Source organism: Cucurbita pepo, chromosome 16 (assembly GCF_057944985.1).
Source record: "Cucurbita pepo subsp. pepo isolate OVF chromosome 16, ASM5794498v1, whole genome shotgun sequence".
Taxonomy (NCBI): domain Eukaryota; kingdom Viridiplantae; phylum Streptophyta; class Magnoliopsida; order Cucurbitales; family Cucurbitaceae; genus Cucurbita; species Cucurbita pepo.
This window is the reverse complement of record NC_141813.1, coordinates 4,020,364-4,092,452: the sequence shown is the minus strand read 5'-3', so window position 1 is coordinate 4,092,452 and position 72,089 is coordinate 4,020,364. Positions and strand designations below refer to the sequence as shown.

At 36.0% G+C, this 72,089-nt stretch overlaps 8 non-coding genes across 8 annotated transcripts; 3 read left to right on the top strand and 5 right to left on the bottom strand.

The window, feature by feature from the left end:
* Positions 1 to 3,234: 3,234 nt before the first annotated feature.
* Positions 3,235 to 3,307, bottom strand: TRNAA-AGC (transfer RNA alanine (anticodon AGC)). Its single transcript has one exon. It is a non-coding gene; the product is annotated as a tRNA-Ala (tRNA).
* Positions 3,308 to 11,762: 8,455 nt separating this feature from the next.
* On the bottom strand, positions 11,763 to 11,834 carry TRNAP-UGG (transfer RNA proline (anticodon UGG)). Its single transcript has one exon. It is a non-coding gene; the product is annotated as a tRNA-Pro (tRNA).
* Positions 11,835 to 11,934: 100 nt separating this feature from the next.
* Positions 11,935 to 12,006, bottom strand: TRNAP-AGG (transfer RNA proline (anticodon AGG)). The gene has a single exon. It is a non-coding gene; the product is annotated as a tRNA-Pro (tRNA).
* A 35,856-nt stretch (positions 12,007 to 47,862) lies between these two features.
* On the top strand, positions 47,863 to 47,936 carry TRNAF-GAA (transfer RNA phenylalanine (anticodon GAA)). Its single transcript has one exon. It is a non-coding gene; the product is annotated as a tRNA-Phe (tRNA).
* Positions 47,937 to 49,686: 1,750 nt separating this feature from the next.
* Positions 49,687 to 49,758, bottom strand: TRNAE-UUC (transfer RNA glutamic acid (anticodon UUC)). The gene has a single exon. It is a non-coding gene; the product is annotated as a tRNA-Glu (tRNA).
* A 3,199-nt stretch (positions 49,759 to 52,957) lies between these two features.
* TRNAC-GCA (transfer RNA cysteine (anticodon GCA)) lies at positions 52,958 to 53,029 on the top strand. Its single transcript has one exon. It is a non-coding gene; the product is annotated as a tRNA-Cys (tRNA).
* Positions 53,030 to 55,565: 2,536 nt separating this feature from the next.
* Positions 55,566 to 55,638, bottom strand: TRNAA-UGC (transfer RNA alanine (anticodon UGC)). The gene has a single exon. It is a non-coding gene; the product is annotated as a tRNA-Ala (tRNA).
* A 9,280-nt stretch (positions 55,639 to 64,918) lies between these two features.
* TRNAC-GCA (transfer RNA cysteine (anticodon GCA)) lies at positions 64,919 to 64,990 on the top strand. Its single transcript has one exon. It is a non-coding gene; the product is annotated as a tRNA-Cys (tRNA).
* Positions 64,991 to 72,089: the final 7,099 nt, after the last annotated feature.

The window sequence follows — 72,089 nt, the reverse complement described above, 5'->3', positions numbered from 1 at the left end:
AGATAAAACAAAGGATTTCTTATTGGGTAGCCGATTCTAGGGGTTTCAAGGCCCTATTTCTTCATTGAACCTCTTCCATATCCTATCTTCAGGCTAAAGGAATTGGTCTGGAGGAACGTCTTTGAGTGTAGGACCTTAATTTCCAGAAATCGTTCTCGGTATGCAACTCACTCGAAACGCCAGATTTTCGGTCACGTGGGTAGCTTATTCTACGACGTTTCAGCTCTCGATTCCTTCATCAAGTTTACTCAACTTCTTCCTCTAAAGCTAGAGGAATCCTTAATGGAAGGAAAAGAGATCGTAGATAGGAATTTTGACTCTTATCCCCAATTTAATTTCGAAACCTATTTCCTTCAATTTGGCACGCTCTCGAGCTTATTTTTCTTCGTGGTCTTCTATGGAAGCATTCCTTGGAGGTGCAGAAACTGATTGGAATCATTCTTGCTCGACGAATCATCATGTATCCTCAGATTAGATTTTCAAGTTTTTCTTGAATTGGGGGAATGGTTTCTAGGCACTTTCAGCACTCTATTCCTTCATAGAACTTGTGGGTAATCTTGTTGAGAAACGGTAGGAATAAGTTTGAAGAGAAATGGTGGAGGATTGCTCTCGAATTTGGAAGAAATCTGAGAGTAGGAGACCCATAATCTAAACGTTTATTGTCTTCGATTGGGGGATCGACCTTTCTCGATTCTTATTTCGTATTGTTGCTCCTACTTAAGACTTTATAGGAGGAGCTTAAACCGACATTGAGAGCTCCAGAATCTTTGTTATTTAGAGATCGAACTTTCTGGATAATTTTTTGGAGATATCAACTCCGATCATAGCCTTACCGACCTTGGCTTTGAACACTAGTCGTTGGATGTGATGATCCGTGCGTGATCGTTCTAGATCATATCAAATTTTTTAGGAGATCCGACGATTGAGATTTGAGTTTGAAAGATTTTGCTCGGATGGTCACGGTAGATGCTCTTATTCTAATTAGAGTGGCATTTCTGTAATTATCCATTCTTCCAGGAGTATTTTGGTAATTTGCCACTTTCCAAATATTTTATTATTATTTTTCTCGAAAAATCCATAATTTTTCTGCAAATTTCTCATCGTTTTTTTATCATTTTTCCCCTTTTTTTTGAATCTTGAGATTCCTTCTAGATAAGGAATTACAAATCCGGAAAGATTCTTGATGATTGATAAAATGACTTTTTTGCCCTTTTGATTTACTTTTTCCTTTCCTATCCTTTTCAAAAGGCCTTTTAACTCCTTGAAATCACTTGTTAGGGTACACGAGTGACTTGACTAAGTCCTTTGTTCTTGCTTAATCCTTTAATTTTTTTCCTTTCTATCATTTGGGTCTTTCATGAGTGGCTTATTCTTATGGGAGATAATTTCCTTCATTTTTGGGGTGTTACATATACATACTCGTTACAAACACAAAATAAGAAGCAGACTCAAAAGAAGAACAAAAAATACTAGATTAAAAACATAGCTTAGTTCATGGCCCACACTCCAAAGTCCGCTCTCATCCACGACCAACTCTTAGTTACTTGAAAAAAAATGATAAACATGGAGTGAGTAAAACTTAGTAAGTAGCCTACTAGTAGGTTCTTAATCACGACCTTAAGCTAGGATATTACTTCTTGTTATGTTTTCAGGATCTTATACTGATTTTGAAAACCTTCCCCTAAAATAACCTTCAATTTTCTCCCCATCTATCTTTTTTTAAACACTTTTGAAAGTTAAAGAGTAGTTTTTGACGTAGTGGTTAACATGTATCATCTAATATACAATCTTATCTATAAGGCTCCATCCACTGAGTGCCAATGTTGTACACGTCCGACTAAGATAACTGAAAGTTAAGTTTTTTTTTTTTTTTTTTTTTTTTTTTTTTTTTTGAAAATTCAACTGTATTTTTTTTAAAAATAATTATGATTATATTTTTTATAGAGAAGTTGCAAAGTTCAATGGTATTTTTTATTAATTTGGATTAAAATTTAAAAAAAAATACAAATTTTTGTTGATTAAGTTAATATTAATTTCGTATTCTTTTTAATTAATGTATCATTGTCATATCGGTGTCCTAGTTTTTTAAGAATGACATGTTACCATATCTATTTGGTATCATATTTATGTCTAGTATCTATATCTCTTTTTTTTTTTTTTTTGTGACTCTGAAATATTTTTCTTTTATAAATAGATATCTTCACGAAAATAAGTTTAATTTATGTTGACGTTGATACTTGGGACTTTGATTCCTCTTAGTGTGAAGCTTGCATCTTGCAATTACTTGGGTAGAGAATGTGTTTCACTTAAAATTCACTCAAGAGAAAATAATCAAATAACGAACCATATTTGAGAGAGGATAATTTTTTAATTTTTTTTTTAATCTTTGAGAAATAAGAAAGAATAAAAATTAAAACATGGCATGAATGACATCTTTTTGAATTTTTGTTTTGTTCTCTTAAATGTATATAAAAAGAAAAGAAAAATCTTATATATTTTTAGATTTAATTTAAGATTACCTATTTAATAAAACTCCATCCAAACTTCTACTCATAAATTTAATTATTATTTGTATACAATTGTTAATATGTAAGAAAATACACGTACAAAATGTTTATATATTGGTAATACATTAGTCTTGGTTGTTTGACTAGAACAATGCAACCATTGTCCAAACTAAAGAATTTGATTCGAAGCTATCTCTTAATAGAGGAGATAGCTATTGGTAATACATTAGATTTTGTTGTAAGATTCGACCATATCAATTTGAATAGCGTTCTCCAACTATAAATATTGAACTCCAAAGTATTCACGAGCAAAGTAAGTTTGTTGAAATTATCTATAAAAGTGTTCCAAAGTAAGTCGTGTAGAACATTTGCCTTAAAATCTAGTTCCAATTAAGGATGTCAATGATGAAGAAGTGCAAGCTGTTGGAAGGTTTGCCGTGGAGAATTTCAGAGGTGGTAGATATAATTTAATTTACAAGCGTCAAGCGTGTGGTGAATGGTCTTTTCAGTCCCATATAGGCATTTTATATTATTGTGATAGAAGCTATAAATGACAATAACATTCATTGGTGAGATATTGCAATTGTGAGATATAACTACTAGATTGCTTTTGCATAGTCAGAATGATATAATAATCCTTATATAAGTATCTTTTCTTTTTCTCTCGTACCCACCTTATACATAACATGTTAAATTAACTCATACTTCAAAATTAATTTCTCTCTTTTGGAGATGCAGGGTATCGATCCCCGTACCTCTCACATGCTAAGCGAGCGCTCTACCATCTGAGCTACATCCCCACAATCATTGCATCACAAAACCCTAAATTTCCCGTCATCAATAATAGTGAAAATGAAGAAATATTGCTACCCAACGTGTCATGAATAAGGAAAGAGAAATAATATATTTTTAATAATAAATAGTCTTATTTTTGGAGATGCGGGGTATCGATCCCCATACCTCTCGCATGCAAAGCAAGCGCTCTACCATCTGAGCTACATCCCCTTGATTTTTACATCATAAAACCTTAAATGTCCCATCATCAATAATAGTAAAAATAAAAAAATATCAAAATATTAACAAATAGTTTGGTTTGGTGATGCGGGGCATCGATAATTGTGAAAATGAAAAAATATAATAACAAATTAAATACTTTCTTTTGGAGATGCGGGTTATCAATCCCCGTACAACTCGCATGCAAAGCGAGCGCTCTACCATCTAAGCTACATCTCCACAATTTTTACGTCACAAAACCCTAAACTTCTCATCATGAATAATAGTGAAAATGAAAAAATATCGCTACTCATTATGTCATAAATAAGGAAATATTGAATAGAAATAAAATAGTAAAAACGAATAGTTTCTTTTGGAGATGCGAGGTATCGATCCCCGTATCTCTCACATGCTACATTCCCATGATTTTACATAAAAAAAACTCTAAACTTCCCGTCATCAATGATATTGAAAATGAAAAACTATCCCCGCTCATTATGTCGTAAGTAAGGAAAAATTTAAAAGAACTAATTTATTTAGTAATCGTTTCCTTTGTTGATGCATGGTATCGATACCAGTACTTCTCACATTTGATGCAAACACTCTACTATCTAAGCTATATCCTCAAGATTCTTTTGTCACAAAATCCTAAACATCTCGTCATCAGTAATAAGGAAAATAAATAAAAATAACGCTATTCATTATGTCATAAATAAGGAAAAATTGAATAGAAATAAAATAGTAATAACGAATAGTTTCTTTTGGAGATATGGGGTATCGATCCGATCCCCATACCTCTCGCATGCTAAGCAAGCAATCTACCATCTAAGCTACATTCCCACAATACTTATATTAGAAAATCCTAAATGTCCCGTCATCAATTCTAGTGAAAATGAAAAAATATCTCCGCTAATTATGTCAGAAATAAGGAAAGGTTGAATAGAAGTAAAATATTAATAACAAATAGTTTCTTTTGGAGATGGGGATATCCCTTTGCCTCTCGCATGCTAAATGAGGTCTACCATCTAAGCTACATCCCCACAATTCTTGCATCATAAAACCCTAAATTTCCCATCATAAGCTACATCCCCACAATTCTTGCATCGTAAAACCCTAAATTTCCCATCATTAATAATAGTGAAAATATAGAAAATCTAGAGATGCAGGGTATCAATCCCCATAACTCTCACATGCAAAGCGAGTGCTCTACCATCTAAACTATATCCCCACAATTCTTATGTCACAAAGTCCTAAACATCTCGTCATCTGAAAATGAAAAACTATCCCGGCTCATTATGTCCTAAATAAAAAAGAATTGAAAAGAAATAATATATTTAGTAATCGATTCAATTGGAGATGCAAGGTATTGATCCCCGTACTTTCCACGATAATTTCAAAGCAAATAGAGAGTTATGATAAGTTAAGGTTAGATCAACTTTGAGTTCAAAGCAACAAGAATCAAAGACTGGTGTGAAAATTCTATGGACTAGTCGAAGTTATCCACAAGATAAGGAAGACATCATATAGGATCCAATTGCTCCTATGGATACAGACTAACCCTGTTGTCCACGTAAGTAACTTGAAATGTTATTATTCCGACCAAGAAAACATCAAGTAAAAGCAGGTGGTATGACGTCATGCAAAGAAGAAATTGTTTCAAGCGAAGAAAGTAGGAAAGACACCAACAGAGAAGACTTGAAGAGTTAACAAACCGTGAAGTGATTTTCAATAGCTCCTAGTAGGTTGGAAAAGACTTCTCAATACTGAGATCAGCTAGAAGCGCGTCGCGAGATCTAAAGTCAGCCTCATCCTACAACGTTGAGTTTTTGAAGAGCCGGTTGATAGAGATATTGACAAATTGTGTAAGGGCAGATGTCGCGGTCATGATTGGCCAAGGCATGTTGCCTGTGGCTGCATGTTAGATGTCTCAGCTATTCCTGTAAACGATTTGTGGTTCATGGTGGCATGCTCATTCCAAACACGTTTTACTTGCTTTCATCTTAGATAGGCCTTTACTATTATTGTTGTGCCAATACGGGGTGTATGATTAGTCCTCAAAATCATATCTACACCCATCAGGACTAAAATGTCCCAACATGTACTATAGGAGAACATGACCAATTGTTGTTTCTTCACTTTTAGCTTATAACATTGCTTTATTTGAAATTGTTTTAAATGTATTTCCTCGCTCACGTTTTCTAAAATATTTCTTATAAACGTGATTCGAGCATACACTGCTACTGTTCGTTCAGTATAAATTTTGCATGGTTGACTTGTTCATTGGATTAGAACAAATGTCACATAATCATTGTCTCACTACTGCAAGAGTGCGATTGTGACACTTGTCTTCCGTTTAGTTGTGGGCCGCATCTTCTGACTAGTTACGTGAGTTTGGCCTGGAGCATACGTGTAGGTTGAAAAAGAAATTGTTGGATGCGGACTGCGAATAAGGGTTGGGCCACGGAAGGTTTTTTTTTTACCACATATGGACTTTGGGCTAGTGAGTCTTAAATTTGGGTTCGTTTGAAAAATTTTGGTTCATTTTTTAGTTCAAACGAACCCAAATTAAACCTACTAGTTCTTTCTTCCTTTCATGACTCACTCCTATTCTTTGTTCTGCCTCTTCTTGCTTTGTGAAACTACTTTAAAGGCTAATTTTCACCGATTATTTGGGAGCATCTTCCTTAAAAGGATTGTGACCATAGATGACCTATGTAGAAAATTTGTACCCCCTTTCCTAAAACCTTTAGCGGACAACATACCCAAAATAGATGCGCTGACTAGACTACGCTACACCGCGTCTCACCCCCCCCCCCCCCCGGAGCATATGGATCCACCCAATCGATGAACATTCAAACCAAACTCGCCCATCCTTTTTGGCACAGGGACGTGAGAACCAATTCGAGTAATCTACAGTGGGGAGACCCCTTAAAGCAACAAGCGATAATGGCTAGGTTGATAGTAGGGTTAAAGAAAAGGCGAGTATGAAAAGACGTATCGCGTAACCGTCCCTGTAAGCAGCTTCATTCTTTCTTGATCTCTGAACCGACTTTATGAAAAAATCAATCTTTCGGCTGAAAGTGTGACTTTTGGGTATGGATAAGTAGGACCTCTTGGTTCGGGAGAAACCGGAGATGTTGGCTAAGAAAGCTAAGCAGGCAAGTACAGGACGAACAAAATGCACATACAAATTGATTGACATGATCCCTCTCCCTCTCTCTTTGGCTAGTTGCACAATAAGCGGGAAAGCATACCAGGTAGGGAAAGAAAGGTGCTCGATCTCCTGTAAGGCCAACCCTCAACGGCGAGCTCACCAGGCAATGCTATAAGTCTGATAGAAGTCCAAGGTTTCGTCTACTATGGACCAGGAAACTCTTGGAGGAGCTAACGTGAAATGAGAAATACATTCGATTACGGCAACTAATAGATAGTGAACTTTTTGGTAGAAACTGAATGATCCCTTGGCTCGAGAAAGAAAAGGAAAAGGTAGTCGTACTCCTACCTTTTCCGTCGGACGATATGAAAGTTTGAGCTGAAAGATTGAATCACACCTGATAAGAAAGGCGGGCTTAGCAGGTTTCTCCAAATGTATAAACAAAAAGAGGAAGCAACCGGTCCTAAAGAGGATACCAATACGCATACATTCTCGCATTGATGAACATAGCTGAACCGGATCAAGGGTCCTAACCTAGTCCGACTGACCTTCTTTGGCTGGCCCCCGCCCCTTGTAACAAGGTCAATGCATACGTGCTTTTTCCTTTCATTTAGCGAGATAGCTTACCAGCTCTTTCGGCTCATAGCAGCAGTATGAAAAGTGGAATCCTGATCCTGCTTCGAGTCCGCATTGCCATACGAATCGACATCGGCCAAACCAAGAGCTCCTATTTTTTTTTTTAACGAAAGCGGATCTAACAGTTTCGATAAAACCAACATCTTTTAAAGATGGAGTCGCTCTACCTTGATCACAATGGACATATGCAGCTCCCGCTTTACCTTTGTCTACCGTGAAAAGGAAAGTTCCCTCACGATAGGCCCTCCCAGCTCCCGAACGTCCTTCTATCAATCGAGAGAGATATAGAATAGTACAACAAACCAACAAGACAAGAATGGATTCATAAGATGGCAGTCAGGGAAGCAATTTCATTTGTGTTATCCACCAAGGAAATGATCAAGGAATTCTCTATACACGGCTGAGAGATGACCGTATTGTTGCACATCCTGAATAAAGTACCGTAGGCAAGCGAAGCTTTTGAAAATGAAAGCGTGTAGAACTCAGATCCACTTTTTCTTCAATTCATAAACTTCAGATCTGATCTTCCTTTCGTCTCTGGGTGACTGAGAGAGAATTTAGGCCTGGCGTGCATCCGATTCGGTCAACAATAAGGTACAAAGCGGATTGATTAAATGGGCTTGAAGTTCCATTATTGTTAGGTCGAAGATCTCTACTAGGTTTAGTGCACTTTGGTAATTGTGAATGTTGTCGTAATCGAATGTCTTTTTCATTCGACATTCTCTCTTACCAAGCACTCATACTTGCCAGGGTTGAGGAGACAGTCCTTGAGCTAATTGGGTTTCGAGATTGCGTATACGCGAAAAGAGCTCGCTTTCGACTTTCTCCTCGGCATTTTGTGCCTGGTTCTAGTTCAGGAAAGGGTCTGATCTCTTTCATTGGAGCAAATTGATGCCGAAGGAGTCTTCGGAACCGGTGGAGAGGCTATGATGACTTCAGGCTATTCAAATAGCATGACCGATACCACAAAGAAAGGGTATGTAAGTCACACTAGTGGAATAGCTTTTTCATAATAATTATCTCGATATATGATAGCAAAAACCTGCCTGATGATTGATAAGGTAAGGGGTTTCAAAAGACAAAAGAATAACAATTCTACGTGTGATAGAAAAGGAGATCTTTTTTTATTTTCAGTGTGTGCGGTTCGCCTGCCTTCCTGACCACGGATAGGCTATGGGGCTTTACACTTCGGCCCCTGAGAATACCACATCAAGGTGACAGGATTCGAACCTATGGCTCTCTGAAACTTCTTCATCGGTTATTTGGGTGCATCTTTCTTAAAAGGATTGTGACGACAGATGACCTATGTGACGACAGTGGACAACATGCCTGCCTTCCTGACCACGGATAGACTACGGGGCTTTGCACTTCGGCCCCTTAGAATAACACATTAAGGTGACAGGATTCAAACCTATGGCTCTCTGAAACTTCTTCATTGATTATTTCGGCGCATCTTCCTTATAAGAATTGTGACAAAAGATGACCTATTTGATTGAAAAGTTCCTAGAAAGAATACAATAGAACAAAGGATTGTGATAACAGATGACCTATTTGACTGAAAAGTTCCTAGAAAGAATACAATAGAACAAAGGATTGTGACAACAGACGACCTATTTGACTGAAAAGTTCCTAGAAAGAATACAATAGAACAAAGGATTGTGACAACAGATGACCTATTTGACTGAAAAGTTCCTAGAAAGAAAGGATTGTGAAAACAGATGACCTATTTGACTGAAAAAGTTCCTAGAAAGAAAGGATTGTGACAACAGATGACCTATTTGACTGAAAAGTTCCTAGAAAGAAAGGATTGTGACAACAGATGACCTATTTGACTGAAAAGTTCCTAGAAAGAAAGGATTGTGACAACAGATGACCTATTTGACAACCTATTTGACTACCTATTTGACTACCTATTTGACTGAAAAGTTCTACAACAGATGACCTATTTGACTACCTATTTGACTGAAAAGTTCTACAACAGATGACCTATTTGACTGAAAAGTTCTACAACATTCTACAACAGATGACCTATTTGACTGAAAAGTTCTACAACAGATGACCTATTTACAACAGATGACCCTATTTGACTGAAAAGTTCTACAACAGATGACCTATTTGACTGAAAAGTTCTATGACCTATTTGACTGAAAAGTTCTACAACAGATGACCTATTTGGTTCTACAACAGATGACCTATTTGACTGAAAAGTTCTATGACCTATTTGACTGAAAAGTTCTACAACAGATGACCTATTTGACTGAAAAGTTCTACAACAGATGACCTATTTGACTGAAAAGTTCTATGACCTATTTGACTGAAAAGTTCTACAACAAATGACCTATTTGGTTCTACAACAGATGACCTATTTGACTGAAAAGTTCTATGACCTATTTGACTGAAAAGTTCTACAACAGATGACCTATTAAGTTCTACTACAGATGACCTATTTGACTGAAAAGTTCTATGACCTATTTGACTGAAAAGTTCTACAACAGATGACCTATTTGACTGAAAAGTTCTATGACCTATTTGACTGAAAAGTTCTACAACAAATGACCTATTTGGTTCTACAACAGATGACCTATTTGACTGAAAAGTTCTATGACCTATTTGACTGAAAAGTTCTACAACAGATGACCTATTAAGTTCTACTACAGATGACCTATTTGACTGAAAAGTTCTATGACCTATTTGACTGAAAAGTTCTACAACAGATGACCTATTTGACTGAAAAGTTCTACAACAGATGACCTATTTGACTGAAACCTATTTGACTCAAAAGTTCTACAACAGATGACCTATTTGACTGAAAAGTTCTACAACAGATGACCTATTTGACTGAAACCTATTTGACTGAAAAGTTCTACAACAGATGACCTATTTGACTGAAAAGTTCTACAACAGATGACCTATTAAGTTCTACTACAGATGACCTATTTGACTGAAAAGTCCTACAACAGATGACCTATTTGACTGAAAAGTTCTACAACGGATGACCTATTTGACTACCTATTTGACTGAAAAGTTCTACAACAGATGACCTATTTGACTGAAAAGTTCTACAACATTCTACAACAGATGACCTATTTGACTGAAAAGTTCTACAACAGATGACCTATTTACAACAGATGACCTATTTGACTGAAAAGTTCTACAACAGATGACTTATTTGACTGAAAAGTTCTACAACAGATGACCTATTTGACTGAAAAGTTCTACAACAGATGACCTATTTGACTGAAAAGTTCTACAACAGATGACCTATTTGACTGAAAAGTTCTATGACCTATTTGACTGAAAAGTTCTACAACAGATGACCTATTTGGTTCTACAACAGATGACCTATTTGACTGAAAAGTTCTATGACCTATTTGACTGAAAAGTTCTACAACAGATGACCTATTTGACTAAAAAGTTCTACAACAGATGACCTATTTGACTGAAAAGTTCTATGACCTATTTGACTGAAAAGTTCTACAACAAATGACCTATTTGGTTCTACAACAGATGACCTATTTGACTGAAAAGTTCTATGACCTATTTGACTGAAAAGTTCTACAACAGATGACCTATTTGACTGAAAAGTTCTACAACAGATGACCTATTAAGTTCTACTACAGATGACCTATTTGACTGAAAAGTTCTATGACCTATTTGACTGAAAAGTTCTACAACAGATGACCTATTTGACTGAAAAGTTCTACAACAGATGACCTATTTAACTGAAAAGTTCTACAATAGATGACCTATTTGACTGAAAAGTTCTACAACAGATGACCTATTAAGTTCTACTACAGATGACCTATTTGACTGAAAAGTTCTACAACAGATGACCTATTTGACTGAAAAGTTCTACAACAGATGACCTATTTGACTGAAAAGTTCTACAACAGATGACTTATTTGATGACCTATTTGACTGAAAAGTTATACAACAGATGACCTATTTGACTGAAAAGTTCTACAACAGATGACTTATTTGATGACCTATTTGACTGAAAAGTTATACAACAGATGACCTATTTGACTGAAAGATGACCTAATTGACTGAAAAGTTGTTCTACAACAGATGACTTATTTGACTGAAAAGTTGTTCTACAACAGATGACTTATTTTGAGAATCGAACTTAAAGTTCTACATTTTAAATCATAATTCATTTTGATATAATATGTTGGGGGTATTTTGAGAATCGAACTTGAGACCTCTCACACCCAAAAGGATAATCATACCACTTAGACCACATGCCTTTATAGCAGATCTATAATTCTTAGTTGCTAGTCTATATATTTTTCGTGCCTCAATATATAAAATTTATATAAGTTGTGCATTGCCACGCATTCCTTTGGGTTAGGCCCTATTGATGACTAAACTATTTTTATTTCATTCTAAACTATTTTTATTTCATTCTAAACTATTTTTATTTCATTTTGTTTTTTTTTTTTCTTACAAAATTTTCATTTTTATCTTTTGAAGGGGCATTCCGAGAATCGAACTCGAGACCTCTTGCACCCAAAGCAAGAATCATACCACTAGACCAAATGCCCTTACTATGGACAATAGACATATATCGTGGAGTACACAAGTAAATGATATTAATAAGAGCATTATCTTTCTCTAAGGCTCATCTTTTGAGAAATGAACATAGGGGCATTCCGAGAATTGAACTCGGGACCTCTCGCACCCTAAGCGAGAATCATACCACTAGACCAAATGCCCTTTCTAAAAAAAATGCAACATTTTTAACTCCTACTCAATATATTTTTTTCTCTCAAGTTTGAAATCTATTTTCTTGAGCGGTTGTTGGACTATAAAACAAAAAGTTGATGGTCTAGTATTTTACTTGTAAGTAAGACATGTAATGTTGAATTGTTCTAATATGAAAGTGTTATCGAATAAACTACAACCCAACAAATGAATCAAACTAATCAGTTTGGGTTGGGTTGGATTTATTCGGCTCAGTTCGTCAGTTTGTTTGATTTAATTCTTCTATTTTGCTTCTTATGACAAGAAAATGAAGTTGTATTGAATGTACCATTGTTTGATTTATGACAAACTCATATGAAATATAATTGCATTAATAGTACTAAGAGTTGGAGTCTATAAATATTTCATGAACTTAAGTGCAACTCATGCTTCATTAAAGACGAGATAAACTTTAGTTAAGTAACTAGAACTTTAAATTTAAATTACTTCATGTGGAGCTTCAATTACTCTATGTTAGCTACTATCTTTAGGGTTTACTAATTAGACACGAGTTCTTTGATTTAGGGGATTGTTTTATGTAATTTTCAACTACAAGTTATGTTTTCAAATTTTTAGGTCATAATTTAGGTAGTAGTTGTATATTATGGATGAACACTAGAGTTTCTATCCCGTTCACCACAACTACTCTAGTTTTTGTTTGAAGGCTATAATTGTCATCTATGTTGTATGGCAATAAAATTTGTTTAGATGAAATTTTAGTTAAAGTTGCATATTTTACTTCTTGCGAGTAAAAAATTTGTTTCTTAGCATAATATGAATTTAGTTGCAGAGTTATTAGGAATAAGATGGAGAAAGAAATTTTCTTTAAAATAATAAACAGACCAAAGTTCATCTTTGTTGTTGTCTAATTGTGATTTTGCAAAAAGCTTAACTAATATGAAATATCAAGGTAATTCAAGAATATATATTCACACGTCATTCAAGATGACAATAAAATGGAGTTAAATTGAACGCAGTTGTAGTTTCATGTCTAGCATAATTGTATTAATGATATTAAAGAGAACTTCGTGTTTTATTAGAAGAGACCAACTTCCTTTAAGGTACTAGGAGTTTAAACTACTTCCATTGTAATTTCAATCACTCCACAATGATTACAAATTTAGGGTTGGCTAATTGGACATCAATTATCAACTTTAGGTTATAATTTAGGTAGTAGCCATTATAATACTAATGAGCATAAGAGTTACAATTCTTTCATGGACCATATGTGTTATAGTTAAATGAATATATATATATATATATTATGTATGTCGAGGTTTGGGTAAAGCACAGAGTAGTAAGTGTTGGTGTTAATATAACACATGCGGAAGCAATTTGGATCTTAGGCACTTTTAGAACATCAATTATTGTTATCAACTAGCATGTTCATAAGTATTAAAACTTAATGAGTTTAAATACTAACCTTTTGTAGTTCAAACTCCTTTTGCCTCACGAACCGGTTTCGAACCACCACTAGTGTCTTCTCCACTATCCTCCGGCCTTAGAACGGGATTGTGGAATCCGGTGAGTGACTAAACTTGGGAGGGATTTTGTATATGTGAAAGAGAGTGTTTGTGAGAGGTTTTTCTCAAGGTTTTTCATCAAGATGAAGAATCCCTTCCAAGTATCATGATCACTCTATTTAAAGAGTCAAGTTTGCATGTTCATGCAAACTTGAGATCACCAAATTTTGACACTTCAAATTCCACTCAAATGTTTGTGATTATGTGGCAAGCATGCATGTTTGAGTTAACCAAATTTTGACACTCAAAATTCCACTCAAACTTGTGGGGTTTATTTGGCAAACATGCAAGTTTGGTTAAACCAAATTTTGACACCTCAAAATTCACTAACATGGATTTTTCCATTTGATGAAAGTCAACATTTTGACTTTCTTCATTTTAATTCAACAATTAATTTGAATAATGAATTTCAAATTAAAGTAACATTAAATGATTAATTAAACTATTTAATTAATATTTAATATTAATTCAAATGCCAATCCCAATCAATTCCGACACATAATTGATTAAGATATTTAAATCTTATTTAAATATCTCAGATTCTCTCTTTTCGTTTAATTCGTAAATAAAACAAAATTGCGGTTAAATATATCGTATATATGTAACGCATATTCCCAAATTTGAATTCGAACACTTCGAACTCACTCGTCACACTGTTCTATGGTTTAGTCCGATATGAGCTAGCAGAGGGACCTAATGGACCTATAGATCATGGGCTCCAACGATCCAAGATTAACCGATTAAACTCATTAACCTGGTTAACCAACATTCGTTAACTACTAGGACACTCCACTATAGCCTAGTAGTTGCACTCCCCTCACTATAGATATATTTCTGTCCATCTGATATAACCATGATTAGTAAGTCGATCCTTCACAGGTTGTTCGTAACTAGAGCTGGGTCAATTTACCGTTTTACCCCTGAAGTTACTTCTTGTTCCTTATGTCTCACTGATCCTCTAATGAACAATTGGTTTGTGGTCCAACCAGTAAACCGAATCCCTCTCAGGCCAATGAGAGGGTGGGGCCCCTTGTTCAAGACCTGGAGTCATTGCTTAAGGGAACTACCTTTCTTCTATCCCTAAAAGTGGGTAGGAGTGAATTCCGTCTTGCACCCCACGTCCCCAGCCATTCACCCAGTCTTACCCCTAAAATGGGAGGCCTGTTGAGTCGGCGAACTAGAGCAACTCTCACCCATGCAAATCTAAGGATAATTCCGAATAAATAGGAGTTCATGGTTAGCTCAGGATTAAAACCGAGTTACCTAGGTTATCGAATGAAAAGAAAATCAGTCTCAACAGTAAACGACTTTATAAAGTGAGAGTGGTTTTCTTCATGGTCCGATCTTATGCAATACTCATTGCATAGGACGCCCCCACTCACATGTCTCCACATGCACAATTTAGTGATCACATTGTTTATATCATATACAAAAGTGGGCCGCATCCATAGTGTCCCCATAATAAGGTACTCAGCCTTATCCTTATACTATAGATCATTTTGACTATATACTTGAACTTGATCCACTCTTATGTCTCTACATATAGTTCAAGTAATCATACTATAGCCAGAGTGTTCTTAGTTTATTGGATTTAGATTAATGATCGTAAAGTTCACTTTATTCAATAACAATTTTTACTGAATAAACATCAATAATAACTTTATTGAAAATAGAATATATCTTTGTTTACAAACTATGAGTTTTAGGACATAAAACCCAACAGTAAGGAACACCATTGTCAACTCTGGAGCCACCCACAACTCATGATGGAGACTGATGAAAAATATTTTAACATCCTTTGGCATCAAGATACAGGAAAGATGAACGCCGTCAAATTGGAAGCTTTACCTGTCTTAGGAGTCACAATGAGAACTCTAATCAAGCTGGAGCCTTGGACTAGGCAAATTGTTTAGTGATAGTTGAAATGGATGACTTCGACGTCGTGTCAGGAATGAACGTCCTGCTGAAACACAAAGTCATTTACATGCCCCTAGCAAAATGTCTAGTAGTAATGGAGTCTAACCCGATGATCATTAGAAAAACATCCATCAACCAAGAGGGTTGAAAATGATGTCGATACTACAGTTGAGAAAGAATCATAGCCATGATGAATCTACGCTTGCTGCTACTGTTGTAATTAAAAAGGGGAGCTCGAGTGAGCCAACCTCAATAGAAACCTTGTTGCCACTACATGAACACCACGACGCAAAACAAGGTCAGATAATGGATTTATCCCCACCAGAAGAGACAAAAACAAGGTTAGATACTGAAGAAGGGAGACAGAAACAAACCACTGAAGCAACACCTGTTCACACAGAAATATCATCTAGACGGATGAAGAGAAGGGTCAGTCGGAAGCGTCAACCACAATAATTTCAAGAAAAATAAAGAGTTCATATAAGTTAAGTTCAGATAAACTTCAAGTTCAAAGCAACAAGAACCAAAAACTGGTGTGAAAATACTATGGACTAGTTAAAGTTATCCATAAGATTATGAAGACATCATATAGAATCCAATTGCTCTTATGGATGCGGACTAACCTTGTTGTCCACGTTAGTAACTTGAAACGTTATTATTTCGACCCAAAAGACATCAAGCAGAAGCAGGTGGTATGACGTCATACAAATAAGAAAAAAGTTTCAAGCGAAGAAAGTAGGAAAGACACGAACAGAGAAGACATGAAGACTCAACAAACCGAGAAGTGATTTCAACAGCACCTAGTAGGTTGGAAGAGACTCCTCATTATGAGATCAGCTGGAAGCGCATCGAGAGACCTAAAGTCAGCCTCATCCAATAAATTGTGTGGGGTCAGATGTCATAGTCATGATTGCCCAAGGCGTGTTGCCTGTGGTTGCATGTGCATGTCTCAGCCATTCTAGTAAACGATTTGTTGTCCAAGGCGGTTATTTGTGCAATGTTATTGTTTACCGATTATTTGGGCGACACGCCTTGAGCAATCATGACCGTCACAATTGGCTAAGACATTTGTTGTCCATATGTTATTGTTGTCCAAGAGACTCCTCATTATGAGGTCATGGTTGGCTAAGACATTTAAAGAAGTTTTACCTAGGGCAACTTTTATCACAATCCTCTTCTCGCTCTCTGAAACTTCTTTAAATGTTATTGTTCACTGGTTATTTGGGCGCATCTTCCTTAAAAGGGTTGTGACGATAGATGACCTAGGTAAAACTTCTATTGGGAGATCAGTGCAATAGAGAATCTGTGTCCCTTTCCTGAAACCTTCAGCGGACAACATAACAAAGAGTTCCTAGAAAAAATATTATAGAACAATTTGTGTAATGCCTTTGAAGTTAGGCTCGAGGCTCTATCTTGTCTCCCAAGAATATGGTTCATTCTCTATTCACATCGAAATTCTGCAATAGAAAGTGGTACCCTCATCTTCTTTTACAAAACTTTCTCAAGTCCTCATGGAATGATTTGAAAGTGGTAGCCTCATCTTCTTTTATAAGACTACCTCGGCCTTCATGGAATGATTATGCTATGTTGATTCTTAGAGAAGGGAGTAGTGTCAAACTAAAGATTTGAAGGTCACGTGTTTAATCTCCACGTTCACTGCACTTGTTTCCATTTGCATAAGCTGACTATTCAATAAAGAATTAGTTATTATTTATTTTTAAAATATAATGAATTAGCAGAAATACCTTTACTTATGATTGTTTTTTTTTCAAATATTAGCGAAGATAACACAGTTTTGAGAGCTTCAGATTGAAAATCTGAAGGTCACGTGTTCGAATCCACGTTCACCACACCTGATTCACGTCACATAACTTGACTCCTGACTATTCAATCTAAAATTAGTGACTATTTCTTTTTAAAATCACAATAAATAGTGAAATCTAAATTTAGTGATTATTTCTAATTTTCATTTTAATGTTAGAGTGAATAGCTGAATTGGGAGTGGGAGTGGGTCTGTAGTTTAAAATTTCAATGAATTAGCGTAAATAATTTTACTCATGAATTTTTATTTTAATGTTAGCCTGGATAGGTGAAGTGGGAGTGGGTCTGTAGATCTAAAGATAGCGTGGATTCCTAATTCTTTATTTCACTATAAATTCTCTATAAGAATTCTTTATTTGACTATAAATGCTCTGCAAGATATTTAGTAAAATTTCTCATCTTATTGCATGGAACAATAAAATTGATGTTCCCGTAGGTGATGATTTTTCTTATTCGAGGACGAATCCTGAAGAGAGGGATGATGATAAGAATCACGGTGTACATTCTACTTTCAATGTTGCTTAGTTGAGTCCTTTTGATGTAGGTGATGATTTTTCTGATTCGAGGACGAATCCTTTTGAAGAAGGGGATGATGATAAGAATCACGGTGTTCCAACTGGACCTATTACACAACCCAAGGCCAAGAAGATTCAACAAGCATTCATACTTCATTTACAAAATTGGATAGGCTAGGTTCAACCATCATTTCATGTGTTACAAGCTGATTCGTTTGAGTCAAGACCATTTGGAGATTCAAAAGTAAATATTTGCACGGTTGAAGTAGTGGATGAAGTTGCAAGCATCATTTCATGAGTGGTTAGAAAACTTTATTTATTATTTTAATTTCATAAAGTTTGTAATGCTCAAATTGACTTCGTTTTCTGTGGAGATTTAAAGGGATCGAGATTAAATCACGAACACTAACTTCTTTGTTGGGAGACTATAAATACCCAAAAATTATTATGTAAAAGCATATTTGTGATCAATGAAATTAATCTCTCAAGTTGAGACGATCCCCCTCATAGAAATCTGAGCATATGTTTGTCATTTCTAAGTTTCATGCAATTCTTGTGGTAGATTGCATCTTAGTCATTCAATCAAGCCTTGATCAAGTTCGATTGTGAAATGACTCAATTTAGAATAAGGTTCCAAATCTTGTTTCTCAATCTTCTATCTCATTATCTAATTTTAGCTTTGACTCAATTTAGAACAAGGATTCTTGCTTCTACAAAAGCTTGGCTCGTTGGGCTGAAGATTTCGATTGGTCTATCATCCTTCAACGGGATCTTCTATCCCCATGACTTGCTCTGATGCGGTCGTTCTTCTAACGCCGATGACACATCAAGTTGTCGAGATTGGTAATGTGAGTTTGTAACCCATCCATTGAGGTTCTTGGAATGATTCTATAGCTTATCATTTCCATGTTGGGAGTTGGATCATGGGTCTTGGGCGAAGGAATCCTTGATTTACCGCCCTTCTAGTTGAAGGAAGTGTCATAAGGCTAGTTTTTTTTCAATTTTTTTCAATTTTATCGATTTTTTTTAGTGATTTTATTTCAATTTTGTCAAACTCATTCAGGTGCTCATCTCAATCATTTCAACCCTGTTGGCGTTAAATAAGAGAGACCTTAGAAATAACCTGTAACTATTCAACTAGATTATCACATTAACAATTTGAATCAAATAAAGTGACATTAACCATTTGAATCACCTCAACCCCACTTGTTGAACTTGACCAAATGTCTATAACATAACACTAACAAAGGTACAAAGTAACACAAACAAAGGTACAAAGTAACACTAACAAAGGTACAAAGTTCATAAAAGTCTTTTTAATCTAAAATACCATTGAACTTGACCATTATAGTGCCTCTCAAATGTAGGTAAAGTTTAAATTCGAGTCGACTTGTCAAACTCACTCGGGTGCTCATCTCAACCATGATGGCGTTCAACAAGAGAGACCTCGAAAATAGCCGGATTATCGCATTAACCATTTGAATCACCTCAACCCCACTTGTTGAAATTGAAACAAATATCTATAACATAACACTAACATAGGTACGATGTTCATAAAAGTTTTTAATCTACGATACTATTGAACTTGACCATTAAAGTGCCTCTCAAAATGAGGTAAAGTTTAAATATAATTGGTGACAAAAGATGAAACTATAAAATAAAAAGAAATAAGAAAATAATATTCAATTTCAAAGAATGAAACCAGAATCTCCTAGGTGAAAGCCAAATATCCAAACTGTTGGACAACAATGAATTTTTTGTGTAGTTGTCCTAAATCTTTTGTCTAATCGCTCAAGAGTTTTACTATGATGTTTTGGGTAATGTCTAACTCTTCGACACGTCCTTTCATGTGTGTGATAGAGTTCTCAGAATTACCGCGACGTTTTGAGTTGTTCGATCGTGTGGCTCTTTCTTCAAAAGGGTCAACATCAAACTTCGATCGTGTGGCTCTTTCTTCAAAAGGGTCAACATCAAACATCAGGTCTTTGATTGGCAACCCATCCTGAGGAGCGTCGATTGCATCGATTCCATTCACCTTCAAGCGCCATGAGTTTATGGTGGATGACCTATTTTTTATACCATTCACCTTCGAGCGCCACCATAGTTTTGCATCGTCCATGAGATGCATTGCGACCAACGTAAGTCTTAGGTCCTTTGAGCAAGTTCCTGTAACCTTCAAGCATTGTTCTACATCAAAAATAAAGCTTTTTAATTCCTTAGCATCCCGAATTCCATTTAAGATAAAGCTTTTTAATTCCTTAGCATCCCGAATTCCATTTAAGCGGTTGTGTTCTTGGATTTTAAGTTTGTTAAGCCCACATGAACTTGGCTTGAGGTGTGGTTCTCTACAGCCCAACTTGTCAAACTCACTCGAGTGCTCATCTCAACCATGACGTCGTTCAACAAGAGAGACCTCGAAAACGACTAGATTATCGCATTAACCATTTGAATTGAACAAAATATCTATAATATAACTCTATTCCATTGCCCAGAATCGAACTTGAGTCTCCTGGGTGAAAGCCAGATATCCTGACAGCTAGACGACAATGGATTTTTGGTGTAGATGTCCTGAAGTCTTTTGTCAGATCGCTGAAGAGTTCTAGCACGATCTTTTGCTTATTGAGTAACTCTTCGACACGTCCTTCCCTGTGTGTGTTAGAGTTCTCAGGGCTACCGCGACGTTTCGAGCTGTTCGATTGTGTGGCTCTTTCTTCAAAAGAGTCAATATCAAATGTTAGGTCTTTGATTGGCAACCCATCCAGGGGAGCGTTGATTGCATCAATTCCATCAACGATCTTCCCATGAGTTTATGGTGCATGACCCATCTTTTATACCATTCACCTTCGAGCACTACCATAGTTTTGCATCGTCCATGAGATGCATTGCGGCTAACGTAACTCTCAGGTCGTATGAGAAAGTTCCTGTAGCACTCAACTCTTAGGTCGTATGATAGAGTTCTTAGAGCTGCCACGACATTTCGAGGTGTTCGATCGTGTGGCTTTTTCTTCAAAAGAGTCAACATCAAACGTCAAGTCTTTAATTGGCAACCCATCAAGGTGAGAGTCGATTGCATCGATTCCATCAACGGTCTTCCCATGAGTTTATGGTGCATGACCCATTTTTTATATCATCCACCTTCGATCGCCACCGTCCATGAGATGCATTGTGGCCAACGTAACTCTTAGGTCCTATGAGCAAGTTCCTGTAACCTTCAAGTATTGTTCAACGTCAAAAATAAAGTTTTTTTAATTCCTTACCATCCTAGTTCCCATTTAAGGGTTTGTGTTTTTGGATTTTCAATTTGTTAAGCCCAACATGAGCTTGGCTTGGGGTGTGGTTCTCTACGACTCTCCTTGTCAAACTCACTCTGGTGCTCATCTCAGTCATCTCAGCCATGATGGCGTTCAACAAAAGAGACCTTGAAAATGACCTTGTCACATTAACCATTTGAATGACTTCAACCTCACTTGTTGAAATCGAACCAAATATCTATGGCATAATACTATTAAAGGTTCAAAGTTCATAAAAGTCGTTTTAATCTAAGATACTATTGAATTTGACCATTATACTGCCTCTCAAACCAACTTCATAAAAGTCTTTTGAATTTAAGATATTATTGAACTCATCCATTATAGTGCTTCTCTAGGTAAAGTTTAAATATAATTGGTGACAAAAGATGAAACTATAAAATAAAAGAAATAAGAAAATAAAATTTCATTGTCGAGAATCAAACTCGGGTCTCCTCGATGAAAGCCAGATCTTCTGTGTAATGTCTAACTCTTGGACACGTTTTTTTTTTATGTGTGTGATAGAGTTCTCAGAGATACCGCCACGTTTCTTGTTGTTCGATAAGTGGCTCTTTCTTCAAAAGAGTCAACATCAAACATTAGGTCTTTGATTGGAAACCCATATAGGGGAGCGTCGAGTGCTTCAATTCCATCAATGGTCTTCCCATAATCTTTTGGTGCATGACCAGTTTTTTATACAATTCACCTTCAAGCGCCACCATAGTTTTGCATCGTCCATGAGATGCATCGTCCATGAAACTAGTTTTACATAGTAACGTTGCTTTTTGCTCCTATTGGTGGAAGAATAATAGGTCGATTATACCTATAGGGCAGTTTTAAGCGTGACAACGAGACTAATTTTGTTTTTTAGTTAAAAATTTGAATTATAACAATCTGCCTAAAACCCTCGGACTAATTTTGCTTCATTTCTAAATGCAGGCAGACAAAGTAGAAAAATGAAAACATGTAAATTATAAACTACATCCTCAAGATTCTTATGTCACAAAATCCTAAACATCTCGTCATCAATAATAGTGAAAGAAAAAAATAAAGCTATTCATTATGTCATAAATAAGGAAAAATTGAATAGAAATAAAATAGTAATAACGAATAGTTTCTTTTGGAGATATGGGGTATCGATCCGATCCCCGTACCTCTCGCATGCTATGTAAGCAATCTACCATCTAAGCTACATTCCCACAATACTTATATGAGAAACCCCAAATGTCCCGTCATCAATTCTAGTGAAAATGAAAACATATCTCCGCTCATTATGTCATAAATAAGGAAAGGTTGAATAAAAGTAAAATATTAATAACAAATAATTTCTTTTGGAGATGGGGATATCCCTTTGCCTCTCATGCTAAATGAGCTCTACCATCTAAGCTACATCCCCACAATTGTTGCATCATAAAACCCTCAAATTCCCATCATCAATAATAGTGAAAATGAAGAAAATCTAGAGATGCATGGTATCGATCCCCATACCTCTCACATGCAAAGCGAGTGCTCTACCATCTAAGCTATATCCCCACAATTCTTATGTCACAAAGTCCTAAACATCTCGTCATTAGTAATAGTGAAAATGAAAAACTATCCCGCCTCATTATGTCCTAAATAAGAAAAAATTGAAAAGAAATAATGTATTTTATAATCGATTCAATTGGAGATGCAAGGTATTGATCCCCGTACTTTTCACATGGGAAATGAACGCTCTACCATTTGAACTACATCCCTACGATTCTTACATCAGAAAACCCTAAACGTCCCTTCATCAATAATTGTGAAAATAAAAAAGTATCTCTGCATATTATGTCATAAGTAAGGAAATATTGAATAGAAATAAAATATTAATAATAAATAGTTTCTTTTGGAGATGCAAGGTATCGATCCTTGTACCTCTCGTATGCTAAGTCGTACCTCTCGCATGCTAAGCGAAGCTACATCCCCGCAATTGTTGCATCACAAAACCCTAAATTTTCCATCATCAATAATAGTGAAAATGAAGAAATATCACTACTCAACCTGTCACGAATAAGGAAAAATTGAAAAGAAATAATTTTCAATAATATATTTAACAATAGATAGTTTTATTTTGGAGATGCATGGTATCTATCCCCGTAACTCTCGCATGCAAAGCAAGCGGTCTACCATTTGAGCTACATCCCCACGATTCTTATGCCACAAAATCATAAACGTCTCGTCATCAATAATAGTGACATGAAAAACTATCCATGCTCATTATGTCATAAATAAGAAAAAATTGAAAAGAAATAATATATTTAGTGATCGATTCATTTGGAGATGCAAGGTATCAACCCTGTACTTTCCACATCAGAAGTGAGCGCTCTACTGTCTGAACTACATCCCCACGATTCTTACATCAGAAAACCCTAAACCTCTCGTCACAATAATTGTAAAAATGAAAAAATATCTACGCTCATTATTTCGTAAATAAGGAAAGATGGAATAATATATTTAGTGATAATGAAAAAATATCTCCGCTCATTATTTCATAACTTTAGTGATCGATTCATTTGGAGATGCAAGGTATCGATCTCCGTACTTTCCACATCGGAAGCGAGCGCTCTACCATCTGAGCTACATCCCCACGATTCTTACATTAAAAAATCCTAAACCTCCCGTCATCAGTAATAATGAAAAATATCTCCGCTCATTATTTCATAAATAAGGAAAGATGTAATAGAAATAAAATATTAATAACATAGTTTACATATGTGTTATTTTAATGTATTTATTTACTTGGTAAATGTCTTTCACACTACAATCTTGAAGGGGCATTTTGAGAATCGAACTTTCATACCACGTGAAGCCTTATTCAGGTCGTATTTTGTCGTATTGCAGGAAACACGTGAAGTCCTCGGATGTAGAATTTGTCTTGGAGAATAAAGCCTTGGGATGGGATGTTAAGAAAGACTATGAGTATTAAGAGCATGATGGTAAGTATAAAATTCGAATATGAAGTCCTTAAATAAGAAAAGACTTAGACATAGGGGCATTTCAAGAATTGAACTCAAAACCTCTTGCACCCCAAGTGAGAATCATACCACTAAACCAAATGACTTTTCGTGAACACCCAATATTTTTAGCTTCTACTCAAATATATTTTCCTCTTAGTAGTTGGAGGGCTATAAAACGAAAAGTTGAATTGTTATAATATACAAGGGTTATCAAATAAACCAACAACCCAACAAAAGAAACAAACTAATCAATTTTGGTTGGATTGAATTCGGTTCAGTTCATCAGTTTGTTTGATTTAATTTTTCTATTTTGCCTCGTATGACAAGAAAATAAAGTTGTATTGAATGCACCTTAGTTTCATTTATGACAAACTCATATGAAACATAATTGCATTAATAGTACTCAGAGTTGGAGTCTATAAGCATTTCATGAACTTCAGTGCAATTCATGCTTCATTAAAGATGAGATAAACTTTAGTTAGGTAAGGGGAACTTTAAATTACTTCATGTGGAGCTTCATTTACTATATGCTAGTTACAATCTTTAGGATTGACTAATTGGACACGAATTCATGGATTTACGGAAATTTTTGTGTAATTATCAACCACAACTTATGTTTTCAAATTTTTAGGACATATTTAGGTAGTTGTTTTTATTAGTCGTAAACTTGTTTCTTTGCATAATATGAATTTAGTTGAACTATTATTATCGATAAGATGGAGAAAGAAATTGTCTTTGAATTGACTAATAGACCTAGGTTCATCGTTGTTGTCTTTTAACTTGTGATTTTGCAAAAAGCTTAACTAATATGAACTGTCATGTAACAAGAACTTTAAGGTAAATCAAGAATATACCCTACACATCATTCAAGATGGCAATAAAATGGAGTTAAATTGAACGCACTTTAGTTTCATGTTTGTCGTGTTCAAGATAAAACATAATTGTATTAATGATATTGAGCCTGGAGTCAATAAGAATTTAATGATCTTAAGAGAAATTCCTGTTTTATTAGAGGATACCAACTTTATATATGGTACTAGGAGTTCTAGAATCTGGATTTGAATCTGGTTAAGGAACCGTAGGATTTGAAAGTGTTGAATTCTAGACAAAATTTATACCTAATTATTTCTTTTTATGACTAATTATAAATTAAGAGAAAAATATTTTTGTAAAGATAGATTTATCTCTAATGCATTCGTGACGAAACCATGTTTAGACTAGCAGTTTAAAGTCAGGAGATGCGGTCACAGGTGTGATTATTTTGGATGGGTTCGTAATAGAACTTACCGTTGAGATGAGGGAGCCTTCAAAGGTTGTGCACTCACAAATGGGGTTGTTATGTAGCGTTAGTCTGTCTTTGCGTTTGAGTTTTTTTGTATTTTTTTTTTTTTTTTTGTAATTGTATTCGAAACACTTTTTTTTTTTTGTTTGGATAAATTTGAACAACACCGTCTTATAATTTAATTTAATTTTATATTTAATGTTGTGTTTTTTTTTTAATCTCATTTTAATTTTACAACATTTTCTTATTTTATATTAAATTTACTTTTATTTTTATTTGTTTTCACTCTCAATTTTAGTTTCTATTTGAGTTTTGAACCCTTGAAATTTGGGTTGTGACAGATTCGTATCAGAGCAGCTAGATTTTAAATTATATAGATTTTTTCTTAGGATAAAGAGTCGTATATCTCTATGACTCAGCTCGATGACACGTCTCTCCGTGACCAAGTAAGCAGTCTAACCCTATTTTGTAGTATATGATATATTGTAAAACTTGTATGAATTTATTGTATGTTTTGATTTTCGTGGTAGTTATAAAATGTCCTTGGACGTTAAAGAGTGAACGTTAACTATATAAGACAATACTGGATCAACGTTATAGTGTCTAGATATGGTGAGGAGGAAAAGAGTGGTCATGAGATATCTGACTAGCCTTAGGAAAACAGAGAGTTGTCGTTGCACAGTGCGAGACCTCTAATCCATGAAATTTTGGTACCAGAAATGAAGATACTGGAGATGGTCCCTAAACGTCTGTATGGACCATTTCCAATCGCACTTTCTTTGGTTCCCTGGCAGCGTCAACCAGATTAACCCTACGGCGTGACAATCCTTGAGCTTCCACTCCTCCGTGGTCATGGTATCTAGCTTCACCCCCAAAATGGGTTCCTGAATATCTTTCTCGTATAGATAATCTTCAATCTGCATCTTCTAGAAACTGATATCGAATCCATCAAACTTTTCAATTCCAGTCTTTGAACTTTTCATCTTCACAGATCGTGGTGAATCTCTCCTCGCTCTGATACCAGTTATTAGAATAACACAACAACGCACACACTTGATCTAAATGAACACAAAAAACATGATAGAGAATATGTAAGAAGAAATATTGACTAATGGTTTTGTATTAATGACTTCAGGTATGCAAAGAGAGGATATGGAGAATGAGAAATGTACATTTAGGAAGCACTGACAATGGGTATACATATGATTTCAGTTTATTATATATAACTTCACTATATGTAACCACCTACTATACATAATTATTTAGTATATATATCTCTATCAGATTTTTACTATAAATAGTCAGCCTTCATATCCAACATTCTAGAGCCCAAATAGTCAGGTGACATCCTGCTAGAACACAAAGTCATTTACATGCCCCTAGAAAAATGCATAGTAGTAACGGAGTCTAACCCAATGATCATTTAGACAAACATCCATCAACCAAGAGGGGTGAAAATGATGACGATAGTACAATTGAGAAAGAATCTTAGGCATAATGAATCTACACTTGCTGCCATTGTTGTATTTGAAAAGGGGGAGCTCAAGTGTGCCAACCTCAACAAAAACTTTTTTGCCACTACATGAATACCACGACCCAAAACAAGAAGGATAAATCACAAGATTGGTTTTATGTCGCGTACCACAAATAGATGTCATGCGGCTCAGCCTGAGCTAGTTGAATTCTACGAATAGAAAAATGGCATGTTCACAGTCGGGTTTATTTGACCTCCAAAGGCTCTTGTCACTAATCACTCAAATGCTTGGCAAAGACACTAAGCCAACACCTCTACTGAAGAAGGGAGACAAAAACAAACCACTAAAGCAACACATGTTCACGCAAAAATACCATCCAGACGAATGAAGAGAAGGGTCGACCACGATAATTTCAAAGCAAATAGAGAGTTATGATAAGTTAAGGTTAGATCAACTTTGAGTTGAAAGCAACAAGAACCAAAGACTGGTGCGAAAATTCTATGGACTAGTCGAAGTTATCCACAAGATTAGGAAGACATCATATAGGATCCAATTGCTTCTATTGATACAGACTAACCCTGTTGTCCACGTCAGTAACTTGAAATGTTATTATTCCAACCAAGAAAACATAAAGTAAAAGCAGGTGGTATGATGTCATGCATAGAAGAAATTGTTTCAAGCGAAAAAAGTAGGAAAGACACCAACAGAGAAGACTTGAAGAGTTAACAAACCGAGAAGTGATTTTCAATAGCTCCTAGTAGGTTGGAAAAGACTCCTCAATACTGAGATCAACTAGAAGCGCGTCGCGAGACCCAAAGTCAGCCTCATCCTACAACGTTGAGTTTATGAAGAGCCCGTTGATAGAGATATTCACAAATTGTGTAAGGGTAGATGTCGCAGTCATGATTGGCCGAGGCATGTTGCCTGTGGCTGCATGTTAGATGTCTCAGCTATTCCTGTAAACGATTTGTGGTTCATGGTGGCATGCTCATTCCAAACACGTTTTACTTGCTTTCATCTTAGATAGGCCTTTACTATTATTGTTGTGCCAATACGGGGTGTATGACTAGTCCTCAAAATCATATCTACACCCATCAGGACTAAATGTCCCAAAATGTACTATAGGAGAACGTGACCAGTTGTTGTTTCTTCACTTTTAGTTTATAACATTGCTTTATTTGAAATTGTTTTTAATGTATTTCCTCGCTCAAGTTTTCTAAAATATTTCTTCTAAACGTGATTCGAGCATACACTGCTATTGTAAGTTTAGTCTAAATTTTGCATGGTTGACTTGTTCATTGGATTAGAACAAATGTCACATAATCATTGTCTCACTACTGCAAGAGTGCGATTGTGACACTTGTCTTCCGTTTAGTTGTGGGCCGCATCTTCTGACTAGTTACGTGAGTTTGGCCTGGAGCATACGTGTAGGTTGAAAAAGAAATGGTTGGATGCAGACTGCGAATAAGGGTTGGGCAACGGAAGGTTTTTTTTTTTTTTTTTTTACCACATATGGACTTTAGGCTAGTGAGTCTTAAATTTGAGTTCGTTTGAAAAACTTTTAGTCGTTTTTTAGTTCAAACGAACCCCCTACTAGTTCCTTCTTCCTTGCACGACTCACTCCTATTCTCTTTTCTGCCTCTTCTTGCTCTTTGAAACTTCTTTAAAGGCTATTATTCACCGATTATTTGGGAGCATCTTCCTTAAAAGGATTGTGACCACAGATGACCTATGTAGAAAATTTGTACCCCCTTTCTTAAAACCTTTAACGGACAACATACCCAAAACAGATGCGCTGACTAGACTGTGCTACACCTCGTCTGACCCCCCCCCCCCCACCGGAGCATATGGATCCACCCAATCGATGAACACTCAATCCAAACTTGCCCATCCTTTTTGGCACAGGGACGCGAGAACCAATCCGAGTAATCTATAGTGGGGAGACTCCTTAAAGCAACAAGCGAGAATGGCTAGGTTGATAGTAGGGTTAAAGAAAAGGCGAGTATGAAAAGACGTATCGCGTAACCGTCCCTGTAAGCAGCTTCATTCTTTCTTGATCTATGAACCGACTTTATGAAAAAAATCAATCTTTCGGCTGAAAGTGTGACTTCTGGGTATGGATAAGCAGGACCTCTTGGTTCGGGAGAAACCGGAGATGTTGGCTAAAAAAGCTAAGCAGGAAAGTACAGGACGGACAAAATGCACATACAAATTGATTGACATGATCCCTCTCCCTCTCTCTTTGGCTAGTTGGCTAGTTGCACAATAAGCGGGAAAGCATACCAAGTAGGGAAAGAAAGGTTGCTCGATCTCCTGTAAGGCCAACCCTCAACGGCGAGCTCACCAGAATGCTATAAGTCCGATAGAAGTCCAAGGTTTCGTCTACTACGAACCAGGAAACTCTTGGAGGAGCTAACGTGAAATGAGAAATACATTCGATTACGGTAACTAATAGATAGTGAACTTTTTGGTAGAAACTGAATGATCCCTTGGCTCGGGAAAGAAAAGGAAAAGGTAGTCGTACTCCTACCTTTTCCGTAGGACTATAGGAAAGTTTGAGCTGAAAGATTGAATCACACCTGATAAGAAAGGCGGGCTTAGCAGGTTTCTCCAAACGTATAAACAAAAAGAGGAAGCAACCGGTCCTAAAGAGGATACCGATACGCATACATTCTTGCATGGAAGAACCTAGCTGAACTGGATCAAGGGTCCTAACCTAGTTCGACTGACCTTCTTTTGCTGGCCCCCGCCCCTTGTAACAAGGTCAACGCGTACGTGCTTTTTCCTTTTGTTTAGCGAGATAGCTTACCAGCTCTTTTGGCTCATAGTAGCAGTATGAAAAGCGAAATCCTCATCCTGAGTCGAGTCCACATTGCCATACGAATCGACATCGGCCAAACCAAGAGCTCCTATTTTTTCTTTAACGAAAGCTGATCTAACAGTTTCGATAAAACCAACATCTTTTAAAGAAGGAGTCGCTCTGCCTTGATCACCGTGGACATATGCAGCTCCCGCTTTACCTTTGCCTACCATAAAAAGGAAAGTTCCCTCACGATAGGCCCTCCCAGCTCCCGAACGTATTTCTATCAATCGAGAGAGGTATAGAATAGTACAACAAACCAACAAGACAAGAATGGACTCATATGAATGGCGGTCAGGGAAGCGATTTCATTTGTGCTATCCGCCAAGGAAATGATCAAGGAATTCTCTACACACGGCTGAGAGATGACCGTATTGTTGCACATCCTGAATAAAGTACCGTAGGCAAGCAAAGCTTTTTAAAATGAAAGCATGTAGAACTCAGATCCACTTTCTCTTCGATTCGTAAACTTCGGATTTGATCTTCCTTTCGTCTCAGGGTGACTGAGAGAGAATTTAGGCCTGGCGTGCATCCGATTCGGTCAACAATAAGGTACAAAGCGGATTGATTAAATGGGCTTGAAGTTCCATTATCGTTAGGTCGAAGATCTCTACTAGGTTTAGTGCACTTTGGTAGTTGCGAATGTTGCCGTAATCGAATGTCTCTCTCATTTGACATTCTCTCTTACCAAGCACTCATACTCGCCAGGGTTGAGGAGACAGTCCCTGAGCTAATTGGGTTTCGAGATTGCGTATACGCGAAAAGAGCTCGCTTTCGACTTTGTCCAAGGCGTTTTATGTCCGGTTCTAGTTCAGGAAAGGGTCTGATCTCTTTCATTGGAGCACATTGATGCAGAAGGAGTCTTTGGAATCGGTGGAGAGGCTATGATGACTTCATGCCATTCAAATAGCATGACCGATACCACAAAGAAAGGGTATCTAAGTCACACTAGTTGAATAGCTTTTTCATAATAATTATCTTGATATATGATACCAAAAACCTGCCTGATGACTGATAAGGTAAGGGGTTTCAAAAGACAAAAGAATGACAATTCTACGTGTGTTAGAATAGGAGATCTTCTTTTTTTTCTTTTCAGTGTGCGCGGTTTGCCTGCCTTCCTGACCACGGATAGGCTATGGGGCTTTGCACTTCGGCCACTGAGAATACCACATCAAGGTGACATGATTCGAACCTATGGCTCTCTGAAACTTATTGCCTTCCTGACCAAGGATAGGCTATGGGGCTTTGCACTTCGGCCCCTGAGAATACCACGTCAAAGTGACAGGATTCGAACCTATGGCTCTCTGAAACTTCTTCATCGGTTATTTGGGCGCATCTTTCTTAAAAGAATTGTGACGACAGATGACCTATTTGACGACAGTGGACAACATGCCTGCCTTTGTTGGGTTATATGTCCTAAAACTCATAGTTTGTAAACAAAAACATGTTCTATTTTCAATGAAGTTATTATTGTTGTTTATTCAGTAAAGATTGTTATTGAATAAAGTGAACTTTACGATCATTAATCTAAATCCAATAAAATAAGAACACTCTGGCTATAGTATGATTACTTAAACTATATGTAGAGATATAAGAGTGGATCAAGTTCAAGTATATATAGTCAAAATGATCTATAGTATAAGGATAAGACTGAATACCTTATTCTGGGGACACTATGGATGCGGCCCACTTTTGTATATGATATAAACAATGTGATCCGTAAATTGTACATGTGGAGACATGTGAGTGGGGGCGTCCTATGCAATGAGTATTGCATAAGATCGGACCATGAAGAAAACCACTCTCACTTTATAATGTCGTTTACTGTTGAGACTGATTTTCTTTTCATTCAATAACCTAGGTACTCGGTTTTAATCCTAAGCTAACCATGAACTCCTGTTTATTCAGAATTATCCTTAGATTTGCATGGGTGAGAGTGGCTCTAGTTCGCCGACTCAATAGGCCTCCCATTTCAGGGGTAAGACTGGGTGAATAGCTGGGGACGTGGGGTGCAAGATGGAATTCACTCCTACCCACTTTTAGGGATAGAAGAGAGGTAGTTCCCTTAAGCACTGACTCCAGGTCTTGAACAAGGGGCCCCACCCTCTCGTTGGCCTGAGAGGGATTCGGTTTACTGGTTGGACCACAAACCAATTGTTCATTAGAGAATCAGTGAGACATAAGGAACAAGAAGTAACTTTAGGGGTAGAATGGTAAATTGACCCAGCTCTAGTTACGAACAACCTGTGAAGGATCGACTTACTAATCATGGTTATATCAAATGGACAGAAATATATCTATAGTGAGAGGAGTGCAACTACTAGGCTATAGTGGAGTGTCCTAGTAGTTAACGAATGTTGGTTAACAAGGTTAATGAGTTTAACCGGTTAATCTTAGATCATTGGAGCCCATGATCTATAGGTCCATTAGGTCCCTATGCTAGCTCATATCGAACTAAACCATATAACAGTGTGACGAGTGAGTTCGAAGTGTTCGAATTCAAATTAGGGAATTGCGCTACTATATATGATATATTTAACCGCATTTTTGTTTTATTTATGAATTAAACAAAAAAAGAGAATCTGAGATATTTAAATAAGATTTAAATATCTTAATCAATTATGTGTCGAAATTGATTGGGATTGACATTTGAATTAATATTAAATATTAATTAAATAGTTTAATTAATCATTTAATGTTACTTTCATTTTGTTGAATTAAAATGAAGAAAGTCAAAATGTTGACTTCATTTAATGGAAAAATCCATGTTAGTGGAATTTTAAGGTGTCAAAATTGTGTTTAACCAAACTTGCATGCTTTCCAAATAAACCCCACAAGTTTGAGTAGAATTTTGAGTGTCAAAATTTTGTTAACTCAAACATGCATGCTTGCCACATGATCCCAAACATTTGAGTGGAATTTTAAATGTCAAAATTTGGTGATCTCAAATTTGCATGAACAGGGAAACATAACAATTTAAATAAAGTGATCATGGTACATGGAAGGGCTTCTTCTTCACAAACACTCTCTTCACATATACAAAATCCTTCCCAAGTTTAGTCACTCACCGGATTCCACAATCCTGTTCTAAGGCCGGAGGATAGTGTTGAAATCACTAGTGGTGGTTCGAAACCGGTTCGTGAGGAAAAAGGAGTTTGAACTACAAAAAGTTAGTATCTAAACTCATTAAGTTTTAATACTCATGAACATGCTAGTTATTTACTATAATTGATGTTCTAAAAGTGCCTAAAGTCCAAATTGCTACCGCATGTGTTATATTAATAACACATCAACAGATTCGAACCTATGGCTCTCTGAAACTACGGATAGACTACGGGGCTTTGCACTTGGGCCCCTGAGAATAACACATCAAGGTGACAGGATTCGAACCTATGGCTCTCTGAAACTTCTTCATCGGTTATTTCGGCGCATCTTTCTTAAAAGAATTGTGACGACAGATGACCTATTTGACGACAGTGGACAACTTGCCTGCCTTTGTTGGGTTATATGTCTTAAAACTCATAGTTTGTAAACAAAAACATGTTCTATTTTCAATGAAGTTATTATTATTGTTTATTCAGTAAAGATTGTTATTGAATAAAGTGAACTTTACGATCATTAATCTAAATCCAATAAAATAAGAACACTCTGGCTATAGTATGATTACTTGAACTATATGTAGAGACATAAGAGTGGATCAAGTTCAAGTATATATAGTCAAAATGATCTATAGTATAAGGATAAGGCTGAGTACTTTATTCTGGGGACACTATGGATGCGGCCCACTTTTGTATATGATATAAACAATGTGATCACTAAATTGTACATGTGGAGGCATGTGAGTGGGGGCGTCCTATGCAATGAGTATTGCATAAGATCGGACCATGAAGAAAACCACTCTCACTTTATAATGTCGTTCACTGTTGAGACTAATTTTCTTTTCATTCGATAACCTAGGTAACTCAGTTTTAATCCTAAGCTAACCATGAACTCCTGTTTATTCAGAATTATCCTTAGATTTTCATGGGTGAGAGTGGCTCTAGTTCGCCGACTCAATAGGCCTCCCATTTCAGGGGTAAGACTGGGTGAATGGCTGGGGACGTGGGGTGCAAGATGAAATTCACTCCTACCCACTTTTAGGGATAGAAGAGAGGTAGTTCCCTTAAGCACGGACTCCAGGTCTTGAACAAGGAGCCCCACCCTCTCATTGGCCTGAGAGGGATTCGGTTTACTGGTTGGAACACAAACCAATTGTTCATTAGAGAATCAATGAGACATAAGGAACAAGAAGTAACTTTAGGGGTAGAACGGTAAATTGACCCAGGTCTAATTACGAACAACCTGTGAAGGATCGACTTACTAATCATGGTTATATCAAATGGACAGAAATATATCTATAGTGGTGGAGTGCAACTACTAGGCTATAGTGGAGTGTCCTAGTAGTTAACGAATGTTGGTTAACAAGGTTAATGAGTTTAACCGATTAATCTTAGATCATTGAAGCTCATGATCTATAGGTCCATTAGATCCCTATGCTAGCTCATATCGGACTGAACCATAGAACAGTGTGACGAGTGAGTTCGAAGTGTTCGAATTCAAATTAGGGAATTGTGCTACATATATATGATATATTTAACCGCATTTTTGTTTTATTTACGAATTAAACAAAAAAATAGAATCTGAGATATTTAAATAAGATTTAAATATCTTAATCAATTATGTGTCGGAATTGATTGGGATTGACATTTGAATTAATATTAAATATTAATTAAATAGTTTAATTAATCATTTAATGTTACTTTAATTTGAAATTCATTATTCAAATGAATTGTTGAATTAAAATGAAGAAAGTCAAAATGTTGACTTCATTTAATAGAAAAATCCATGTTAGTGGAATTTTGAGGTGTCAAAATTTGGTTTACCAAACTTGCATGCTTTCCAAATAAACCCCACAAGTTTGAGTAGAATTTTGAGTGTTAAAATTTTGTTAACTCAAACATGCATGCTTGCCACATGATCCCAAACATTTGAGTGGAATTTTAAATGTCAAAATTTGGTGATCTCAAATTTGCATGAACATGGAAACATAACTCTTTAAATAAAGTGATCATGGTACATGGAAGGGCTTCTTCTTCACAAACACTCTCTTCACATATACAAAATCCTTCCCAAGTTTAGTCACTCACCGGATTCCACAATCCCGTTCTAAGGCCGGAGGATAGTGTTGAAATCAATAGTGGTGGTTCAAAACCGGTTCGTGAGGAAAAAGGAGTTTGAACTAAAAAAAGTTAGTATCTAAACTCATTAAGTTTTAATACTTATGAACATGCTAGTTATTTACTATAATTGATGTTCTAAAAGTGCCTAAAGTCCAAATTGCTTCCGCATGTGTTATATTAATAACACATCAACAAATTTGAACCTATGGCTCTCTGAAACTACGGATAGACTACGGGGCTTTGCACTTGGGCCCCTGAGAATAACACATCAAGGTGACAGGATTCGAACCTATGGCTCTCTGAAACTTCTTCATCGGTTATTTCGGCGCATCTTCCTTAAAAGAATTGTGACAACAGATGACCTATTTGACTGAAAAGTTCCTAGAAAGAATACAATAGAACAATTTGTGTAATGCTCTTTTTGAAGAGCGGCTCGAGACGATCTTTATTCTTCCTAGAATATGTTTCATTCTCTATTCTCATATTCTTGGTTCAATGTTTAAAAACCACATTTTAAATCATATTATCTGGCATAATTCATTTTGATATAATATAGTTGGGGGCATTTTGAGAATCGAACTTGAGACGTCTCACACCCAAAACGATAATCATACCACTTAGACATGCATGCTTGCCACATAATCCCAAACATTTGAGTAGAATTATGAGTGTCAAAATTTGATGAACTCAAATTTGCATTAACATGCAAACATGACTCTTTAAATAGAGTGATCATGGTATATGGAAGGTCTTCTTCTTCTTGGTGAAAAACCTTGAGAAAAAACCTCTCACAAACACTCTCTTCATATATACAAAATCCCTTCCAAGTTTAGTCACTCACCGGATTCTACAATCCCGTTCTAAGGCCGGAGGATAGTGGAGAAGACACTAGTGGTGGTTCGAAACCGGTTCGTGAGGAAAAAGGAGTTTGAACTACAAAAGGTTAGTATCTAAACTCATTAAGTTTTAATACTTATGAACATGCTAGTTATTTACTATAATTGATGTTCTAAAAGTGCCTAAGATCCAAATTGCTTCCGCATGTGTTATATTAACACCATCAATTGATATCAGAGCAAGTTTTAGGCACTTTATTTACATTAATTTGATCATGGTGGGTACATTTCATGAATGAAATTTGTGGTTGCTAAAGTGGATGGTTTTGGTTTTGGTTTTGGCATCTTTTTTATGCTTCCATTTGATACAATTATTGTAATAAGCCTAATGGTTGTAATTGATCAAAAATGGAAGAGATAGCAAGCTGAACCGAAGAAGATGGAAGAGGCGGTTCGGGTGTTTTTTCTGCCGTTGGGGTCCGATTCAACGTTTTTAAGGGTTGGTTTGCCCAGTTCGTGATCCTCGGGAGTGGCTCAAGTTATTTTTAATTATTAATGAAATAATTTAGTTAATTGCTTGCTTTAAAATGCCAAAACCAACCCACTTTAATGTGTTTAATTAATTATGCATTATGAATGTATGTTTTAATTAAATAGAAAATTTATATGCATAAAGTATGTCATATAGATTTAAAATCCCACCATAGGCTAAGCATGTTTCATGCATTCCAAGTATGTTATAAGTGTTATAATGTATAGTATGCATGTTTAGGGTTCCATGAGTGATAGATATAAATTGTTATATTATTGCATGGAATGGATGATTATATAATTGTTATATAAGCATGTTAGATGCATGTTATAGGTTATTTTCAACGTCATAAAACGAGATAGACATTAAAATCTATAATAAAGATAAGTGCATGCTCACTTAGGGTTAAGAACAGAGCACGATCAATTTTAATAGTTAAAATAGGTCGATGTCTTACAAAATTGCGGTTACGAGAAAGCTCACCTTGCACGATCTTGTCTAAGGCTAGAGGTACTTAAGTTGACGGTTTACGGAACACCTACTACCTGGAGATCGGACCAGTACTTGAGCTTAGTTAGCCCAGTTTTATGAGCATGCTTAAGTGATGTAAAATTTAGAAAAATCACCTAGACTTAAGTTATATTTAATTAGCTAGAATATACTTAAGTAATGAGTATACCCAACCATCTAAAATACTTAGTGGGAGGAAAAAGGTGTATAAGATACATCGTTTTCTTTTTACGCTCTCTGTAAAATTCACATAGTGAGATTCATGCTCAGCCTCGTGTCGCCCTGGGAGCGTCCTCCATTCCGAAGGTATTTGCATGAGTCAATAACAAGGTGAATAGAGAAAGTATTTATAGTAAGTGGGAGAAGGAAGTATATCAAATACGTCCTATGGTCTCCACCACTAGGTTGCACCGTGAGATTCCCATGTTCCACCTGCATGTTGCCCTAGAGAAACTACCCATTCGGAGGGTCGTAACATGGGAGTCGAAACAACGCAAACTCCAGAAATGGATAGGATTTCTTAGGTTCGTTCCCAACTTTGGCTTTTTCATTCGATAGCATTGTTGGGACTGATCTATGAGGTCTGAAAATGGCGGGTCACACTTATGAAGAAATACTAAGAGTTGGTATATTCTTGACCAAAACAGCGATAACTAAGAACGCTATAGGAACAAGAGTTATTCTGGGATTAGTGTTTAAGTCAAGATTGTCTTGGTTTAATGAATGAGTGATTGACTGCCCCTCGGTAGCAGCTCTAACTCACTAAAGTATCGTTGCAAATTAATAATGATTTGGGTACATTATTACATTTGCTAAAACTAATTGGATTAAACAGGATTAAGTCAAATCACTAATAGAATTTTCTTTATATCACAGCATGACAAACTCAATAGTATGATTACTCGCTTCTGAGAAATTAAACGGCGACAATTACACAACTTGGAAATCAAACCTAAACACAATAGTGGTCATTGATGATTTAAAGTTTGTTTTAACTGAGGAGTGTCCTCCAAACCCCAGCTCAAATGCAAACCGAACAGTTCGGGATGCATATGGCAGATGGATATAGGCAAATGACAAAAGCCCGAGTGTACATTCTAGCCAGCATATCTGATGTTTTGGCTAAGAAACACGATGTTATGGGTACTGCTAAAGAGATTATGGAATCTCTAAAAGGGATGTTTGGACAACCGTCCTTCTCCCTTAGACATGAAGCCATAAAATACATTTACAACTGTCGTACGAAAGAAGGGACCTCTTCCAAAGAGCTTCTTCCAGTTCCGCACCAATGTGGTAATGAATAAAATAGAACATAACTTGACTGCTCTTCTCAATGAGCTACAGACTTATCAGTCCCTCTTAACGAACAAGGGACAAACAGGAGAAGCAAATGTTTCTATCTCCAAGAAATTACTACGAGGATCGTCCTCCAAAAATAAGTCTGGACCTTCAACTTCTAAAAGTGTTTTGATGAAGAAGAAGGGTAAAGGGAAAAATAAGATTCCTACTGACCGCAAACACAAGGTTCAAAAAGCAGATAAAGAAAAATGTTTCCATTGCAACGAAAACGGGCACTGGAAAAGAAACTGCCCAAAATACCTTGCAGAGAAGAAAGCCAAAAAGACACAACAAGGTAAATATGATTTACTCGTTGTAGACATATGTTTAGTAGAGTATGACAACTCAACTTGGATACTAGATTCAGGGGCGACTAATCATATTTGTTCTTTTTACCAGGAAACTAGCTCCTAGAGAATGCTTGCGGACGGCGAGATAACACTCCGGGTTGGAATAGGAGAGGTTGTCTCAGCAAGATCAGTAGGAAATTTAAAGTTGTTTTTTGGAGATAGATTCATTATATTAGATAATGTACTTTTTGTTCCTGAAATGAAAAGAAATCTAAAATCTATCTCTTGTTTATTAGAACAATTGTATAAAGTATCTTTTGAAATCAATGAAGTGTTCATTTGCAACAGAGGTATTCATATTTGTTCTGCAAAACTAGAAAACAACTTATATATGTTAAAATCGAGCGAAACAAAAGCTATTTTCAATACCGAGATGTTTAAAAGAGCTGAAACTCAAAATAAACGACAAAAGATTTCTCCTAATACCTATCTTTGGCACTTAAGACTAGGCCACATTAATCTCAATAGGAGTGAGAGATTGGTTAAAAGAGGACTTCTAAATGAGTTAAAAGACAACTCTTTACCTCCATGTGAGTCTTGTCTTGAGGGTAAAATGACTAAACGATCATTCCTTAGAACTCGTGCATACAGATCTCTGTGGTCCAATGAATGTCAAAGCACGAGGAGGGTATGAATATTTCATCAGTTTTATTGATGATTATTCAAGGTATGAGACTATCTTTACCTAATGCATCACAAGTTCGAAGCTCTTGAAAAATTTAGAGAGTATAAGACTGAGGTTGAGAATCTATTAGGTAAAACTATTAAAACACTTCGATCAGATCGAGAAGGAGAGTACATGGACTTAAGATTTCAGGACTATATGATAGAACATGGAATAAGATCTCAACTCTCAGCCCCTGGTATGCCTCAACAAAATGGTGTATCAGAAAGGAGAAATAGAACTCTATTAGACATGGTTCGGTCTATGATGAGTTTCGCTCAATTACCCGATCCGTTTTGGGGATATGCAGTGGAGACTGCTACATACATTTTGAACATGGTTCCTACTAAGAGTGTTTCAGAAACACCTTATGAGTTATGGAAAGGGCGTAAAGGTAGTTTACTTCACCTCAGAATTTGGGGATGTCCAGCACATGTGTTGTTGCAAAACCCCAAGAAATTAGAACGTCGTTCAAAATTATGTCTATTCGTAGGATACCCCAAAGAGACGAAAAGTGGTTTGTTTTATGACCCTCAAGAAAATAGAGTGTTTGTATCAACAAACGCTACATTCTTAGAGGAAGACCACGTAAGAAATCATCAACCTCGTAGCAAACTAGTATTAAGTGAGATTTCTAAAGAAGCTACTGATAAAAGAAAAAGAGTTGTTGATCAAGCTGGTCCTTCAACTAGAGTTGTTGATGGAGCTGACACTTCTGGTCAATCACATCCTTCTCAAGAGTTGAGAATGCCTCGACGTAGTGGGAGGGTTATAACTCAACCCGATCGTTACTTGGGTTTAGCAGAAACTGAAGTCATCATACCTGATGATGGCGTTGAGGATCCATTGACCTATAAACAGGCAATGAATGATGAAGATAGAGATCAGTGGATTAATGCCATGAATCTTGAAATGGAGTCAATGTACTTCAATTCAGTCTGGGAACTTGTAGATCAACCAGATGGGGTAAAACCTATTGATTGCAAATGGATCTATAAGAGGAAACGAGACCAAACCGGTAAGGTACAGACCTTTAAAGCTCGACTAGTAGCAAAGGGTTATACCCAAAGAGAGGGGGTGGACTATGAAGAAACCTTCTCTCCTGTTGCTAGGCTTAAATCGATTAGAATACTCTTGTCTATTGCCACATTTTATGATTATGAAATTTGGCAAATGGATGTTAAGACAGCCTTTCTAAACGGAAATCTTGAAGAGAGTATCTATATGGCTCAACCAGAGGGGTTCATTGAACAGGATCACAAGCAAAGATTTTGCAAGCTTAAAAGATCCATTTATGAGTTGAAGCAAGCATCTCGATCCTTGAATATAAAGTTTGATACTGCGATCAAATCTTATGGCTTTAAATAGAATGTTGACGAACCTCGTGTTTATAAAAGGATAGTCAACTCTACAGTAGCTTTCCTGGTGTTGTACGTTGATGATATCCTACTCATTGGAAATGATGTGGGATTTCTGACTGACATTAAGCATTGGCTAGTGACACAATTCCAAATGAATGATTTGGGAGAGGCTCAGTTTGTTCTTGGAATCCAAATTGTTCGGAATCGCAAGAACAAAACACTAGCATTGTCTCAAGCATCGTACATCGACAAAATGTTGATTCGATATAAGATGCAGGACTCCAAGAAAGGATTATTACCTTTCAGGCATGGAGTTCATTTGTTGAAGGAACAAAGTCCTAAGACACCTCAAGAAGTTGAGGATATGAGACACATTCCCTATGCATCAGCGGTCGGTAGTCTGATGTATGCCATGCTATGTACCCGACCCGACATATGCTATGTTGTGGGAATTGTCAGCAGATATCAGTCCAATCCAGGACGTGCTCATTGGACTGCCGTAAAGAATATCCTCAAGTATCTTAGGAGAACGAGGGACTATATGCTAATGTACGGTGCTAAGGATCTGATCCTTACAGGGTACACTGACTCAGATTTTCAGACCGATGTATTTTCGAGAAAATCGACATCATGATCTGTCTTCACTCTGAACGGAGGAGCAATAATATGGAGAAGCATAAAGCAAGGTTGCCTTGCTGATTCCACCATGGAGGCTAAGTATGTTGCTGCTTGTGAAGCAGCGAAAGAATCTGTATGGCTTAGGAAGTTCTTAACTGATTTGGAAGTCGTTCCAAATATGCATCTTCCCGTCACTCTTTATTGTGATAAGAGTGGAGCAGTTGCAAATTCAAAAGAACCAAGAAGCCATAAGCGAGGAAAACATATTGAGCGCAAATATCATCTCATAAGGGAGATTGTGCAACGAGGAGATGTGATCGTCACACAGATAGCTTCAGAGCACAACATTGCTAATCCATTTACAAAGCCCCTCACGGCTAAAGTGTTTGAAGGGCACCTAGTGAGTCTAGGACTACGAGTTATGTAATCTAGGGCAAGTGGGAGAAATGGCATGAGTATGTGATGCCCTAGTTTATTGTATTTCTCTCTACTCAACGTTATAAAACCCCACTAGAGTTTTAGTCAAAGTGGGAGTTTGTTGGGTTTTATGTCCTAAAACTCATAGTTTGTAAACAAAAAGATATTCTATTTTCAATAAAGTTATTATTGTTGTTTATTCAGTAAAGATTGTTATTGAATAAAGTGAATTTTACGATCATTAATCTAAATCAAATAAACTAAGAACACTCTGGCTATAGTATGATTACTTGAACTATATGTAGAGACATAAGAGTGGATCAAGTTCAAGTATATAGTCAAAATGATCTATAGTATAAGGATAAGGCTGAGTACCTTATTCTGGGGACACTATGGATGCGGCCCACTTTTGTATATGATATAAACAATGTGATCACTAAATTGTACATGTGGAGACATGTGAGTGGGGGCATCCTATGCAATGAGTATTGCATAAGATCGTTTACTGTTGAGACTGATTTTCTTTTCATTCGATAACCTAGGTAACTCGATTTTAATCCTGAGCTAACCATGAACTCCTGTTTATTCGGAATTATCCTTAGATTTGCATAGGTGAGAGTGGCTCTAGTTCGCCGACTCAATAGGCCTCCCATTTCAGGGGTAAGACTGGGTGAAAGGCTGGGGACGTGGGGTGCAAGATGGAATTCACTCCTACCCACTTTTAGGGATAGAAGAGAGGTAGTTCCCTTAAGCACTGACTCCAGGTCTTGAACAAGGGGCCCCACCCTCTCATTGGCCTGAGAGGGATTCGATTTACTGGTTGGACCACAAACCAATTGTTCATTAGAGGATCAGTGAGACATAAGGAACAAGAAGTAACTTTAGGGGTAAAACGGTAAATTGACCCAGGTCTAGTTACGAACAACCTGTGAAGGATCGACTTACTAATCATGGTTATATCAAATGGACAGAAATATATCTATAGTGAAGGGAGTGCAACTACTAGGCTATAGTGGAGTGTCCTAGTAGTTAACGAATGTTGGTTAACTAGGTTAATGAGTTTAACCTGTTAATCTTGAATCGTTGGAGCCCATGATCTATAGGTCAATTAGGTCCCTCTGCTAGCTCATATCGGACTAAACCATAGAACAGTGTGACGAGGGAGTTCGAAGTGTTCGAATTCAAATTAGGGAATATGCGCTACATATATACGATATATTTAACCGCATTTTTGTTTTATTTACGAATTAAACAAGAAGAGAGAATATGAGATGTTTAAATAAGATTTAAATATCTTAATCAATTATGTGTCGGAATTGATTGGGATTGACATTTGAATTAATATTAAATATTAATTAAATAGTTTAATTAATCATTTAATGTTACTTTAATTTGAAATTAATTATTCAAATTAATTGTTGAATTAAAATGAAGAAAGTCAAAATGTTGACTTCATTTAATAGAAAAATACATGTTAGTGGAATTTTGAGGTGTCAAAATTTGGTTTAACCAAACTTGCATGCTTGCCAAATAAACCCCACAAGTTTGAGTGGAATTTTAAGTGTCAAAATTTGGTTAACTCAAACATGCATGCTTGCCACATAATCCCAAACATTTGAGTGGAATTTTGAGTGTCAAAATTTGGTGAACTCAAATTTGCATTAACATGCAAACATTACTCTTTAAATAGAGTGATCATGGTACATGGAAGGTCTTCTTCTTGGTGAAAAACCTTGAGAAAAAACCTCTCACAAACACTCTCTTCATATATACAAAATCCCTCCCAAGTTTAGTCACTCACCGGATTCCACAATCCCGTTCTAAGGCCGGAGGATAGTGGAAAAGACACTAGTGGTGGTACAAAATCGGTTCGTGAGGAAAAAGAAGTTTGAACTACAAAAGGTTAGTATCTAAACTCATTAAGTTTTAATACTTATGAACATGCTACTTATTTACTATAATTGATGTTCTAAAAGTGCCTAAGATCCAAATTGCTTCTGCATGTGTTATATTAACACCATCAATTTTAACGTGACTTAAATCTCGAGCTATTTGATCGGTTCAGGGTCTTAACTCCCGGTTCTTTGGGTTTTTCTTTATATATCCTTAATTCATACTTGGTTTAGGGTTCATATGAAAATCTAAGCAATTTCTACAAGTATTTCTTAACAAAAAGTCCAAGGTGGCTACTTGCCTCGTCGTCGACGTTTGGGACGTCCATTCTTGAGCTTCCAGTATCTGAATTACTTCAAATTTCCTTCCACATACTCCTTATTGTGTCTAGTTTCTGAAACCATAAGATTTTCTATGAGAATCGGTCTGAAATGGGGTTAAAATTGAGAAAACCCGAGAAAATGTCAAATTTTGAGAAATGGTGGAGGATTGCTCTCGAATTTGGAAGAAATCTGAGAGTAGGAGACCCAGAATCTAAACGCTTATTGCCTTTGATTGGGGGATCGACCTTTCTCGATTCTTATTCTGTATTGTTGCTCCTACTTCAGATTTTATAGGAGGAGCTTAAACCGACATTGGGAGCTCCAGAATCTTCGTTATTTAGAGATCGAACTTTCTGGTAATTTTTCAGAGATATCAACTCCAATCATATCCTTACCGATCTTGATTTTGAATACTAGTCGTTGATGTGATGATCCGTGCGTGTTCGTTCTAGATCATATCAAATTTTGGAGGAGATCCGACGGTTGAAATTTGAGTTCGAAGGATTTTGCTCGGATGGTCACGGTAGATTCTCTGATTCTAATTAGAGTGGCATTTCTGTAGTTATCCATTCTTCTAGGGGTATTTTGGTAATTTTTCACTTTCCGAATATTTTATTATTATTTTTCTCGAAAAATCCATAATTTTTCTACAAATTCCTCATCGCTTTTTGATCATTTTTCGCTTATTTTGAATCTTGAGATTCCTTCTAGATAAGGAATTACAAATTCGGAAAGATTCTTGATAATTGATAAAATGACTTTTTTGCCCTTTTCATTTACATTTTCCTCTCCAATCCTTTTCAAAAGGCCTTTAACTCCTTGAAATCACTTGATAGGGTACACGAGTGACTTGACTAAGTCCTTCGTAATTACTTAATCCTTTAAGTTTTTTTCCTTTCTATCCTTTGGGTCTTTCATGAGTGACTTATTCTTATGGGAGCTAATTTCCTTCATTTTTTGGGTGTTACATATACATATTCGTTACAAACACAAAATAAGAAGCAGACTCAAAAGAAGAACAAAAAATACTAGATTAAAAATAGAAGTTAGTCCATAGCCCACACTCCAAAGTCCACTCATCCACGACCAACTCTTAGTTACTTGAAAAAAAATGATAAACATGGAGTGAGTAAAACTTAGTAAGTAGCCTACTAGAAGGTTTTTAATCGCGACCTTAAGCTAGGATATTACTTCTTGTTATGTTTTCAGGATCTTAGAACTTAGAGGTCATCGTGTTATGTATCATATACTGATCCTGAAAACCTTCCCCTAAAATAACCTTCAATTTTCTCCCCATGAACACATGAGTGGTGTTGTCATAATCATGTAATCCTACTGGTAAATCGTTGTGCAGGACATCTTGTTTAGCTAATGGGAAAGGTAGGCCTATCATAACATCCAGCTCATGATACATATTGCCGGACATCCTACCTAAAGAGGAATAGGGGCCTTTTAGTACACATCGTAATGCAGATAATGGTTACTTATGGGTATGGATCCTAGCAACTTATTTAGCATGTTATTCACATAGTTCTCGGTACTTGGTACATGGATTATTGATGAACCTAGGTTTATACATAATGTCATCGGTTAGGCTTTAGGAGTTGAGGTTTTTGCTTAGGAAAACATTAGAGGGTAACCTAACGTGGACTAATTCGTGTGAAAACCTACTAGCACTTTGATGACCTCTTTCCTTCACCAAACTTATGGGTAAACTTATTTAGAAGGTGCAGGAACAAGTTTGGAAATGAATAGTGGACTATAGTTCTCGAATTGGAGGTAAACCCATGAACACGATACCCCAAAACAAAAAACTTGTATCTCTCGATTGGGTACTCGATTAAGCTTGCTTCTTGCCCCTAATAGTCTACTCTAATTCATAATTTATAGACAGATTTTCCACTACCATTGAAAGGTTTAGAATTTCTATAATTTCATTCTTTATTTTTCTGAATCTTCTGCCAGAAAAGACTTCTCCGATCAGAGCCTTCCTTTTTTAAGCAACTTGTAATTCTTATTCTATAAAAAATTTAATGATTCGGGAAGTTTATAAAAATTAGAAAAAGTACCATTTTCTTAATGTTTTTTCAATTTTACTTGTTCTTTGCTTCTAGATACAACCTAGTAGGGATTATATACTCTCTTATTGGAGACCTTGAGTGTTGCAAATTCTCCTCTCCTTTGAAAACTTTCGGTCATCGAAAGTGCTTATTCTAAAATAGGTCAGGGGACAAGGTTCTTATGTGCCTTTTGTTTCCCAAGTGGATTCTTCTACTCTATGATTCTTCCATAGGACCTTAACGAGAGAGATTTCCTTGTTTCTCAATCATTTGACTTTCTTGTCTATTATTTTAATCGGGTCTTCTTTATAGTTAGGTCATCTCTCAAGAAGAGAGTTTCATGAGCCAGTACGTGCGAACGGTCTAGGGTATACTTCCGTAGTATGGATACATGAAAGATATTATGTACTGCAGACAAGTTTGGGCATTGCCCGATTCTATAGGCCACAGATCCAATCCTTTCTAATATCTCAAAGGGACGGATAAACCTAGGGCTTAGCTTCCCCTTTTCACCCTACCTGAGCACCCCTCTCATGGGTGCTACCTTTAGGAATATATGATCCCCTACCTACAATTCCATGTCCTTGCGCCTTAGGTCTACATAGCTTTTCTCTCGGCTTTGTGCGGTCTGTATCCTAGCTTTAATCTTCTGGACTGCGGCGTGGGTAATTTGCACCAGCTCTGGCCCAATAGTTGTCGTTTGCCCCCCTTCTTCCGAAAAGATAGGGGATCAAAATCTTCGTCCATAAAGAACCTCGTATGTGGCCATTTTTATGGTGGCTTGGCAAGTATTATTATAAGCGAATTTCATGAGGGGTAGGTACTTATCCCAGCTTCCTGCAAAATCCATCACATATACCCTCAACATGTCTTCCAATATTTGCTTGAGCATTTCTATTTGACCATCTATTTATGGGTGGAATGTCATACTATAACTACGTACCCAATGCCTTTTGTTGAATTTTCCAGAAGCGAGATTTAAATCTGGCATCTCGGTCTAATACTATTGCCTTTTGTTGAATTTCCAGAAGTGTACCCAATATCTTTACTGATGAATATTCATTTTTAATGTTAGCAAGAGTAGCTTAGTTGGGAGATTGTTAGACTGAAGATTTGAAGGTCACACGTGTTTTATCCACGTTCAACGCACCTAATACAAGTTTATTACCTGACTATACAATCTAAAAACATAACTTGCTTATTCAATCTAAAATTAGTGATTATTTCTTTTTTAAACATAATGAATTAGCGGAAATACCTTTACTTATGAATTTTCATTTTTAATATTAGCGGGGATAGCTCTGTTGGGAGAGCGTCAGACTGAAGATTTGAAGGTCGTGTTTGATCTCCACGTTCACCGCAACTGATTCTAGTTGCATAACCCGACTATTCAATCTAAAATTAGTCATTGTTCCTTTCTGAAATCTCAATGAATTATCGGAAATACCTAACGTGTTCTAGTTCACCGCACCTTATACAAGTTGGATAACTTGAATATCTTATTAAAAATTAGTGATTATTTCTATTTAAAATTTCAATGAAGTAGCGAAAATACCTTTACTGATGAATTTTCATTTTTAACAGTAGTGTGGATAGTTCAGTTGAGAGAGCGTTAGATTGAAGATTTGAAGATCTCGTGTTCGATCCACGTTCACCACACATGGTTCACGTTGCACAATTTGACTATTCAATCTAAAATTAGTGATCATTTCTTTCTAAAATTTAAATTAATTAGCGGAAATATCTTTACTTAAAAACTTTCATTTTTAATGTTTGACTATTAGTGATCATTTCTTTCTAAAATTTCAATTAATTAGCGGAAATACCTTTACTTAAAAACTTTCATTTTTAATGTTAGCAGGGATAGCTCAGTTTGGAGAACATCAGATTTAAGATTTGAAGGTCACGTGTTCGATCTCCACGTTCACCGCACCTGTTTCTATTTGCATAACCTAACTATTCAATAAAAAAATTAGTCATTATTTCTCTTGAAATCTCAATGAATCAGCGAAAATATCTTTACTGATGAATTTTCATATCTAATGATTGTGGGATAGCTCAGTTGGGAGAGCGTCAGACTGAAGATCTGAAGGTCACGTGTTCGATCCACGTTCACCGCACTTGGTTCACATTGCATGACTATTCAATCTAAAACTTGTGATTATTAATTTTTTATGTTATCTGGGATGGCTTAGTTGGGAGAGCATTAGATTGAATATTGGAAGGTCTTGGTTCGATTGCATTCATTGCACCTTATAGTTTAGTTGATTATTATTTCTTTTTAAAATATAATGAATTATTGGAAATAACTTTACTTATGAATTTTTATTTTTAATGTTAGCAGGGATAGCTAAGTTGGGAGAGTGTCAAACTAAAGATTTGAAGGTCACGTGTTTAATCTCCACGTTCACCGCACCTGTAACTATTCAACTGGATTATCACATTAACAATTTGAATCAAATAAAGTGACATTAACCATTTGAATCACCTCAACCCCACTTGTTGAACTTGACCAAATGTCTATAACATAACACTAACAAAGTCTTTTTAATCTAAAATACCATTGAACTTACCATTATAGTGCCTCTCAAACGTAGGTAAAGTTTAAATTCGAGTCTCCTTGTCAAACTCACTCGGGTGCTCATCTCAACCATGATGGCGTTCAACAAGAGAGACCTCGAAAATAGCCGGATTATCACATTAACCATTTGAATCACCTCAACCCCACTTGTTCAAATTGAAACAAATATCTAGAACATAACACTAACATAGGTACGATGTTCATAAAAGTCTTTAATCTAAGATACTATCGAACTTGACCATTAAAGTGCCTCTCAAAATGAGGTAAAGTTTAAATATAATTGGTGACAAAAGATGAAACTATAAAATAAAAAGAAATAAGAAAATAATATTCAATTTCAGAGAATCAAACCAGAATCTCCTAGGTGAAAGCCAAATATCCAAACCGTTGGACAACAATGAATTTTTGGTGTAGTTGTCCTAAAGTCTTTTGTCTAATCGCTATAAGAGTTTTACTATGATGTTTTGGGTAATTTCTAACTCTTCGACACGTCCTTTCATGTGTGTGATAGAGTTCTCAGAATTACCGCAACGTTTCAAGCTGTTCGATCGTGTGGCTCTTTCTTCAAAACGGTAAACATCAAACATCAAACATCAGGTCTTTGATTGGCAACCCATCCAAAGGATTGTCGATTGCATCGATTGGATTAATAGTCTTCCCATGAGTTTATGGTGCATGACCCATTTTTTATAGCATTCACCTTCGAGCGCCACCATAGTTTTGCATCGTCCATGAGATGCATTGCGACCAACGTAACTCTTAGGTCCTATGAGCAAGTAACAGTAACCTTCAAGTATTGTTCTACGTAAAGAATAAAGCTTTTTAATTCCTTAGCATCCCGGTTTACATTTAAGGGGTTGTGTTCTTGGATTTTATGTTTGTTAAGCCCACATGAACTTGGCTTGAGGTGTGGTTCTCTACAGCCCAACTTGTCAAACTCACTCGAGTGCTCATCTCAACCATGACGTCGTTCAACAAGAGAGACCTCGAAAACTACTGGATTATCGCATTAACCATTTGAATCACCTTCTCATCTCAACCATGACGTCGTTCAACAAGAGAGACTTTGAAAACGACTGGATTATCGCATTAACCATTTGAATCACCTGCTCATCTCAACCATGATGTCGTTCAACAAGAGAGACCTCGAAAACGACTGGATTATCGCATTAACCATTTGAAATTGAACAAAATATCTATAACATAACTCTGACAAAGGTACAAAGTTCATAAAAAGTCTTTTTAGTCTAAGATAGAAACTGTAAAATAAAATGAAATAAGAAAATAACATTCCATTGCCGAGAATCGAACCCGGGTCTTCTGGGTGAAAGCCAGATATCCTGACCGCTGGACGACAATGGATTTTTGGTGTAGATGTCCTGAAGTATTTTGTCAGATCGCTGAAGAGTTTTAGCATGATCTTTTGCTTAATGTCTAACTCTTCGACACGTCCTTCCCTATGTGTGTTAGAGTTCTCAGGGCTACCGCGACGTTTCGAGCTGTTCGATTGTGTGGCTCTTTCTTCAAAAGAGTCAATATCAAATGTTAGGTCTTTGATTGGCAACCCATCCAGGGGAGCGTCGATTGCATCGATTCCATCAACGATCTTCCCATGAGTTTATGGTGCATGACCCATTTTTTATACCATTCACCTTCGAGCACTACCATAGTTTTGCATTGTCCATGAGATGCATTGTGGCTAATGTAACTCTCAGGTCGTATGAGAAAGTTCCTGTAGCCCTCCACTCTCAAGTCGTATAATAGAGTTCTTAGAGCTACCACGACATTTCGAGGTGTTCGATCGTGTGGCTTTTTCTTCAAAAGAGTCAACATCAAACGTCAGGTCTTTAATTGGCAACCCATCAAGGGGAGCATCGATTGCATCGATTCCATCAACGGTCTTCCCATGAGTTTATGGTGCATGACCCATTTTTTATATCATCCACCTTCGAGCGCTACCGTCCATCAGATGCATTGTGGCCAACGTAACTCTTAGGTCCTATGAGCAAGTTCCTGTAACCTTCAAGTAGTGTTCAACATCAAAAATAAAGTTTTTTTAATTCCTTAGCATCCTGGTTCCCATTTAAGGGTTTTTGTTTTTGGATTTTCAGTTTGTTAAGCCCAACATGAGCTTGGCTTGGGGTGTGGTTCTCTACGACCCTCCTTGTCAAACTCACTCTAGTGCTCATCTCAGTCATCTCAGCCATGATGGCGTTCACTAAAAGAGACCTTGAAAATGACCGAATTATCACATTAACCATTTGAATGACCTCAACCTCACTTGTTGAAATTGAACCAAATATCTATGACATAACACTATTAAAGGTTCAAAGTTCATAAAAGTCTTTTTAATCTAAGGTACTATTGAACTTGACCATTATAGTGCCTCTCAAAATAAGTTCATAAAAGTCTTTTGAATTTAAGATACTATTGAACTCATCCATTATAGTGCTTCTCAAACCTAGGTAAAGTTTAAATATAATTGGTGACAAAAGATGAAACTATAAAATAAAAGAAATAAGAAAATAAAATTTCATTGTCGAGAATCAAACTCGGGTCTCCTCGATGAAAGTCAGATTTTCTGTGTAATGTCTTCGACACGTTTTTTTTATGTGTGTGATAGAGTTCTCAGAGATACCGCCACGTTTCTTGTTGTTCGATCACGTGACTCTTTCTTCAAAAGAGTCAACATCAAACATTAGGTCTTTGATTGGAAACCCATACAGGGGAGCGTCGATTGCTTCAATTCCATCAATGGTCTTCCCATAATTTTTTGGTGCATGACAGTTTTTCATACAATTCACCTTCAAGCGCCACCATAGTTTTGCATCGTCCATGAGATGCATTGTGGGCCGATGTAACTCTCAGGTCCTCTGAGAAAGTTCCTATAGTCTTGAAGTATAATATCAAAACAGATTAACGTATTTGATATGTTAAATATTAAAATAATTGATGTGTATCATAAACACTAAATAAAAATATATATTTGAAATTTGAATGATATTCATATTAATTAAACATATATTATGATATTCTACCACATTTTAATATTATTTAAATAAGATATTATATCTTAATGTATTAGGTATTCAAATATATAATTTGACAAAAATAAACACAAGTTCACCGTAAATAGAACCCTAGGGTTAAGTCAAAAAGCATCAAACACTAAATACTGTGGCATTTTAGGTGATATTTTGTAGAGGAAACTGATAAGGTCTCCAAAGAGCAGGTGGTCATTTCTGACATTTTAGGTTAACAACATGGTGAAAAAAAACCAGAAATTCTGATACTAGTAATTAACTACAAACCTTTGAATAAGGTTTTAGAATAAATAAGATATCCAATCCGAAACCAAAATGATTTGATAAAAAGAATTTAGAGTCAAATGTTTTTATAAAATTCGACATGAAATTAGGATTTCGGAAATTCTAATTTCTTAAAAGGACAAATATAAAATAGCATTTAATGTCCAATTAGAAAATATGAGGGGAACGTCATGTCATTTAGGCTAAAAAACGCTCCATCAGAATTTCAGAAGATTATGAATGATATTTTCAATCCTTTCAAAAAATTTCGATAGTTTATATTGATGATGTGTTGATATTTTCTAAAACCATTAAGATCAACACTTTAAACATCTACATACATTCATTAATATAATCAAAAGAAATCAGCTAGCTGTGTCCATACCTAGTTGTGTCCATACCCAAAATCAAATAATATCAAACTCAGATCTGTTTTCTTGGATTTTAAATTTATCTATAATCTTGTTTCAAACAAAAAATAATTTTGCTAGATAGAAGTAAATTTTGTTGTGGTTTGATTTTAAAATTCTACCTATAAAAGAAGTTGAAAACATCTTGGGAGATTACGTATGGGTGAGTTTCTAACAAAGTCTCTCTTCTCTCCTCTGTCTTCTTAAACTCATACTAATCCAACCAATCATTTGCATGGACTCAAAAGTTCAATTACCTATAAAAGAAGTTGAAAACACCTTGTGAAAGTCTGTAAGCATACTACGACCTCTAGCTTTGCAAAATCCAGCGTTGTTGACGTTTATCAAAATCGCTGCCAAAATAAAGTTTAACGAGTGGTTCTATGGTGTAGTGGTTAGCACTTTCGACTTTGAATCTAACGACCTGTGTTTAATTCCCGATAGGTAATCCATCAATTTATACAAAATTGGTCCATAGTCGATTCGGTAGGGTCACTTTTGGACCGATAATCTGTAGAAGGGATCACTAAGGTTGAGATCATACAAAATGGGACCATAGTTCAATGTTAGAGCATTTAATTGCAGATCAAGAGGTGACCAATTCGAACCTAGTTGGGCCCTTCTATCTAGGATAGAAATTTGTTACACTTTTTGGACCGACACTATGTCTACTGGGTCACTAAGGTTAAAATCCTACAAAATGGATCCATGGCTCAGTGGTAGAGAATTTGACCAATCACCCGTTTGAACTTGGTTGGGCCCTTTTATTTTGGACAGACACTTTTTATACTTTTGGATTGACACTCTGTAGAAGGAGTCACTAAAGTTGAAATCATGCAAAATGGGTCTATAGCTCAGTGGTAGAGTATTTGATTGCAGATCAAGAGGTCACCAGTTTAAATCTGGTAGGGCCCTTTTATTTTGGACAGACACTTTGTTCGATTTACTCCTGACCACCGAGTGTCTAAAGGGAAAAGAAATAAGAATAATTACCAATTTCATGTACATTAAGAAAAGAGTGTGGTATCCAAGCACCCGAACATGGTTGACCACCGAGTGTCTAAAGGGAAAAGAAATAAGAATAATTACCAATTTCATGTACATTAAGAAAAGAGTGTGGTATCCAAGCACCCGAACATGGTTAAAAACATACAATTAGTCAACTTTGTACTCACTCCATGTTTTCCTTTCATTTAACGAGTAGTTGCCCAACTTACAATTAAACAACACCAACTATCTTTTATGTTTTAAAATTATTTTTTTCAACATTTCCCTTATTTTGTACTATGAACCTATAAACTCTATTTCGAATATAATGTAAATATATATGTTCATTATATTTTAATTCTTTTTTTATTTCGAGAAAACATTTTACTTTGTTTTCAACCCGTTTTAACTTGCAATCCGTGCCTCGAGAACCCACATTTTACTTTGTTTTCAACCTGTTTTAACTTGCAATCCGTGCCTCGAGAACCCACCGAAAATGGGTCATGACTCCCTTTTTGTTTTCACTTACTCCTCCTACATTGATATATTCGTAATTTCATGTAGTCTTCCTAAATTTGCCAGTGACATTGTTTGTTGTCGAGCTTGATAATGTGAGTTTGTAACCCATCCGTTAGGGTTCTTGGAATGATTCTCTAGATTATCCCTTCCATGTTGGGAGTTGGGCCATGGGTCTTGGGTGAAGGAACCTTTGGTTTACCGCCCCTAAGAGTTAAGGAAGCATCTTGAGGCTAGTTTCACATAGTATCATTGTCTTTGAGATAACAATTCTTTTCTATTTTATCTAAATTTTTTAAATATGGGTTCATTTCCAAATGCATGCTAACACCCTTATTGTTGAATAAATGACATGAAACTTTCACATAGTAACGTTGCCTTTGCTCCTATTGGTGGAAGGATAATGTTGGATCGATATGACAACCCTAGAGGGGGTGAATAGGGTTTCAACAATCTAATTATTAATTTTTTTTTTAATAACAATCAAACTTGATACCATGCAATAAAACTTAACAATAATTTAGAACTTAAATAGGAAAAGGTTTAGAAATATAACACCATAGTTTTATAGTGGGAATTTGAATAAAACTTTGAATAAAACTTTCTGACTCTTTCCTCGGATCAGAGCCCAACCGCTACACCGCTCTTTTTACGACTGCAAGAGCAAACTCATTCCTTTCCACGACTCAGGATCAAACCGGTACACCGCTCTTTTTACGAGTTCAAGAGAAAACTCAATACTTGGGACTTTGATTCCTCTTAGTGTGAAGCTTGCATCTGGCAATTACTTGGGTAGAGAATGTGTTTCACTTAAAATTCACTCAAGAGAAAATAATCAAATAACGAACCATATTTTTAGATATAATTTAAGATTACCTATTTAATAAAACTCCATCCAAACTTCTACTCATAAATTTAATTATTATTTGTATACAATTGTTAATATGTAAGAAAATACACGTACAAAATGTTTATACTATTGGTAATACATTAGTCTGGGTTGTTTGACTAAGACAATGCAACCATTGGCCAAACTAAAGAATTTGATTCGAAGCTATTTCCTAATAGAGGGAGGCTCAATTAGACTTTGTTGTAAGATTCGACCATATCAATTTGAATAGCGTTCTCCAACTATAAATATTGAACTCCAAAGTATTCACGAGCAAAGTAAGTTTGTTGAAACTATCTATAAAAGTGTTCCAAAGTGAGTCGTGGAGAAGATTTGCCTTAAAATCTAGTTCCAATTAAGGATGTCAATGATGAAGAAGTGCAAGCTGTTGGAAGGTTTGCCGTGGAAATTTCAGAGGTGGTAGATATAATTTAATTTACAAGCGTGTGGTGAATGGTCTTTTCAGTCCCATATAGGTTTTGACCCCAAATTTTATATTATTGTGATAGAAGCTATAAATGACAATAACATTCATTGGTCAGATATTGCAATTGTGAAGAAGTTCCGTCATATGCATCGGACGCTACCGCCATCCTATAAGCTCTTATCTTTTGTGGAATTCTTCAAATTCCCTCTCCATAAGTAGCAGTATAACTACTAGATTGCTTTCTTTACTTACAATAAGTCCTCTCTCTATATGTGCTTCTCGGACATTACTCTCTTTTATCTATAAAAATGGCATAGCCATAATGATATAAATCCTTATATAAGTATCTTTTCTTTTTCTCTCATACCCACCTTATACATAACATGTTAAATTAACTCGTACTTAAAAAAATAATTTCTCTCTTTTGGAGATGCGAGGTATCGATCCCCGTACCTCTCACATACTAAGCGAGCTCTCTACCATCTAAGCTACATCCCCACCATCATTGTATCACAAAACCCTAAATTTTCCGTCATCAATAATAGTGAAAATGAAGAAATATTGCTCTACCCAACATGTCATGAATAAGGAAAAAGAAATAATATATTTTTAATAATAGATAGTCTTATTTCTGGAGATGCGGGGTATCGATCCCCGTACCTCTCGCATGCAAAGCGAGCGCTCTACCATCTGAGCTACACCCCCTTGATTTTTATGTCATAAAACCTTAAATGTCACATCATCAATAATAGGGAAAATAAAAAAATATCAAAATATTAACAAATAGTTTGGTTTGGTGATGCGAGACATCGATAATTGTGAAAATGAAAAAATATAATAACAAATTAAATACTTTCTTTTGGAGATGCGGGTTATCAATCCCCGTACAACTCGCATGCAAAGCGAGCTCTCTACCATCTAAGCTACATCTCCACAATTTTTACGTCACAAAACCCTAAACTTCTCATCATGAATAATAGTGAAAATGAAAAAATATCGCTACTCATTATGTCATAAATAAGGAAATATTGAATAGAAATAAAATAGTAATAACAAATAGTTTCTTTTGGAGATGCGAGGTATCGATCCCCGTATCTCTCGCATGCTACAGTCCCATGATTTTACATAAAAAAACTCTAAACTTCCCGTCATCAATGATGTTGAAAATGAAAAACTATCCCCGCTCATTATGTCGTAAGTAAGGAAAAATTTAAAAGAACTAATTTATTTAGTAATCGTTTCCTTTGTTGATGCATGGTTTCGATACCAGTACTTCTCACATTTGATGCAAACACTCTACCATCTAAGCTATATCCTCAAGATTTTTATGTCACAAAATCCTAAACATCTCGTCATCAATAATAAGGAAAATAAAAAAAAATAACGCTATTCATTATGTCATAAATAAGGAAAAATTGAATAGAAATAAAATAGTAATAACGAATAGTTTCTTTTGGAGATATGGGGTATCGATCCAATCCCCATACCTCTCGCATGCTAAGCAAGCAATCTACCATATAAGCTACATTCCCACAATACTTATATCAGAAAACCCTAAATGTCCCGTCATCAATTCTAGTGAAAATGAAAAAATATCTCCGCTAATTATGTCATAAATAAGGAAAGGTTGAATAGAAGTAAAATATTAATAACAAATAGTTTCTTTTGGAGATGGGGATATCCCTTTGCCTCTCGCATGCTAAATGAGCTCTACCATCTAAGCTACATCCCCACAATTCTTGCATCATAAAACCCTAAATTTCCCATCATAAGCTACATCCCCACAATTCTTGCATCGTAAAACCCTAAATTTCCCATCATTAATAATAGTGAAAATATAGAAAATCTAGAGATGCAGGGTATCAATCCCCATAACTCTCACATGCAAAGCGAGTGCTCTACCATCTAAACTATATCCCCACAATTCTTATGTCACAAAGTCCTAAACATCTCGTCATCAGTAATAGTGAAAATGAAAAACTATCCCGCCTCATTATGTCTTAAATAAGAAAAAATTGAAAAGAAATAATATATTTAGTAATCAATTCAATTGGAGATGCAAGGTATTGATCCCCGTACTTTCCACGATAATTTCAAAGAAAATAGAGTGTTATGATAAGTCAAGGTTAGATCAACTTTGAGTTCAAAGCAACAAGAACCAAAGACTGGTGCGAAAATTCTATGGACTAGTCGAAGTTATCCACAAGATAAGGAAGACATCATATAGGATCCAATTGCTCCTATGGATACAGACTAACCCTGTTGTCCACGTAAGTAACTTGAAATGTTATTATTCCGACCAAGAAAACATCAAGTAAAAGCAGGTGGTATGACGTCATGCAAAGAAGAAATTGTTTCAAGCGAAGAAACTAGGAAAGACACCAACAGAGAGGACTTGAAGAGTTAACAAACCGTCAAGTGATTTTCAATAGCTCCTAGTAGGTTGGAAAAGACTTCTCAATACTGAGATCCGCTAGAAGCGCATCGCGAGACTTAAAGTCAGCCTCATCCTACAACGTAGAGTTTATGAAGAGTCGGTTGATAGAGATATTGACAAATTGTGTAAGGGCAGATGTCGCGGTCATGATTGGCCAAGGCATGTTGCCTGTGGCTGCATGTTAGATGTCTCAGCTATTCCTGTAAACGATTTGTGGTTCATGGTGGCATGCTCATTCCAAACACGTTTTACTTGCTTTCATCTTAGATAGGCCTTTACTATTATTGTTGTGCCAATAAGGGGTGTATGATTAGTCCTCAAAATCATATCTACACCCATCAGGACTAAAATGTCCCAAAATGTACTATAGGAGAACGTGACCAGTTGTTGTTTCTTCACTTTTAGCTTATAACATTGCTTTAATTGAAATTGTTTCGAATGTATTTTCTCGCTCACGTTTTCTAAAATATTTCTTCTAAACGTGATTCGAGCATACACTGCTATTGTTCGTTCAGTCTAAATTTTTCATGGTTGACTTGTTCATTGGATTAGAACAAATGTCACATAATCATTGTCTCACTACTGCAAGAGTGCGATTGTGACACTTGTCTTCCGTTCAGTTGTGGGCCGCATCTTCTGACTAGTTACGTGAGTTTGGCCTGGAGCATACGTGTAGGTTTAAAAAGAAATTGTTGGATGCGGACTGCGAATAAGCGTTGGGCCACGGAAGGTTTTTTTTTATACCACATATGGACTTTGGCCTAGTGAGTCTTAAATTTGGGTTCGTTTGAAAAATTTTGGTTCATTTTTTAGTTCAAACGAACACAAATTAAACCTACTAGTTCTTTCTTCCTTGCACGACTCACTCCTATTCTCTGTTCTGCCTCTTCTTGCTTTGTGAAACTTCTTTAAAGGCTAATTTTCACCAATTATTTGGGAGCATCTTCCTTAAAAGGATTGTGACCACAGATGACCTATGTAGAAAATTTGTACCCTCTTTCCTAAAACCTTTAGCGGACAACATACCCAAAACAGATGCGCTGACTAGACTGCGCTACACCTCGTCTCACCCCCCCCCCCCCCACGGAGAATATGGATCCACCCAATCGATGAACATTCAAACCAAACTCGCCCATTCTTTTTGGCACAGGGACGCGAGAACTAATCCGAGTAATCTACAGTGGGGAGACCCCTTAAAGCAACAAGCGAGAATGGCTAGGTTGATAGTAGGGTTAAAGAAAAGGCGAGTATGAAAAGACGTATCGCATAACTGTCCCTGTAAGCTGCTTCATTCTTTCTTGATCTATGAACCGACTTTATGAAAAAAATCAGTCTTTCGGCTGAAAGTGTGACTTTTGGGTATGGATAAGCAGGACCTCTTGGTTCGGGAGAAACCGGAGATGTTGGCTAAGAAAGCTAAGCAGGCAAGTACAGGACGGAAAAAATGCACATACAAATTGATTGACATGATCTCTCTGCCTCTATCTTTGGCTAGTTGGCTAGTTGCACAATAAGCGGGAAAGCATACCAGGTAGGGAAAGAAAGGCTGCTCGATCTCCTGTAAGGCCAACCCTCAACGGCGAGCTCACCAGGCAATGCTATAAGTCCTATAGAAGTCTAAGGTTTCGTCTACTACGTGCTTTTTCCTTTTGTTTAGCGAGATAGCTTACCAGCTCTTTCGGCTCATAGCAGCAGTATGAAACGCAGAATCCTCATCATGAGTCAAGTACGCATTGCCATACGAATCGACATCGGCCAAACCAAGAGCTCCTATTTTTTTCAATAACGAAAGCAGATCTAATAGTTTCGATAAAACCAACATCTTTTAAAGATGGAGTCGCTCTGCCTTGATCACAGTGGACATATGCAGCTCCCGCTTTACCTTTGTCTACCGTGAAAAGGAAAGTTCCCTCACGATAGGCCCTCCCAGCTCCCGAACATCTTTCTATCAATCGAGAGAGGTATAGAATAGTACAACAAACCAACAAGACAATAATGGACTCATAAGATGGACGGTCAGGGAAGCGATTTCATTTGTGTTATCCGCCAAGGAAATGATCAAGAAATTCTCTATACACGGCTGAGAGATGACCGTATTGTTGCACATCCTGAATAAAGTACCGCAGGCAAGCGAAGCTTTTGAAAATGAAAGCGTGTAGAACTCAGATCCACTTTTTCTTCGATTCGTAAACTTCGGATCTGATCTTCCTTTCGTCTCCGGGTGACTGAGAGAGAATTTAGGCCTGGCGTGCATCCGATTCGGTCAACAATAAAGTACAAAGCGGATTGATTAAATGGGCTTGAAGTTCCATTATCGTTAGGTCGAAGATCTCTACTAGGTTTAGTGCACTTTGGTAATTGCGAATGTTGCCGTAATCGAATGTCTTTTTCATTCGACATTCTCTCTTACCAAGCACTCATACTTGCCAGGGTTGAGGAGACAGTCCTTGAGCTAATTGGGTTTCGAGATTGCGTATACGTGAAAAGAGCTCGCTTTCGACTTTCTCCTCGGCATTTTGTGCCCGGTTCTAGTTCAGGAAAGGGTCTGATCTCTTTCATTGGAGCACATTGATGCCGAAGGAGTCTTCGGAACCGGTGGAGAGGCTATGATGACTTCAGGCTATTCAAATAGCATGACCGATAACACAAAGAAAGGGTATCTAAGTCACACTAGTGGAATAGCTTTTCATAATAATTATCTCGATATATGATACCAAAAACCTGCCTGATGACTGATAAGGTAAGGGGTTTCAAAAGACAAAAGAATGACAATTCTACGTGTGATAGAAAAGGAGATCTTTTTTTTTTTTTCAGTGTGTGCGGTTCGCCTGCCTTCCTGACCATGGATAGGCTATGGGGCTTTGCACTTCGGCCCTTGAGAATACCACATCAAGGTGACAGGATTCGAACCTATGGCTCTCTGAAACTTCTTCATCGGTTATTTGGGTGCATCTTTCTTAAAAGGATTGTGACGACAGATGACCTATGTGACGACAGTGGACAACATGCCTGCCTTCCTGACCACGAATAGACTATGGGGCTTTGCACTTCGGCCCCTGAGAATAACCCATCAAGGTGACAGGATTCGAACCTATGGCTCTCTGAAACTTCGGCCCCTGAGAATAACCCATCAAGGTGACAGGATTCGAACCTATGGCTCTCTGAAACTTCTTCATCGGTTATTAAGGATTGTGACAACAGATGACCTATTTGATTGAAAAGTTCCTAGAAAGAATACAATAATAGAACAATTTGTGTAATGCTCTTTTGCTCGAGACCATCTTCTTGGTTCAATGTTTAAAAACCACATTTTAAATCATATTATCTTGCATAATTCATTTTGATATAATATTGTTGGGGGCATTTTAAGAATCGAACTTGAGACCTCTCACACCCAAAAGGATAATCATACCACTTAGACCACATGCCTTTATAGCAGATTTATAATTCTTAGTTGTTAGTCTATATATTTTCCGTGCCTCAATATATGAAATTTATATAAGTTGAAGTTGTGCATTGCCACGCATTCCTTTGGGTTAGGCCCCATTGATGACTAAAATATTTTTATTTCATTTTGTTTTTTTTTTTTTCGTTTCAAAATTGTCATTTTTATATTTTGGAGGGGCATTCCGAGAATCGAACTCGAGACCTCTTGCACCCAAAGCAAGAATAATACCACTAGACCAAATGCCCTTATTATGCACTATAGACATATATCGTGGAGTACACAAGTAAATGATATTAATAAGAGCATTATCTTTTTCTAAGGCTCATCTTTTGAGAAATGAACATAGGGGCATTCCAAGAATTGAACTCAAGACCTCTCGCACCCTAAGCGAGAATCATACCACTAGACCAAATGCCCTTTCTAAAAAAAATGCAACATTTTTAACTCCTACTCAATATATTTTTTTCTCTCAAGTTTGAAATCTATTTTCTTGAGCGGTTGTTGGACTATAAAACAAAAAGTTGATGGTCTAGTATTTTACTTGTAAGTAAGGCATGTAATGTTGAATTGTTCTAATATGCAAGTGTTATCGAATAAACTACAACCCAAGAAATGAATCAAACTAATCAGTTTGGGTTGGGTTGGATTTATTCGACTCAGTTCGTCAGTTTGTTTGATTTAATTCTTCTATTTTGCTTCGTATGACAAGAAAATGAAGTTGTATTGAATGTACCATAGTTTGATTTATGACAAACTCATATGAGAATCTAAGCAATTTCTACAAGTATTTCTTTGGGTTTTTCTTTATATATCTTTAATTCATACTTGGTTTAGGGTTCATATGAAAATCTAAGCAATTTCTACAAGTATTTCTTAACAAAAAGTCCAAGGTGGCTACTTGCCTCGTCGTCGACGTTTGGGACGTCCATTCTTGAGCTTCCAGTATCTGAATTACTTCAAATTTCCTTCCACATACTCCTTATTGCGTCTAGTTTCTGAAACCATAAGATTTTCTATGAGAATCGGTCTGGAATGGGGTTAAAATTGAGAAAACCCGAGAAAATGTCAAATTTTAAGAAATGGTGGAGGATTGCTCTCGAATTTGGAAGAAATTTGAGAGTAGGAGACCCAGAATCTAAACGTTTATTGCCTTTGATTGGGGGATCGACCTTTCTTGATTCTTATTCCGTATTGTTGCTCCTACTTCAGATTTTATCGGAGGAGATTAAACCGACATTGGGAGCTCCAGAATCTTCGTTATTTAGAGATCGAACTTTCTGGATAATTTTTCAGAGATATCAACTCCAATCATATCCTTACCGATCTTGACTTTGAATACTAGTCGTTGGATGTGATGATCCGTGCGTGTTCGTTCTAGATCATATCAAATTTTGGAGGAGATCCGACGGTTGAAATTTGAGTTTGAAGGATTTTGCTCGGATGGTCACGGTAGATTCTTTGATTCTAATTAGAGTGGCATTTCTGTAGTTATCCATTCTTCTAGGGGTATTTTGGTAATTTTCCACTTTCCGAATATTTTATTATTATTTTTCTCGAAAAATCCATAATTTTTCTACAAATTCCTCATCGCTTTTTGATCATTTTTCGCTTATTTTAAATCTTGAGATTCCTTCTAGATAAGGAATTACAAATCCGGAAAGATTCTGGATAATTGATAAAATGACTTTTTTGCCCTTTTCATTTACTTTTTCCTCTCCATTTCAAAAGGCCTTTAAGTCCTTGAAATCACTTGTTAAGGTACACGAGTGACTTGACTATGTCCTTTGTTCTTACTTAATCCTTTTAAGTTTTTTTCCATTCTATCCTTTGAGTCTTTCATGAGTGACTTATTCTTATGGGAGCTAATTTCCTTCATTTTTGGGGTGTTACATATACATATTCGTTACAACCAAAAAATAAGAAGCAGACTCAAAAGAAGAACAAAAAATACTAGATTAAAAATAGAAGTTAGTCCATAGCCCACACTCCAAAGTCCACTCATCCACGACCAACTCTTAGTTACTTGAAAAAAATGATAAACATGGAGTGAGTAAACCTTAGTAAGTAGCCTACTATAAGGTTTTTAATCGCGACCTTAAGCTAGGATATTACATCTTGTTATGTTTTCAGGATCTTAGAACTTAGAGGTCATCGTGTTATGTATCTTAATGTTTTTTCAATTTTACTTGTTCTTTGCTTCTAGATACAACCTAGTAGGGATTATACACTGTCTCTTATTGGAGACCTTGAGTGTTGCAAATTCTCCTCTCCTTTGAAAACTTTCGGTCATCGAAAGTGCTTATTCTAAAATAGGTCAGGGTACAAGGTTCTTATTTGCCTTCTGTTTCCCAAGTGGATTCTTCTACTCTATGATTCTTCCATAGAACCTTAACGAGAGAGATTTCCTTGTTTCTCAATCATTTGACTTTCTTGTCTATTATTTGAATCGGGTCTTCTTTATATGTTAGGTCATCTCTCAAGAAGAGAGTTTCATGAGCCAGTCCATGAGATGCATTGTGGGCCGATGTAACTCTCAGGTCCTCTGAGAAAGTTCCTATAGTCTTGAAGTATAATATCAAAACATATTAACGTATTTGATATGTTAAATATTAAAATAATTGATGTGTATCATAAACATTAAATAAAAATATATATTTGAAATTTGAATGATATTCATATTAATTAAACATATATTATGATATTCTACCACATTTTAATATTATTTAAATAAGATATTATATCTTAATGTATTAGGTAATCAAATATATAATTTGACAAAAATAATCACAAGTTCACCGTAAATAGAACCCTAGGGTTAAGTCAAAAAGTATCAAACACTAAATACTGTGACATTTTAGGTGATATTTTGTAGAGGAAACTGATAAGGTCTCCAAAGAGCAGGTGGTCATTTCTGACATTTTAAGTTAACAACATGGTGAAAAAAAACTAGAAATTCTGATACCAGTAATTAACTACAAACCTTTGAATAAGGTTTTAGAATAAATAAGATATCCGATCCAAAACAAAAATGATTTGATAAAAAGAATTTAGAGTCAAATGTTTTTATAAAATTCGACATGAAATTGGGATTTCGGAAAATTCTAATTTCTTAAAAGGACAAATATAAAATTTCGATAGTTTATATTGATGATGTGTTGATATTTTCTAAAACCATTAAGATCAACACTGTAAACATCTACATACATTCATTAATGTAATCAAAAGAAATCAGCTAGTTGTGTCCATACCCAAAATCAAATAATATCAAACTCAGATCCGTTTTCTTGGATTTTAAATTTATCTATAATCTTGTTTCAAACAAAAAATAATTTTGCTAGATAGAAGTAAATTTTGTTGTGGTTTGATTTTAAAATTCTACCTATAAAAGAAGTTGAAAACATCTTGGGAGATTACCTATGGGTGAGTTTCTAACAAAGTCTCTCTTCTCTCCTCTGTCTTCTTAAACTCATACTAATCCAACCAATCATTTGCATGGACTCAAAAGTTCAATTACCTATAAAAGAAGTTGAAAACACCTTGTGAAAGTCTGTAAGCATACTACGACCTCTAGCTTTGCAAAATCCAGCGTTGTTGACGCTTATCAAAATCGCTGTCAAAATAAAGTTTAACGAGTGGTTCTATGGTGTAGTGGTTAGCACTTTCGACTTTGAATCTAACGACCTGTGTTTAATTCCCGATAGGTAATCCACCAATTTATACAAAATTGGTCCATAGTCGATTCGGTAGGGTCACTTTTGGACCGATAATCTGTAGAAGGGGTCACTAAGATTGAGATCATACAAAATGGGACCATAGCTCAATGTTAGAGCATTTAATTGCAGATCAAGAGGTGACCAATTCGAACCTAGTTGGGCCCTTCTATCTAGGATAGAAATTTGTTACACTTTTTGGACCGACACTATGTCTACGGGGTCACTAAGGTTAAAATCCTACAAAATGGATCCATGGCTCAGTGGTAGAGAATTTGACCGGTCACCCGTTTGAACTTGGTTGGGCCCTTTTCTTTTGGACAGACACTTTTTACACTTTTGGATTGACACTCTGTAGAAGCAGTCACTAAAGTTAAAATCATGCAAAATGGGTCCATAGCTCAGTGGTAGAGCATTTGACTGCAGATTAAGAGGTCACCAGTTCAAATCTGGTTGGGCCCTTTTATTTTGGACAGATACTTTGTTCGATTTACTCCCGACCACCGAGTGTCTAAAGGGAAAAGAAATAAGAATAATTACCGATTCCATGTACATTAAGAAAAGAGTGTGGTATCCAAGCAACCAACATGGTTAAAAACTTAGAAAACATTTTACTTTGTTTTCAACCTGTTTTAACTTGCAATCCGTGCCTCGAGAACCCACCTGGTATCCAAGCAACCAACATGGTTAAAAACTTAGAAAACATTTTACTTTGTTTTCAACCTGTTTTAACTTGCAATCCGTGCCTCGAGAACCCACCGAACATGGGTCATGACTCCCTTTTTGTTTTCACTTACTCCTCCTAAATCTATAAAATGTCTCCTATTTTTATTCATTTTCTCTTTTCTTAAATAAAAAGGAATAGCTCTCTAAAATATTCTTCTTTGCTAGTAATTTCACATAATTTAACATTTTAAAAATCGGTAAATTAAAAAATCCTACATTGATATATTCGTAATTTCATGTAGTTTTCCTAAATTTGCCGGCGACATTGTTTGTTGTCGAGCTTGATAATGTGAGTTTGTAACCCATCCGTTAGGGTTCTTGGAATGATTCTCTAGATTATCCCTTCCATGTTGGGAGTTGGGCCATGGTCTTGGGTGAAGGAACCGTTGGTTTACCGCCCCTAAGAGTTAAGGAAGAATCTTGAGGCTAGTTTCACATAGTATCATTGTCTTTGAGATAACAATTCTTTTCTATTTTATCTAAATTTTTTAAATATGGGTTCATTTCCAAATGCATGCTAACACCCTTATTGTTGAATAAATGACATGAAACTTTCACATAGTAACGTTGCCTTTGCTCCTATTGGTGGAAGGATAATGTTGGATCGATATGACAACCCTAGAGGGGGTGAATAGGGTTTCAACAATCTAATTATTAAATTTTTTTTTAATAACAATCAAACTTGACACCATGCAATAAAACTTAACAATAATTTAGAACTTAAATAGGAAAAGGGTTAGAAAATATAACACCATCGTTTTATAGTGGGAATTTGAATAAAACTTTGAATAAAACTTTCTAACTCTTTCCTCGGATCAGAGCCCAACCGCTACACCACTCTTTTTACGACTGCAAGAGCAAACTCAATCCTTTCCACGGCTCAGGATCAAACCGGTACACCGCTCTTTTTATGAGTTCAAGAGAAAACTCAATCCTTTCCACGACTCAGGATCAAACCGGTACACCGCTCTTTTTATGAGTTGAAGAGCAAACTCAATCCTTTCCACGGCTCAGGATCAAACCAGTATACCGCTCTTTTTATGAGTTCAAGAGCAAACTCAATCCTTTCAACGACTTAGGATCAAACCAATACAATTGTCTGAAATCTTATAGAAACACACCACAATACTCTTAAATAATAGACATCTCTCTCAGGAATAAGATAAAAAAAATAGAATCGGAAGTTTTGTAGGGAGCAACAATGGAGGCTTTTTTAAAAAAATTTAGATCGAGGAAACAAATGTTCTGTGTGTTGTGCTGTGAAAAATACTAATAGGTGATGAGTTTAAATAGCGATCAAGTTGTAAAAATAGGAATTGATACGGACCACTAAAACATGAACCGAAACGTGCAACACGAAAAATAATATTTATTTATTTTTAAATTTATCATAAAAAATTATAGACCACATGTATCTTTATGAAAACTAAATGAAATCATTATAATTTCTTTCCATTTAAAAGTAATAACTCGTTTTCATAAATAAAATCATTATAATTTTTTTTTCATTTAAAAGTAACAACTAGTTTTCATAAATGTAAATGAAATCTTTATAATTTCTTGCCATTTAAAAGGTAACCGAAAACTTTTATAAATGTAATTGAAATGATTTTATAATTTAAAAGTAATGGAAAACTTTTATAAATGTAATTGAAAACTCCACCTTATTACTCTACCAAATTTATAAATGTCATACTTCGATTGGTCTATGATGTCAATTTTGCCGCTAGTCTATGATGTCAATTTTGTCACCACATCATCAATTTTTTCACCATATCATCACGTCAGGTATCTTGTTTTGAATTTGATTGGTCCATAGTGTCAATTTTGCCACCACATCATCACGTCGGGTATTTGTTTTGACTGGAACTTCTTCGTTTTATCTCTAATTTGAGTGAACCAAAAAAGACGTTGAAATCGTTGTTCCCAACCTTACACTGTGGACAAAAATACTGAGAAGGACAAAAATACTGAGAATTAGGTAGGTTTGTTATCATCGAAAGATTAAGGAAAAAAAGCCAACAGATAATAGGTCGATTATACCTATAGGGTAGTTTTAAGGGTGACAAGGAGACTAATTTTTTTTTAGTTAAAAATTAGAATTATAACAATCTGCCTAAAACCCTCAGACTAATTTTGCTTCATTTCTAAATGCAGGCAGACAAAGTAGAAAAATGAAAACATGTAAATTGTAAACTCGAACATTTCAAAGAAATAAATAAGTTTTGATGGTACCAATGCTAACCCGAAAATAATCAAACCAAATTTATTTCAAACATAGAAAACTTCATGTCTCCATCTTGTAAGGCCAATAAACCAAAGGGCCTAATATAGTAGAGAAATAAAAAAATGTTCCCTTCATCTGTGTTGTGCTCTGCCATAAGTGATCCATAAGTGATCCATGGATGTTGACTTTGACCAATTCCTACTATTTTTTTTTCTATATTTTGAAACTATTTTAAGCACTCTTCTCTTGTACTCCTTATAATTTCTACCTTTTAAGGTTGTAAATATTTGTGCACGGGTGACTATTATGATTACATGTCAACCGAGTCAAGTGGAAATAAATTTTGAAGATGAAATTAAAGTATTAATATTGATGTCATCTTTACCTGAGTTTTGGGATATTGTTATTAATGAGATTCAATCTAATGCCATTAGTAATTCACAATGATAATATTCAAAATACTTGACAAAAAAGAATTGTCAACATAAGATATTTGAAACAAATAAATATTTTTGTCATCTATGATATATCAAATCACGCATTTGAAATTCCTTAATAATAAACCTGAAGTCTTACATCTTTTATAGAGAAAAGTTCCTTGAATAGAAGTCTTATTAGATACTTCTAAGCATTTAGAGATCAACTAGAAACAAAGCTAAACATTCTAAAAAAAATTAGGGGTTAAACTTTTAAGTTAAGGTAATTTAAGAAACTTATGATTTTTATATTATCAAGAGTTTAATTGAGCTAGGTCGATTCAATCTAGTGGACCCAAGAATTGAACCAAATCAAACAACCTAGTTAGCAACATGATTTAGTGGAAGCATTTTCACGCAAAGTAGAAGCAATACTGGAGAGTTTGAAATAATATAGTTTTCACCCCTTGTTTCTCGAGTGAATATTGAAATAATATAGTTTTCATGTTAAGTTTTGCACAGAAGAAAGAAAGACTGGGATGTAAAGTATTATTTCAATTTGTTTGTAATATACAACAATATATAAATTAACTATAAGAATATATAAAATTACATGTTCTCCAAGAGCTTCAATCAACATTGGAGGGATACTTCTGCAACCACTCTAAAGGTGCTCAAGATCACAACGAGTTAGATAAAACAGCTCTAGAACTTTGAATCCAATAACTTGAGTTTGACTCGTGATAGGATCTCTCTTCTTGTGGAATCTGCATAAAATAGGAAAACCATTCCAAAATAAATTTTTATAAGGGATTCTATGGTGTAGTGGTTAGCACTTTGGACTTTGAATCCAACGACCTAGATTCAACTCCTAGTAGGACCTTTATGAAATGACCTTGATGCGAAAACACAGAATAAGGAACGACAACACAAGACATTTTAAAACAAAAGGGTGTTACCTAGCATTCGATGCGAAAACACAAATTTTCTTGAGGCATAAGGTGTAACTTTCTTGAGTTATTTTGAGCTTGCTCCGCTTCATGCCTTCTAATGCCTTCCAAGGCTTCATGAACATGACCTCCGTAATCATTTGAACCCATAATAACTAGCATGAGTTTTAGGTTCCGAACTTGCTCCAACCAACTTGAATTGAATTTATTCTCATGTCATATAAAATAGACCTTACAGAAAATAGTTGGTAATTTCGAGCATGTCTAAGCCTTGAGCTAGGATATGACTTCTTGTTTCGTTTTTAGGAACTAAACCTTAGAGGTTGTCATGTCATGCATCGTATTTTAACCATGAAAACTCTTCCGAAGTAACTCTTAATTTTCTCCCCATGAGTGCATAGGTGGCGTTGTCATAATCGTGGCATCCTACTAGCAAATCGTGGTGCAGGGAATCTCATTTAGGTGAGGGAGATAATAAGTTCATCATGGAATCCTGCTCATGGTACATATACCATAGCATCCCACCTAAAGAGAAATAGGGGCATCCCACCTAAAGAGAAATAGGGGCCTCGCGGTACACTTCGTGAAGTGAGATAATGGTTACTTCAGGCATGGATCCTAGCAACTTGTTAAGCATGATGTTTGCATTAACCTAGGTGTTTTCTTGGATTCTTGGTGATCCTAGGTTTATGCATAACGTCTTGGGTCAAGCTTGGAACTTATAAGTTCTTAGGAATAGCCCAGCATGATATTGTGCACGTAGTATCTATTAGAGACCAAGGGTACATCTGGGGAATCTATTATTTCAGGGATACCACTTTAGTTATCCTAGGAGGTAAAGTTATATGGATCGTGATGAGCATTTTCTCCCATATCTTGGTTTCGCTAACTACAGTTTTCTAATAACTCCCAAACTTCATTACCTTATATAACCTCTCGGGATAAGGATTCATACAACATTTCATAAAATAAGATCTACTGAGAAAACCCGAGAAAAGGTCAAATTTTGAGTTGACTTGGACAGTTCAGTTGAACTGGCCGTATCATCGTTTTCTTCCTCTGAATAGGAAGAAGATGCGCATTTTTCGCGTCGCCGCCATCTGAAACTCAGCCTGTACAGCCATATTACAGCGTTTCTCTCCTCGATTTCTTCGTGAAACTTAAAGATGGATGTTACAAGAAAGGACGAGGGATTTATTTGATAACTTCTCGTGGATCGTAGCCTAAGATATTCGCTACCAAAGTTCATCCAAAATCTGATTTATCGCTTGAGATAAAACAAAGGATTTCTTATTGGGTAGCCGATTCTAGGGGTTTCAAGGCCCTATTTCTTCATTGAACCTCTTCCATATCCTATCTTCAGGCTAAAGGAATTGGTTTGGAGGAACGTCTTTGAGTGTAGGACCTTAATTTCCAGAAATCGTTCTCGGTATGCAACTCACTCGAAACGCCAGATTTTCGGTCACGTGGGTAGCTTATTCTACGACGTTTCAACTCTCGATTCCTTCATCAAGTTTACTCAACTTCTTCCTCTGAAGCTAGAGGAATCCTTAATGGAAGGAAAAGAGATCGTAGATAGGAATTTTGACTCTTATCCCCAATTTAATTTCGAAACCTATTTCCTTCAATTTGGCACGCTCTCGAGCTTATTTTTCTTCGTGGTCTTCTATGGAAGCATTCCTTGGAGGTGCAGAAACTGATTGGAATCATTCTTGCTCGACGAATCATCATGTATCCTCGGATTAGATTTTCAAGTTTTTCTTGAATTGGGGGAATGGTTTCTAGGCACTTTCAGCACTCTATTCCTTCATAGAACTTGTGGGTAATCTTGTTGAGAAACGGTAGGAATAAGTTTGAAGAGAAATGGTGGAGGATTGCTCTCGAATTTGGAAGAAATCTGAGAGTAGGAGACCCATAATCTAAACGTTTATTGTCTTCGATTGGGGGATCGACCTTTCTTATTTCGTATTGTTGCTCCTACTTAAGACTTTATAGGAGGAGCTTAAACCAACATTGAGAGCTCCAGAATCTTCGTTATTTAGAGATCGAACTTTCTGGATAATATTTTGGAGATATCAACTCCGATCATAGCCTTACCGACCTTGGCTTTGAACACTAGTCGTTGGATGTGATGATCCGTGCGTGATCGTTCTAGATCATATCAAATTTTTTAGGAGATCCGACGATTGAGATTTGAGTTTGAAAGATTTTGCTCGGATGGTCACGGTAGATGCTCTTATTCTAATTAGAGTGGCATTTCTGTAATTATCCATTCTTCCAGGAGTATTTTGGTAATTTGCCACTTTCCGAATATTTTATTATTATTTTTCTCGAAAAATCCATAATTTTTCTACAAATTTCTCATCGTTTTTTTTTATCAGTTTTCCCTTTTTTTGAATCTTGAGATTCCTTCTAGATAAGGAATTACAAATCCGGAAAGATTCTTGATAATTGATAAAATGACTTTTTTGCCCTTTTGATTTACTTTTTCCTTTCCAATCCTTTTCAAAAGGCCTTTAACTCCTTGAAATCACTTGTCAGGGTACACGAGTGACTTGACTAAGTCCTTTGTTCTTGCTTAATCCTTTAATTTTTTTTCCTTTCTATCCTTTGGGTCTTTCATGAGTGGCTTATTCTTATGGGAGATAATTTCCTTCATTTTTGGGGTGTTACATATACATACTCGTTACAAACACAAAATAAGAAGCAGACTCAAAAGAAGAACAAAAAATACTAGATTAAAAACATAGCTTAGTCCATGGCCCACACTCCAAAGTCCGCTCTCATCCACGACCAACTCTTAGTTACTTGAAAAAAAATGATAAACATGGAGTGAGTAAAACTTAGTAAGCAGCCTACTAGTAGGTTCTTAATCACGACCTTAAGCTAGGATATTACTTCTTGTTATGTTTTCAGGATCTTATACTGATTTTGAAAACCTTCCCCTAAAATAACCTTCAATTTTCTCCCCATCTATCTTTTTTAAAACACTTTTGAAAGTTAAAGAGTAGTTTTGAAGTTTTTTTTTTTTTTTTTTTTTTTTTTTTTTTTTTTTTTTTTGAAAATTCAACCGTATTTTTTTTTTTAAATAATTATGATTATTTTTTTATAGATAAATTGCAAAGTTCAATGGTATTTTTTATTAATTTGGATTATAATTTAAAAAAAAATACAAATTTTTGTTGATTAAGTTAATATTAATTTCGTATTCTTTTTAATTAATGTATCATTGTCATATCGGT